This window comes from Micromys minutus, assembly GCF_963924665.1.
Source record: "Micromys minutus genome assembly, chromosome: 20".
Classification (NCBI taxonomy): domain Eukaryota; kingdom Metazoa; phylum Chordata; class Mammalia; order Rodentia; family Muridae; genus Micromys; species Micromys minutus.
Genome location: NC_137955.1, coordinates 48,597,549 through 48,669,035, shown reverse-complemented (window position 1 = coordinate 48,669,035; position 71,487 = coordinate 48,597,549). Strand labels below are relative to the sequence as shown.

At 48.2% G+C, this 71,487-nt stretch overlaps 2 protein-coding genes across 2 annotated transcripts; one reads left to right on the top strand and one right to left on the bottom strand.

Annotated features, from left to right (window-relative positions):
- Positions 1-23,983: 23,983 nt before the first annotated feature.
- Positions 23,984-43,522, bottom strand: NSUN2 (NOP2/Sun RNA methyltransferase 2). The gene is made up of 19 exons (XM_080933850.1): positions 43,369-43,522; positions 43,117-43,274; positions 42,508-42,612; positions 39,350-39,455; positions 38,614-38,685; positions 37,961-38,045; positions 36,780-36,972; positions 35,043-35,117; positions 33,698-33,828; positions 31,037-31,110; positions 30,591-30,721; positions 30,170-30,266; positions 28,349-28,515; positions 28,079-28,171; positions 27,416-27,551; positions 26,931-27,011; positions 26,577-26,715; positions 25,056-25,095; positions 23,984-24,765 (listed from the first exon to the last, which is right to left on the bottom strand). Exons 1-19 carry the CDS (start codon positions 43,462-43,464, stop codon positions 24,483-24,485), a joined length of 2,262 nt encoding a protein of 753 aa, XP_080789976.1. The 5' UTR covers positions 43,465-43,522; the 3' UTR covers positions 23,984-24,482.
- An 812-nt stretch (positions 43,523-44,334) lies between these two features.
- Positions 44,335-71,166, top strand: SRD5A1 (steroid 5 alpha-reductase 1; the record flags this gene model as incomplete). The annotated part of the gene is made up of 5 exons (XM_080933832.1): positions 44,335-44,615; positions 54,428-54,594; positions 58,806-58,907; positions 66,771-66,921; positions 71,100-71,166. 5 exons carry the CDS (start codon positions 44,335-44,337, stop codon positions 71,164-71,166), a joined length of 768 nt encoding a protein of 255 aa, XP_080789958.1.
- Between the last annotated feature and the right edge of the window lie 321 nt (positions 71,167-71,487).

Below are 71,487 nucleotides of genomic sequence, written 5' to 3'. Positions count from 1 at the left end.
TGAAACCCAAGATTATCAGATGAATAAATATAACGGGGTCAATAGTACCACTATGTAAGCCCCTGATGTCAAACAGACTAACGTTTGTGTTACAAGAATCCCAGTCACCTTAAAACTCGCTAGAGTCGGAATGTGCACAGAGCGCGGCGACGAGCCTCGGTAATACCGAGTCACAGATTAGAAGCAGATATGTGAGGGGGACTCAGGAGAATCTAGTGTTTCACCACCAGCCTAGACTGCCCAGCCCCCTCCATAACAGGATCAGAGTCTTCTAGCCAAGACCTGAGAGCAGGCAAGAATCTGTTTGACTATGTGGGAAGAAAGCTCTTTGCTGGACAGCAATGTCTTCCTCCAATGCAGTTTTGATGCAGGGTAGACGCTGGACCTTGGGAAGGTTAGCATCCTTCCTGCTCCCACGACACTCAACAGCCGCAGCCTTTTCTCTGGAAGTTTTCACAGCTACATTAAGGCCCAGCGAGACTGTGAGTCAGTAGTGGTGGGGAAAAAAATGTCCCCAGGGTGGGGAGGAGTAATCAGGGCTGTCTGAGAGCGCATTGTATTTTACTTCCTCACCTTACACGAGGGTCTCAGAAGACCTTACAAGTTCTCTACCATATGTTCGATCTAGCCAGTAATGTGTGTATATGTAAACAAGTGCACACACATGCACACAGTGTGACGTGTGTATATGTAAACAAGTGCACACATGGACACCGTGTAACCTGAAGAGAGGAGAACAAGAAAGGCCTCGTGGAAGACGACGGACTGAGGCCATGCAGCAATGGCCCTGAAGGTGACTGTCCAGCTCCTGAGCACCTTCCCAGCAGTGAGGACAGTGTCCAATGCTGAAGCGGAACACGGCAGGCTTGACCACTGGCCCATTCCACCGCGTGCGTCTGTGGATCAAAGCACCAAATTAACTTTTATGCTTAAAAAGGCATTGTCAGGGGTCCTGATTCAACTATCACTATAGCTTGTCCAATGGAGATGTGTGTGCCTATTTCACTGGGACTAGTAATCATTCTGAGTCCCTTCAGGCACAATTTCTGTTTGGAAACTTAAATATCAAGGAAGATTAGGTAAGATGGCAATTTGAATGAAAATGGTCCTCACAGGATCGTGGGGAGTGGCATTATTGGAAAGGATTAGGGCAGCGTGTGGCCTTGTTGGAGGAAGTGTGTCACTGTGGGGTGGGCTTTGAGGTTTTAGAAGCTCAAGCCAGGCCCAGCGTCTCTGTCTTTTTGCTGCCTGTGGATTTGGAGGTAGAACTCGAAGCTCCTCCTCCGGAACCGTGTCCGCCAGGCTTCCTGCCGTGGCTAAAGTGGACTGAACCGTGTCCGCCAGGCTTCCTGCCGTGGCTAAAGTGGACTGAACCGTGTCCGCCAGGCTTCCTGCCGTGGCTATAGTGGACTGAACATCTGAACTCTAAGCCAGCCCAGTTCAATCGTTTTCTTTATAAAAGTCAGTGTGGTCATGGCGCCTTTTCACAGCAATAGAAACCCAAACTAAGGCAGTAATTCATAAGGATGTATCCTCTTTGAGGACTGCTGGTTTTGTAGAGCCTAAAGTTAAACTCCAGTTGTAGTGCCCGTTCAATGTGGTTCAGGATACATTTTCCCATTAACTTAATTTTAAAGACGTTTGCATAAATGCCACCAAAAGATGGGAGGGAGGGTGAGGATTGATGCTAAGATGTTCGGAATGGAGCTGCAAGAAGATGGCAAAATAAACGTCATGTCTGAAATAAAATCGTAAGATGTGCTAAGATCATTGAAGCAGAAGACACCACACGGACCTGCCACACAGAGAGCACACATCCAAGCCATGGCTCTATAGCAAAGCAGCTATAAGGTCCCTTCACCGCAAAGGGTTGCCAGCAAGGGAAGCCCTCCCTCTGAGAAGTAAAGGTGCAGACTTAGGGGAGAAGGAATGCCCTTTGGGGTTATCTGGTGCAATGGAAGTGACAGTCACCTTAAAGGGAGAAAACCCTCTGCAGCCAGCAGTCAGATGTCACTTCAGGAGGTGACTAGCACAGACAAGCTCTCCACCCTCTGCTCTCCGTGTGGAAGGAGTGTGTCTGCAAACCACAGAGGGAGCTGTTACCTGCTTGATACAATGTAGCTCTTCAGGCAACTTGTCTGACTCAGAACTACCCAAAGCAGTACTAAGTTCTTTCTGGTGTGGATGTCCCCATGGGGTGCAATCACTGCCACTGTCTTTCCATAAACAAGCGACCACAGGAAACTTCCACGGTTTAAGTACGGAAGGATCAAATGGCTCCCAGCATGTCATCCAAACTTTTCTTTTTTTGACTCACGTGACACTGTTCTAGCTGCTCCGTAGACATGACAGGAGATGTGCGTGTCTTCGAGTGACACCAGAGCGTCCCTCCTCGTGTGCCGAGATATGGAGTACAGACTTGATCCGCACAGCAGAGGCTGCAGAGACTAATGCCCACTGGCGTTTACACCGCAAACTGCTATGCAAGCGCAGCCAGCAGATGCATCACAACTCAGTTGTGCAACGTATGCCTGTGAGGGTGCAGAGGTTTAAAAGTGAAAGGGCTGGAAGTACGCCTCCAGATGACATTGACAGAGGGACGTTGTGTGGGCTCCTTCAGGAAGACTGTTAATCAGAGTTCCTCCCCTCTATATCTGCTAACATTAATAAAGAAAAACACACACACACACACACACACACACACACCAGTAATTCTTAAAATCCTTGGCTAGCTCAATCATTGAGCACTCCTAAATCTTCCCCGGCTACCCTAGGCCCAGTCAGAGAAGGGAAGTGACTATCGGCCACTTACCTGAGAACTCACATGGCTTGCTGGTCTTTGTTCCTTACCCTACGGCACCCCTTCTGTCTCCCTGTTCCAATTCTCAGTGTCCCACCCCATGCTCAGTCATTGGCTACTGGCATCTTTATTGATAGATCAAAACCCAATTGGGGGCAAAGACCTTCAGTGTCAGTAAACACAGATTCCTAATTTAGTCAAAGCATCAGAACCACTCTTTTACACAGAATGGTTTGGGGTTGTTGTTGTTTCAAAAATGATCTGTTAGATTTATTCTAAGGTCATTTAGATGGGATTTTTTAATATTATCATTTTGTCATTGAATTTTATATTTAACTTTATACATAACCATCTTACTAACTGGAGGCTCTGCCCTGACCTGCATGGCAGGAGTCGCTCCATCAGCTGTTTTTGCCATCACAAGTGGAATTTCTCCACCCGAGTTGGCAGTTCTGGTTTTCGGCCTAGTAGGAGAGACCTGCGCTGAAGATGGAAACCTATGCCACTGGCTGCCGGCCAGAGGTGATTTACGTCATCAGTTACGTCTAGGGGTTGGGCTTTGGTTTTCGTTTTTTGTAAGCCTGCTGCTTTGCAATGATGTTGAGACTTGATCAGAACTTTGTCCATTCATCTCTTGTCCTTGTCCTTTAATTCCCAGACTCCCATTCGAGGTGCTTACATTGACTGATGGTCGGGGGTCGACTACAACAAAACGTGTTTCTAATAATTTTTATAAGTTAGTGTTGTCCTTATTGCTATGCACAAATTAATTTTCTTTTAGATCACCTTCTACTCATTTCTCTCTAGATTTTATTAAAAGAATTTTATACATGAGTACTGTGTTTACATCTTTTTATTGCTTTCTCTCCCTCTAAAGCCTTCTGTATCTTTCAAATCCATAATCTAATCTTTATTATTGCATTACACACATGCAGAGAGAGAGAGAGAGAGAGAGAGAGAGAGAGAGAGAGAGAGAGAGAGAGCCCACAACCTACAACTTACTGATCTATTCAGTGCTGTTCCTATGCGTGTGTCTTTGGGCTGACCCCTTGGAATTTAATAACCTATCAGGAAGCTCATTCCTGAAATAGACTGACTCTCTTGCTCCAAAGTCATTAGCTGGTCTTCATCTAGGGCTGGGGTCTTTGCTCATCCACACTGGCATGCCAACTTATACTGTCTCCTTGTAGGTGGGCATGTTGGTCATATTTCACAGGTACAGCTTCCTTGGCATGTGTAGGAGGCACTACCTCACAGCAGACATCCTGGTCCTCTGGTTCTTACACTCTTTCTGTCCCCTCCTCTTCAACGTTCCCCAGCCACAGGTATAGGGATTGCATTGTATATGTATCAATCGGGTGATTACCTCACAGTCAGTGTATCTGCGTGCTGACTGGTTGTGGATTTCGGCGATGGTCTTTGTCTGCTGCAAAAAGCAGCTTCTCTGATTAGGCACGAGAGCCACACTTACCTGTGGATATGCGGATAAGCATTTGGAAAGCAGCTGGAGTTGGTGCTCGTTTGGAAAAGTGGCGATAATAAGATGGTTCATCTTACCTTGATGCTAATTTTAAAGCAGATACTTCAAACATTGCACAGCTAGAAATATATTTCTTTTTTATTTATTTTTATATATGTAAGTACTCTGTGACTGTCTTCAGACACACCAGAAGAGGGCATTGGATCCCATTACAGATGGTTGTGAGCCACCATGTGGTTGCTGGGAATTGAACTCAGGACCTCTGGAAGAGCAGCCAGTGCTCTAACCACTGAACCATCTCTCCAGCCCTAGAAATGTCTTATAGGTATGCTGGCACACAGTCTTTTCAGATGTGCAGCCCAGCGCCTATGTCACTGTAACAAAATGCCCAGGGTAACTGTCTCCCCAACCTGCACAATCCACTGGGGCTATTTGTGTCTGTGTCTTACAGCTCTAGAAAAGGAGCCCGGGGATTTTCCCTCCTGTGTGCTTTTGCCTTAGTTCTTCATGCTCCATGGTGCCAGCTGAGGTTGTCAGTACAATGCACCAAGCTGGCGTGGTGGCAGCAGGTTGTCCTGATGTCCTTTTGGATCTTCGAGCTGCACGTCAGGTCTAGAGCTGATGGCTCCACGGTTGCTCAGCCGTCCTGGGGGGTGCACAATGTCCCCAGCTCTGTGCCTACCCATGACTTCAACCTCACCCATGAAGCCAGGCTTCATCTAGAAGAGCCAAACAACGACATTGGCACTTGGCCTGGTGAGGCATTTACCTCTTCTCAGCATTGCTGATCTTCTTGACAGCTTCTTCCAGGACATTTATGTGCACCACGGTGGTGGTGTGCAGAGACGGTGGAAAGGGGGGAGCATTATGAACTTTTCCAGAGGCTTATGTAACTTATGTCTCCGCTCTAGTCCGCACTCTGCTTTTTGGGTTCCTGAGAGGCAGGCAAGAAAGGAAAGAGAGACAGGACTGAGTATTTCCCAGTGATCTCATTTCCTTTCACTGGTCTCCACTTCCTCCAGGCGCTAAACACAAGGACTTGAACCTCCATGAGGCTATTGGCTAGAGGTTAAGTATTCTTAGCAAAAGCTCACTGCAGCTTAAATCTACATTGTAAACATCTCTCGATGTGGTTCCTTTCTGAACTGTCTGTAGGGGGCAGTATGGCTCCTTGGTTTGCAGCTGTGATCCCTTCCTGCTTGGCTGCCCACAGTCGCGGTTTCCAGGTTGAAACTTAGTAACTACCTCGGGACAGACAGAGACGAAGGCTGATGGAGCTGCTGTTGTTGTGGTTCCTGAATCCACCAAGACTGTGAGCAAGATCCTGCCACCCCTGGGGGATCTGCAGAGGAGGCGACCTCAGCTTCAGCAGCGTGGTTCTCACAGAGGCCACGGAGTTGTCAGTCAAGCAGCCACTCCTTCAGCTGTTCCACGGCTGCCATCAGGACAGTCATAGCTGCGGACTGTTTTAAGAACCCTCTAGGCTGCTCATGGAAGTTTTAAAAACAGCTATTCCCCAAGGAGACTTCTTTCAGGTGGTGGAAATCGCCAACTGTCATGGCCACCTCCCTAACCATGCTTGTCTCAAGGAGGTTCTGCTTTGGCCATAACTAGTTGAGAAGACCCTAGACCCATTCCAGGAAAGCCCACTCGGAAGTACTGAAAACCACAGCGGACAGTCTTCAACATTATTGAGGAGAACTTCTCCCACACACGACAGCTAATGCACATGGGCCACTAGCCGGAACACTCTCATCTTCCAAGCAGCAGTTCCTCACGATACAGCTTAAGCTCCAACAAAGCCTCCTCCAAGTGCTTTTCCGTACTGGCACCTGAGCTTTCTGTGCTCATTGCACAAAGAACAGTCAGCTCCCCGTGGAGCCGTTCTTAGCAGAGCCCAGGAGGTAGAAAATGTAATGCGGGGAGCATCCAGGTGCAGAGACAGTAGAGAGCCGAGTCCAGGAAAGACCGTAGACGTGAAAAGATGACGAGAGACACTGGCGAACATAGTGCAGAAGGTGAAAGGCCCCAGAGAGCCAAGGATGCAATAAACACCGGGAATTGTGGAGATCCGGGGCCACGGAAGTGCCTCGGATGCTGCAAGGGTTCTGGGAAGCCAGGATGAGTTAATGGCAGCCAGAGCTATAACATCCCTTGCTAAGTTTTCAATGTCTTAAGCCCTGGCTGTAGTACTAGCTGGTAGAAGGTGAGCCACTAGGAATAAAAAAACATAATTTCTTGGGGGTACAGTTTTTTTTTTTTTTTTTTTTTTGTAAGGCTAGGGATGGTCTTTAGGAAGAAAGGTCTTACATGGAGTTCATGGTGCCCTGGATCTGATCCTCAGCATCACGGAAGAAAACTAAAGAACCAAGCAAACAGGCTGGTGAGGGAATTACCCAGGCCAGGTTTTGGCTCAACCACTGTTATGCAGTCTGGACTCACAACACTGCCTCATCAGAAGCCAATTTTTCTTTCCAATAATCCAGTTGATTCCATGCAGAAATCCGACTGTTATGTTAAACAAGTGACGTTTATTAGCCAGAGTTTGCTCAGCGCTTGCCGTGTCAGGGGGACATAACCCAACGGAATTGATGGAGTAAGGTTACCAGCTTGCCACACCTCTTCTCCAGTTAGAGAACAGTGTGTGGAGACCTAGTGGGTACCAAAGACTCCAGCACACAGGAGCCACAGGGTGCAGGGCTCATTCTGTCAATGAACTCTACCTCCTGCAAGAAACAAAGTGACACAAAGATGTAAATGAACCGATGTCCTTGCAGATTCCAGAACTAGTGTCATTTTGTAACATTTTTACACAAGAGGGAAAAAGTTGAATAGATAGGCAACAAATAACTATGTTAATTGCTTTGTGCTGAGAAGAATTGTTAGAGGGTAGCAAGTGTCAGACAGGAGAAAGAGGTTGTAATGATTTGTTGCAAGACGTGACAGCAGTAGTTAATAACAATCCACTGTGCATCTCAAGTCAGCCGGAGGTTTTAAAGGCTTTCATCGGGAAGGAACAATACGCACTAAGGGTGCAGATGGGTTAATTATTATCATTTCAGCATTCCACGGTGTGCAGAGGTGTCCTAACCTCACATGCTGCCGCAGATACATACAATTATTAGTCAACTAAATGGAAAACAAGTTCTATTTTTACTTGCTTTTAAGGTTTTACTTTAGCTTCTTTGCAATGCGTTGGTATCTCTCATATGATAAGGAAAAATTTAACCCATGATATAATGACAATTGGGTGATGGCTTATTCTACTTAGAGGACTTTTTGCCAGAAAGTTTTTGTGCATTTTAACTCCAGGGTAGGAAGCAGGAATTTTGTATGGCCCTTTAGGACCAAACCTGGGCCTAGTAATAGTCCCAGTTTCTCCAAAAACTGAGGACTAAAGATTCAAGTTCAAGGTTTACCTGAGCTGTGGTGAGACCAAGGGATATCCTGGACAAATATGAGGCCTTGCCTCAAAACATGTGAACAGAGAGTTAGACAGCGCAGTGGCAGAGAGCTTGCTTAGGTTGTGTCAAACGTGGGTTCATGCCCAGTCTTCCCCACAAAATAATAACAGTGAGATTGATAAGGCCAATGTGTACAGCCAGAACAAAATCCAGTGTGGCTTTTCTCTAAGAAACTCTCTCCAAGACCCTACCCACTCCTCAGTCTCCCCACAAGCTGTTGGCTCACAGTGGCTGTATTTTTCTCAGCAATTACAGTTTAACTGTTTGAGCCTGGTGCCCAACCCTTTAGGCAATTTCAAAATCTTTCCAGGTGCCCCTTGAATTAGCAGAAGCAAGCAGAATGACCTAAAGCACATACTGAAGAATGAAATTCCTAGCAAAGTACCTACTGCAAAAAATAGAATATCCAACTGGCTGTGTATGGTGATGCTTGTGCGTAGCCCTCACTGGGGAGTTAGAGGCCAGCTTTGGCTATGCAGTGAGCTGGTCTACGTAAGACTCAGTCTCAAAGCCAACAGTCAATGGCAGGGATAGTGATATACAGAAGTGCAAACCACTGTTCTGCTCAGGAGCTAAAGTGAGGAAGAAGAGCTCAGGCTTAAGGTCAGGATGGAAAAAGGGAAGAGAGGAAGGGAGAACGGGAGGGAGAAAAGAATGTAAGCTTGGGCTTGGGATACAAGTCAGGGGTTCAATTCCCATTATGTGTGCATGTGTACTCACACCACACACACACACACACACACACACACACTCCACATATACACATATTCATTATAAAACATGTACAACATTGCTTGTTGAAGATGTTTGATCAAATCTCAGCATGTCATCAAAGTGGAGGCCTGGGTTCTTGGTGTAAAAAAATATTGGATGGGATGCAAGACACAGACAGACAGAAAGACAGACAGACAGACAGACCATGTCCCCCAAGGGCCTGTGAGATAGCAAGAGGCTTGCAGAATCCTGCCTTGGGTTTTAGCGCGCCACCTGGAGCAGGCCTGGGCTGCAGGCAGAGAGCAGCCAGGCTTGATCCTAGGGCTAGAGGCCTCCCTGAGGCCAATGCCTTAGATTAATGGGTTCCCACTGAGGCCACTTCCTAAAGTTTCTTGATTCTTTTTGGGGTAAGAGGTAGTTTCTCAGAAAGAAAAATAGAGACAAAATACACATCATGGTTTAGCTCTGAGCCAGCCTCCCTGTGTGGCTACTCCTAAGCTAGAGTAGGCAGGCTGAACCACTACCTTTCCCTGCTTCCTGACATGTGACCAGTCCCCTCAGACCCCTGCCGCCCTGAATCCCCTGCTATGATAGGCTGTACCAGACACCTGTGAGCCACACTAAACCCTTCCACCCCCAAGCTGCTTTTGCCAGGGTGTTTTATCACACTGACTGATGCAGATAATGTTGTCCCCTTATGTCATCTCTGCCTACTTACACATTCCTACTTCCTATCCAGGCCACTTAGATGCACTCAATAAATCCATGGGCTCCGTTTTTCCTGTGTGCCCAGGGCTGAGCCAGGGGAGACCCCACCACCTATTCCGACTTCGTGGACCTTCAGAACGACTTCCCCCCTGGACCTGGAGAAATGATTAGGTAGTGGAAGGATCGCTCTCCCTGGGAAGAAAAAACAGAATGGGCTTTCCAGGTAGACTGGGGGTGGGTGAGGACCAAAATGGGAGGGATGGAGGGAGAGAGAGCAGGGAGAGACAGCTGGAACTGGGGGCATTTAGGAAATGCTTTGGAAACCTAGTGCAGTGGAAACTTCCTGGACCCCAGTAGAGACAGACTCCTCACAATGGAGGATTCAGAGTCTGAGCCTGTCATCTTTTGTAAGCAGGCAAGGCTTCTAGTGGTGGGACTGGGTTACATTCAATTGAGTTGTTGGCCCCGGGAGGTTCCAGTAGAGATCCCTAAATAACCCAGGCCAGGACAGGTCATCCTCTGAAAACTCACAGTGGGACCACATTTCCATGGAAAATTTCAAGTCAGCTCATTGAATGAAGAGGTCGAGCTGGTATGCAGTTGGAGCCTTCACCCGTACTGCAGGCTGTAGAAAGAGGAACCTGTACACCACCAGCCCAGCCACAAAACCCTCACCTGCAGTGTGTCCTGCCTGAAAAGCCTGCTGGGGTACTTGGGGCACAGAACTTGGTAGTAGCAGCCAATGTTTGCTTTAACTTCAGACCCACACCACTAGAGGGCGCCCATGCTCTACACTGCCTGGATGGCCAGGAACTCGAAACTGCATAGTCCAGAGACTTAGGGGTGGAACCAAAACACAACTGGAAAAAAATAATCAATGAAATGATTCCTAATGACATTCTGCTATGCTCATAGATTTGTGTCTTGTCCAGTTGCCATCAGAGAGGGTTCCTCTGCCAGGAGATGGGAGCAGGCGGCAAAGACCCACAACCAGACATTATACAGAGTCTAAATTAGGGGTCTCCATCGTGTCTCTCCCTTCAGAGGTCAGGGAACCCTGTGGAGGAGAGGGAATGAAGTCTGTAGGAGTCAGAGGGGATGGAGGACACCAGGAGAACATGATGCGCTGAATCAACTAAGCAGAGCTCACACAGACTCACAGATACTGAACAGACAAGCGCTGTGTGTGCAGAGGTCTGCATCGGCACCCTGCTTGTACGGTATGGCTGTGAGCTTGCTGTTCTTGAGGGACTCCTGCTCCAGCGTTGTCTTGTGGAGCCTCGATAGATAGGACAGCGTTCACCTCCGTCCTGTCTGACCATTGTCTCTCGGAGGCTCTTTTCTGAAGAGGAGATGAAGGAGGAGTGGGTGAGGGAAGGGAAACGGTGCTTGGGATGTATTGTACAAGATAACCTGTTTTCAATTAAAACAAATAAAAGGATGACTTTCTCTAGGTCAGAAGCCAGTGCTCATTAGCCTCTCCCAGAGCTGGGCAGCAACGCCATAAACACAGCATCACAGTGGAAATGTTTCCACAGATCTCAGTCCAGTCCGGTAAAATGCCATCCCTGCTCCTCCCACTCCCCCTCAGACCCACCTTCCGGAACATGGCTGTATTTGAGGGAATTACCTCCACTTATTTTAAAACAAGCTGTTTACGTCTGGAATGTTCCCAAGCACACCAAAGCAATGATTTCAAAGGCTCCATCTCATCGCTTTAGGAAGTTATGGTTGGTATCTGCTTTTTTGTTCTGGTTCCTGAGAGGGATTCACTACTCTGAGTCACTACCAGTCACCCCACCTCCCTCCAAGGGAACATCTGAAAAGCCCTTCTTTTATAGCAGGTTCTAACCAGGGCAAGAGGACACCCTGCGCCAGGCTGCCTCAGCCCAGGACCCCAGGCAACAGGGCATGGCCAATTGCGGGCATCTGGGGGAAGAGGAGTCACAGAGACATTCGATACACGGCCTCACTTTGAAGCCCAGCATGTGGCACACCCTGGACTGGTTATTTTCATCCCTTACATACCTACATCTATCGTGGGTGTGGAGTGAGACATGAATAAACTGACATCGTGAACTAGGATCAACAAACACAGTTAATAACCATTTCCCTTGAGCCTAGTTCCCTCCTGGATTCTTCGTTTGATGCTACAAGACCAATTACAAGACCATATTAGCTTAAGTTTACCAAAGAGATGCATATTCACCTGTGTGCACAGCATTATCCAGGGCAGTGAAGGGATGGAGAAGCCGGATGCCCATTGGAATAGCAGCAGGTAACAATTCCTGGGTGAGCCCTAAGAGCATCACATCTAAGCAAGGAAAGCCGCTCAGAAGACAAACGGCACAGAATGATTCCACTTACGTAAGACAGCACTAAGGAGAGACAGAGCTGGCTTCCACATGGGGAGGAGGCAGTGTCTGGGGAAACACACAATACTGAGGGCTGAGGAAGAAGAGAAAATGTCCTGGCAGGACCTTGGACAGAGGAAGGGACGGCACGGGAAGGTGCGATGAGGTTGGGAAATGGGAGGATGTGGAGAACCAGGGGACAGAAAGAGGAGGACACTTCTGCTTAATGAACATATAGTTCCAGTTCGGGATGCTGGAAATTCAATTCAGTCTAATTACTGTGATTAATAATAGCCACAGGATGCATATTTTACTGGAAAATGACCCCCAAGCCCCACAATCTGTAATCTCACTGTTTTGTGGGCTTTGGGGCACAGCCTCAGCAGGCTGGTGTTATGGAGTCAGAGACCTGTTTCCTTCTGGATGCTTCACAGGGCAGGATTCAGCTCTCATATGCTCCAGGCTATTTGATCAACCACTAGATCTAATCTAGAAACTCTGGCTGTCTCCTTAGCTGTTGTCTAGAAGCCTGTCAGGTCTTTGTCCTACAGGCCCTCCCCTGACCAATTCTAGGCCCTGAGCCCAACTTCCTTGAAGTCACTCACCCGATGAGATTCAGCTCTACCTAGATCTGCTCAAAGTCAACTGGTTACTAAAGTAAGCACAGGCGGGAAATCCCATCACCTTCCTGGTTCTGCCTGTTGTCCCAGAAAGGGTGTGGTATAGGGTGTGCCTGGCAGACAGTCATGAGATCCCTGTCAGAGTTTTACCTGTCTGTCTAGCCTTTGCCTCTGCAGGAACAGCCTCAATGGATTTGAACAACCCCAAAATCAGCAGGTGATGGTGGGTGGGCTGACATCCTCTTTGGCTGATAAGACCCCATGAGAAAAAAGAGTCTACAACAAGATGCAGAAGGAATAAAACATGTCTGTTCTGGAGACACCCCCCCCCCCGCCTGCTTTAAAGACATCGGAGCCTCCTTGATAAGACACACACAATGGAAAGACCAGCAAGAATCCCTACATCTCCCTGGCAAAGGAGCCTCTTGTGGCTCTCAATTAGGCAACAGTTCTCAGCTTAATCGTCAGGCTCCAACTGTTCCTAGACTTGAAAGCCATAAAACTAGGTCAAGCAAATGATTTCAGGCCTCCAGAGCAGCATCTCCTGCCAATCAGTTCATTTTCTGGAAGCTGTCGTTGCTTTGAGGATGGGCCAAGTAACAGTTCCCCAAAATGGCTCCCTGTGAGGGACCTGACCCCAGGTACCCAGCCTTGGCACAGCACACTTTGCAGAGTGGACCAGGTCTTCTCAATGCAACTCAGGCTATCCTAAGGGACAGCCAAGGTGGAGAACTGGGTAATCATTTGGGGGAATAACTTCTACTCAGATAAAAATCATATATGTTGATTTCATTGAAGAAGTAGTCAGCTTATTAGAGCAAGAAGAACAGCCCTTAAGGGAGGACAAGGGCATCATGGGAGGACACTGGCTGGGTACAGCTGGGGTGGAAACGGCTCATTTCAGGACTCCCAGGCTCATCTGGTGAGCACTTATAGTGTGTGCCCCCCAAGGACCAGATGCTAGAGGCACAGCCAATTGCACACAAGATAGACAGGGACCTTACTTCCAGAAGGCTGCAGTCCCTTGGAAACACATTGTGCTGGCTGGTTGGTCCTTAAAGTGCTAAAGTCCTGGGGTTTTTTTATGGAGCACAGCCAGACCATTTTGTATTATTTTTGGCATAAAAATTATATCACGGTTGTGCTAAGGCAGAGTGTTTCTTGACATCCTTTTCTTCTAGAAATTTATGGAATTAAGAATTTTTTCTCTCTCTCTCTGGTGTCTCTCCCTCCCTCCCTCTCTCTCTCTCTCTCTCTCTCTCTCTCTCTCTCTCTCTCTCTCTGTGTGTGTGTGTGTGTGTGTGTGTAGTTGAAATTGTAATTAGGATCAAACTTAACAGAGCCAGAAAACTCTGGCATTTCCCCTTCATTAAGCCTTTTAATCTTGGTGAAAGTTGGTGTCATTTGCATTAATATGCAGGCTAGCACTAAAAATCTTGTTTCTTGACATCCTTTTCTTCTAGAAATTTATGGAATTAAGAATTTTTTCTCTCTCTCTCTGGTGTCTCTCTCTCCCTCTCTCTCTCTCTCTCTCTCTCTCTCTCTCTCTCTCTGTGTGTGTGTGTGTGTGTGAGAGAGAGAGAGAGAGAGAGAGAGAGAGAGAGAGAGAGAGAGAGAGAGAGAGAGACTTGGAATTTTCCATAGTGAAAAAGAACAAAGTTAAATTTTGAGCCAATTAATCAGGAGACAAAGAAATAACTTATTGATCACAAGTTTAAACCTTTATCATGTTTTTATTTATTGCATGGATGCACATGTGCTCAGACTTGGAGATCATGATTTCCTTCCACCATAGGTCGCAGAGACAGGATTCCAGTGCTGTCTAGTCCTCGTCTGAGTCTTTAGAGGTAAAGTAGAAAGAAAATGCCAAGAGTTCAGAATGGAGTGAAGGCAGCTGCCACACTGGAGCCTTCAGCGAACCAGTGTTATCTGTGAACATGTCCAGATAAGAACACAGACACCTGTGAAACCCAGGTGCCACCAAAGCCCTGCCTCCCTGCAGGTGTCTCAGAGAGCAGAGCCACCAGCGCCAAGCCAAGACACATGTGCAGCTCTCAGTAGAACTTACCTGGGGGTGGGGTGAGAAATCAGTGCACACTGACAGAACTAAAATGGACCAACAGGAACCCATGTGAAAAGCATGTCCAGAAGTGTGATTGTCTGCACTCGGGACATGAGCGTAATGTGAATCTGAAAAGAAAGCCACATCAAGGAGTGGACATCAGGGGAGCCCAGGCTGTTGAAGAGGTGTCAACTCTTCAGTGGAGGAGAGATGGATTGCGACCACAGTGGTAAGAGATGGCCGGTGCCAGGCAGTGGGAGGGCAGAGTGGCACTGCCACAGGTGTAGAGGGAATCTGTTCTCCAGCTTCCTGAGCACACATGATGCTGGGCACATGTGTGAGAGGGGGGAAGGGAGGGAAGGATGGAGGGGGAGAGTCAGCAAGGGTGGGGGAGGTGGACGTAAGTCCCTGAATTCTCACTCTGTACTCACCAGTACACACTGCATGAGGCTCACAACTGCCCAGGTCCACATCAGGAGATCTGACACTTCTGTCCTTGCAAGCACTGCTGTCTCCTGTACAACCCCATGCACAAGCGTAACCATAATTAAAGTTAGGAAAGTAAACTTCTCGAAATGTACCATGTTGGAACATGAAGTTATTCTGAATCTGGGTTCTTGGGACACAGTCACTCATGTTTGACTCCAGGATGAACTGTCTGTTTTCTTCTTTCAAGTGAGAGGCATGCAGTTGATGGGAGGATGCTGTGTGATCTTGACAGACCTTCAGGACAGGAGACAAAACATTTGGGATTTGTACTGAACACACGAGGCCCAAATCGGTCTTTGAGAACTGGATCTGAAAGGCTGAAGAGACACAGGATGCACATTGATAGTTCAAGCCCCAAATGGCATCAAGGGTGCTGTCTCAGTCAGGGTTTCTATTCCTGCACAAACATCATGACCAAGAAGCAAGTTGGGGAGGAAAGGGTTTATTCAGCTTACACTTCCACACTGCTGTTCATCACCAAAGGAAGTCAGGACGGGGACTCAAGCAGGTCAGGAAGCAGAAGCTGATGCAGAGGCCATGGAGGGATGTTACTTACTGGCTTGCTTCCTCTGGCTTGCTCAGCCTGCTTTCTTATAGAACCCAGGTCTACCAGCCCAGGGATGGCTCCACCCACAACAGGCTGGGCCCTCCCCCCTTGATCACTAGTTGAGAAAATGCCTTACAGCTGGATCTCATGGAGGCATTTCAAGGGAAGCTCCTTTCTCTGTGATGACTCCAGCTGTGTCAAGTTGACACACAATCAGCCAGTACAGGTGTGTTGTGCGGGAGTTAGCTTCCTGACTCCTCAGAGCAAGTCTCAGTGTTCATCCACAAGGATGAACAGTTGTCCTAGCAACATTCTGGGACAGGACTACAGAGGGGGCTGAACTACATATCCCAAGAGGCCCCTTTCCCGTGTGGTCTCCTAATGTGGCCAGTTGAAGGACATTCTCTTTTGAGCAGTGGAGACATGAGGCAGAGCATAGACCTCACATGTTGGCACAGAGCAGCAGCTAGAACTGCTGTGGATGTCATCCATCCCATTTCTTTGCCTCCCTTCTCTTTGTGTGTGTGTGTGTGTGTTTTAAAAAGCCCAAGCTTCAACAGAGCCATCCTCTGAGAAGCCAGTATGACTATCCTGGAATCCTGGGTAAGAGACCTAAAGGCTCTTATTCCTCAACACCCATGCTCCCTGGGTCCACAGGGGCACCGACTTGTTGAGCAGTTGCAGATAGCTTTGTTTAGTGAGGTCACTACAGTCCTGTCTTACTGCATATGGCTTCTGTTCCAAAGCTGCTAACAGGGAGTGGAGCCGACCCAAGAGAAAGAAGTGTGCCGCAGTCAGCAAAGATGGAAGGATTGGAGATCCGAAGAGCATTTTGACGTCAGGTTGGTTCTTGGTCTAGCTTCGGTCCAGCATTCCCTCACTATACTCCCTTTCCTGTTCTTTGGGCTGACAATATATATCCTGTACCATGTGTAGGTTTGTCCCCCATAGATTCATGTGTTTCCATGCTTGGCCCATAGGGAGTGGCACTATTAGGAGGTGTGGCCTTGCTGGTGGAAGTGTGTCACAGTGAGGGCAGGCTTTACGGAACACAGTGGAGGCCTTCTTCCTTGTTTTACAAGTAGCTCACCAGCAGTTGGAGCCTGCTGCATTTGGTCTCCACCTAGCCTTACCCACCTGTACCCCTCACATCTGCATCCACTGGGGTACCCCACAGGCTAGCCCTTGTGATACCCACTGCCTAGTTTACCATCACTCCTCTTAGTCTCCCACTACTCACACAGGATCCCTCCTGGAAGGTGACACCAAGACCCCAGGACTTACCTTCCATGCTCTCCCTTGTCACATGCATGGGTCTGGCCCTGCTAGCCCCAAAGGAGTGTTGGCTTAGATTCATTCAGTTTAGTGACTCAGTATCTTGGCATGCAGAGTTTTTCTCCTGGACACACTGAATTAGTGACTGAGTAGAAATTGGCTGTTCTTCCCCACACTTCTGTGGATTTCTAGGGACTCCACCCTAATCGTAGCAGGCAACATCCACCTTGGTCGCACATGTGTGGATTAGAGACCATGCTGGTCTTCTAGCTCCAGTGTGGGTCTCAGGGGAGTAAAACAGGGGGGGAGGGGGAGGGAACTCGTGGGAGGCTGTGTGTGCATCTCCCAGACTAGCCCTTTGGCAATCCCAGAGCATGGTAAGCTCCAAAGGCTCTGGGGTGCTGGTGGAGCTCAGTACCTTTGAGATGAAGCAGAGGAGACATGGGAGCCCTGTCCCAGTACCTGACCAGGAAAGGCAGAGCAGCAGTTGTACCTTTTCAGGACATTCCTGAGGAAAAGCCAGCATCTTGGGGGGGGGGGGATCCATTGTTTAAATGTCTGATAGTCAGATTCAAGAGACACCGAGGTCTCTTTAATAAAATCCACTTCCTCTCTGCCAGGCTGTTATAATGTCAAAACCTGGAAGGTGAGGTGTGTGTGTGTGTGTGTGTGTGTGTGTGTGTGTGACAGAGAGAGAGAGAGAGAGAGAGAGAGAGAGAGAGAGAGAGAGAGAGAGAGAGAGAGAGAGAGTCTGTAGCTGTCTTCAGACACACCAGAAGAGGGCATCAGACTTCATTACAAATGGTTGTGAGCCACCATGTGGATGCTGGGATTTGAACTCATGACCTCTGGAAGAGCAGTCAGTGCTCTCAACCACTGAGCCATCTCTCCAGCCTCTCAGACTCCTCCCATTCAACGCTATAGTGACTCACTGGGCAAGTCTGTCCCCTCTCACCAAAATACGCACTGTCCACCTTCCCAAAAGTACAACTCCTAAATCAAAGAGTTTGAGTACTTTTCACTTGGCCGCATTAATAAAACTGTCATCCAGACAGAAATGAGCAACATGCACTTGGCCCACCCAATATGGCAGGAACAAAAACTAATTGCCTGGATTTACATTTTCTAATGAAGCAGTGCATATTCACACATTTTTTGGGGCTGTTAACATTTATTTATTTTTCCAATTTCAGTCTCCACTGACCTTTTTCTGTTTGGTTTGAAGGCATTCTGTACTGTTTTAAAGATGAGCCCTTTGATCCTCATGTCCCTTGGATTTTGGGACCTTGTATGAAACAATTGCTGCAGATTAACCCGCTTAGCACCAGCAGCTTGTGAGAACCAGGGTCACCTGGTGTCTTCGGGTTACCCTGCTGTGAGCAGACACCATGACCAAGGCAACTCTTACAAAGGACAGCATTTAATTGGGGCTGGCTTACAGGTTCAGAGGTTCGGTCCATTATCATCAGGGCGGGAACAGGGCAGCGTCCAGGAGAGCATGGTGCAGGAGGAGCTGAGAGTTCAGCAACTTCATCTGGAGGCTGCTAGCGGAATATTCACAGCCAGGCAGCTAGGTGTTGAGTTAAATAATAATAAAAGAAAAGAGATGACACCAAGCCACGCTAGTGCTGGTTACTCTCTGATTCCAGCAGTCTCACTGCCTCCATGACTAGCCCCTTGCAGTGGCCACCTATCTCTTGGCTCTCTTGTGGACGACTCTGCTCACATTCCTAGCACTCACCCCCTTTGGTTATAGTCACAATTCCTAGTAACCCAGTGTCTTAGTCAGGGTTTCTATTCCTGCACAAACATCATGACCCAGAAGCAAGTTGGGGAGGAAAGGGTTTATTCAGCTTACACTTACTTCCACATTGTTGTTCATCACCAAAGGAAGTAAGAACTGGAACTCAAGCAGGTCAGGAAGCAGGAGCTGATGCAGAGGCTATGGAGGGATGTCACTTACTGGCTTGCTCAACCTGCTTTCTTATAGAACCCAGGTCTACCAGCCCACGGATGGCACCACCCACAATGGGCTGAGCCCTCCCCACTTGATCACTAGTTGAGAAAATGCCTTACGGCTGGATCTCATGGAGGCATTTCCTCAAGGGAAGGTTCTTTCTCTGTGATGACTCCAGCTTGTGTCTAGTTGACACAAAACCAGCCAGTACACCCAGCAAAATCAAAACTTAGAGGCTTGTAATTTATCAATCAGATTATATCAGTAAATCTCACCCCACAAAACATCCACACAATAAACTCAGAGCCAATTGATAGACATAAATTGCCCATCTAGATAAGACAAACTGTCCTGTAATAATCCATCCCTTATAAAATATTCATAGGTACCTGTGGCTATTTAAATCTGGGTCATCCTTCTCTTCCTCCATCTTCTTCCCTTCTCCTTTCTCTCCCACCTCACAATAACTCTGCGCCCACCCTCTTTTTCTACAGTCCCATCATAGGCTTACAGATAGCAGTCTACAGCTAGGTTGAGAGTATTTAAACCCATCCCCGCTGTGCACACCTACTCCAACAAGGCCACTCCTCTTCACAGTGCCACTCCTTGGGCAGAGCATATACAAACCATCACACCTGGGATGTGGTCCTCTGGACATACCTGAGAGATGATTATCTTGCTTCGGTTGAGATGGTCCCACCATGGATGGCACCATTTCCTGGAATAAGACCCTGGGTTGTATAAACATGAGCAAGTGAACTGAGCACTATTTGTTTTCCTCTGATTTCTGACTGTTGGTGCCATATGGCCAGTGCATGGAGCTGCAGTTGTGACTGCTCTGCCATGCTATAGTGTGCCCTGGTGCTGTGCCCCACAACAAACCCTTAAGTTGCTTTTTTCAGGGTGTTTTATCGCAGCAACAGAAGTAACTCAAACAGCACCTATCCACAGAATTTCCGCCCTTCTAAACTTGAGGGATGAAAATCATAAAGTCTATGCTGGGCATGGCGGCACGTTTAAACCCAGCCTCTAGTGTTTAAGGCAGAGCAGGTGGTGATAACAAGCCCCAAGTTGTATAGGTAAAGGGTACAATGGTTGACCTTTTGCTTGTAACTCTGCCCAGCCTCACTTTCTTCCTGCCTTGATAACTTCACTATAAACCTCATATTCTGTTATCAGATGAATTCTTTATTGCTGGACTGTCTCAACCCACCAGCCACCCAAGTAATACATAAAGATTTTTATTAATATGAAAGCTTAGGCCTTAGCTTAGGCTTGCTTTCAACTAGGTCATATAATTTAATTAACCCATTTATACTAATCTATAATTTGCCATGTGGCCTGTTACTTCTCCTCAGTCCTAGAAGGGCGACTGCTTCTTCCTCCATGTCAGGTTGACAAATCCTTTACTCCTTCCTTGCCTCCCCCATCCCCAACTCTTTCCCAGAGTATCTCTCTCTGCCCGGATGCCCCACCTTTCTTTTCCTGGTGGGCTATGGGCCATCAGCTCTTTATTAAATCAGTCAGAAGGTGACGGAGAAGAATGTTTACAAAGCTCGGAGACAGCTGCTGCTTCATAAAAACAACAATATCAAAGTCCAGCCTGTACTAACTCTGCCTTATGGAAATTAGCATCTGAACAACTCAAACTTTTACACACAGTTCACAAACAGATTATCCCAACAATCTGAGTAGCTTTTAACCTGCATCACCTTTGTAGCTCTGGCAGAAACTGTATATAATTAAAATTCCAGAGAGGAAAGGGAAAACATTCTGTCAATCTCTTCCTGGTGTGTGTGTGTGTGACATGTATGTGTAAAGTGTGGTCTTGAAATAATACTTATAAACCCTAAGTACCAAAGTCTCATGTATATTAATAATGTAAAAACAGTCAAACTTAATTCAGTTTTGAAAAGTCTAAAACCTCTTAACTGTGAGGACCTTTAACAAAAATCAAGTTACAAATTTCAAATATTGAAGGCACAGAGCAAACTTTATTTTTCAAAAGGGAAGAATTGGGGCATTTCTTGAAGTGATAAAAGTACACTCTTGACTATGGGAAAAAGGCAATTACAGCTGTGACAAGTTTGTAAAATACACTAGTTTCTGATAAAGCAAGGAGTAACTACTTCCTAGGTCAGGAAGATTCCTTTCCAGCTGCACACGATTCCACCCCATCGTCTGATCAGGTTTGAAGGACGACACTCCCTCATCCCACCCCAATCATGTAACACCAAAGCTTGAGAATGCCAGCTTATGAGTACTCCTGGACCCAAGCATACCACTCCTAACTTGCAGAGAAGGAAAGGCGTGTAATCTGCGTCAGACTCATATAATAATGACTCTTTGTTCTTGCATCGGACTCGAAATTTCTTTTTCCCAAGTTTTCTGCAAATTGGTGTAACATTCTGGGGGCTCGTCCGGGATTCCCCAGCAAATCTCTGGAATCTGTAATTCGGGTGGATGAGTGGTCTGAGTGTTCCTGTACTATTTGTTGTTGCAGTAAATATTAAATTAAAAACTGGTTCAACTCTATCGGCCCCTGAGGTCTCACTCCGTTTGCGTGACTGCCTCCATCCCAGGTGGAATTACCTCCCGGGTGTCTTCTTTACCCCATTGCCCAACAAAAGCATGACTCTACAACCTGATAGCTTTTCATACAGGTTTATGTATTCAATTCTCAATCCACAAACCCTCTATACAGTAAGATTACATCCAATGGACAAGATACAAACTGCCCTTCCATATAAAAGACCTATAAAATCCTTAAGATATTCATAGCTACCTTTCACCAATTAAGTCCACCTAGATCCAGCTCATCCTTCTCGAGCTCAATTTTGATCTCCCTTTCTTTCTCTCCTGATTTCCTTCCTTTTCTCCACCTACCTCTCCCTGTCAAATCTACAGTTTGTGTTTGTTCTGTTCTTGCTTTTAGCATTGGAAAAGCCTCAAGGTATTTTTATAAATGGCAGAGCGAACACATTGGAAGGTTACAACTGTAGGCTTCAAGGAGACATCCTTAATTCCAAGAGCTTGATAGTTATCTGTCAGGGGCAGGAATTTGTGATTAAAGGAGGGCCTAGTCAGTCTGCTTTCTTATTCACCTTGCTTCCACTTTCTGAGACAAGCATCTGTGAGTCCTAATGTTTGGATTTAATTGTTTCCAGTAGCAACATGGCTATTTCATGTGTGTGGGTTTGTTTGTGGTGCTTCTTGCAGTGTTTGATTTCATGTTGTACTGGACTGTGATATGGGACAGGTGGACTCTCACCCCCTCAAAAAATGTACACATATTGCAGTTCAGAGTGACCTGCCTTCAGAGTCATATGGCCACCAGAGGGGACCTTTCACCTCCCCACAGTGTTAGTATCGAAAAACTGAGTGTTCCAAAAAGTGCAGACATCTGGATCAAGTCCCCTTTATAGTGGTTTGGAAGGATTTGGTTACTAATCCACCACTGTGGGTTAAATCTTTCCTTTTCCCTCTGGCTTTTCCCCTGGTGGTGCTTTTTACCACCAGGAACAGTGTCGGCCCTGGTGACAGAAGAATGGAAGCACAAAGTCCCCAAACCTCCTGTATTCCTTTATCCCACTTTATAGGACAGTACACCGGAGGAGGTTCTCTTCCTGCTGCCTCACATCCAAACCTCAGTTACTCCAGCATTCCCAGCCTCAGCTGCACCAGCTCTAGCCCTGGAGAAAGTGCCACAAGCCCCAGAAGTGTCAACTTCAGAAATAGAGAAGGGGCCAGCACAGCAGGTGGTTCCTCTACCCCCCCCCCCCCCCCGTAGAGCTGGAGGCAGATTCCACTGTCTTACCCAAAGGGACAAGACCAGTCGACCAATAGAGATAACAACCCTACCATTATTGGCTCTTTGCTAGAGCTCATTGGTCTTAGACACCATTCTTTTTGCCTATCAGCCCAGAACCCTGATGACACAGATGAAGGATTTTCCCTCAGGTGACCAGCTTAGGACAATACAGGTGAAGGTAATACATCTCTGAGTCTAACGTCAATTTCTAATGGCAGGTCCCAGGGCAACTGAACTGCTAGGCAGCCCACAAATTTGGCTAAGGTTTATGATATCAGGCAGGATAATGAAGGCCCAGCAGAGTTCCCAGACTTGGGAGGCCGGAGCAGGAGGATGTGAGGTTCATAATTTAACAAAATCATGTTTCAAGAAATGATGCTTACGCTGTTGAAGTCTAATGAGGAAAAAAGAACAAAGGCAAGAGACCTCCCTATAAGACACAAACACAGAACGGGTACAATGGCAGGCAGGTGTCTGCCAACAAGCAAAGCTTCCAACACGAGGTGACAATGTGACACAAGCCCTATCTGTACTCCCTATCTGCTGTAGTTAGAAGTAAAAGCCCAAGAACATTAAGAGTAACTAACACACAGCCTATGAGAGAGGAATCACAAGATGGAGGTATCCAGGGCAGCATCAGCTGAGGCTGTCACCAGGTTACTTGACAGTGAGGTACTTCCAACAGCTACAGCTTAGTGGTCTTCCCAAGGTCAGGTCTGTCAGAAAGACCCACTGCTGCTCAAATGCTTCCCCTGGGCAGGGAACTAAGTAAAGTGTGCCCAATATGCTTCATCCACATTCCATTGGTTCTACCAGAATTCATTCTGGGGAATCAGTGAGTTACACGGCTTACCTGTAGAGTAGGTGAGGGCTACTTACAGAGGCTCCCTCGGGTTTCCCTTCCCTGCAAAAGGCAGTGACAAAGTCCTTAACCAGCAGACGATTGCTTCCCCACAGCCATATCGATGGACCCCCCACCCTCATCTTCTCTGATCTGTATCCCCTGGCCCCTCTCCAAGGTAGAGTTTCGTACAGCTTGTGGTATGGTGCAGCTGATGTTCAGGTGAGGATCCATGCCTATAACCCTCCCCAGGGCATATAAAGTAAACAAACCCAGCTGGTTTGAACTTTTATGAGCAAGGCACAACTGAACTCCCAGAGAGAGCTCATGTTTAGCTCAGAGCATATATAGGAATGCCTGAAGAACATATGTGTAACTAATGCTCAACAGTGCAGACAAAATACATTACATATACAGGAAAGGAAGATTGTGTCAAGAAAATATGGGTGAGAGAGAAAATGTTTCAAGAGGCCAAAGGATACAGAGACATCACTGGGTACAATGTCTGCCGGACATTAGCGATAAGTAAATTCAGATCACATCTGAGCATGAGGCTAACAGGGAACACTGCTGAGGATAAATGTGACCAGGCTAGCATTCCTGGAAGCCAGGCAGGGGACACAGTGCATTTCCACCCAGTTCTGCTTCTCCATCCTGCAATGCTGAGACCGTCAATGGCTCACTCGGCATCAGCTTGGTTCTGTGCTAAAGCCAGGTCCCGTCTGTGTCACCTCACTGAAGCAGGAAGTGCTTAGGACACCCTGGCTGACAACTCTGTAGCCCAGCTTCAATTCCTATATGAGATACAGGAGGGCTTGGTTTTCTCTCCCATTAGCCAACTAAAAGCAAACCCAAGACACATTATCATAATAGCTCTTTATTTCACAACCCCAGCAATCTCCACCCCACTTAAAGCACCTCCAAGATAAGCACAGACTGTCCCCAAACTGCTGCCATGATTCACCAGCCTTCCCTCTGGGGTGGCTTACCTCACCCTGTATCACAAAGGCACAGATGTCACCTGAGACCCCAGTGTCAGCGTAACTGCACAGCATACTGATGTGCAGTCCACATGTATTAAAGCATAGAGCTGCTTCCCAAAGTCTTGTAGATTTTTTACTATAATTTTAGACTAGGCCAATGTTGGCCCAACAAAGGATCTGAACTTTCTGCAAAGGCTGTGTGCATTAACCTTTAAGAGCAGAAACACGTATCCACTCTGCAAAAGCGACTCCTAAAAGCTAGAAAATACAGCTCTCCCCAGACTGTGGCCACCCACTTATGTCCAGGTCCCAGCTAAGGACATTCTAGGTTTGATCTCCAACAAGGGCTGGTACCAATTCAGTGTGTGGAGCCATCTTCACCGTGATGGTTCAGCTGCAGCTGAATCACATCCAGGGACGGAGTCTGAGATGCAGGGGTCTTGTGCTGTCTGTTTGTCATCCTCCTCCTCCTCAGGCTGCTCTGGGCTGGCAACACTCTCATTGGTAAGAATGACACCCTCTTTTTTCTTTTCTCCCAATACCTCCAGACCCATCATCCTGAGATAATGAAGCCGCTCATTTTTGGGCACAAAAGTTCGAATAGAGGCCTTTCCCCGCCACCCACACAGCACAATGGGGCATCGGAGGGTGTCTGGATTCCTGCAAAAAAAAAAAAAAGAGGGCCCTGTGTAAGCATTAAGGATGCTATTTACTACATCATCTTGTGACATCGACAAGCAACCTCTCGAGAAAGTGCTGTGCCCACTGCCCCATTCCCTCCATGTGTGTCTTCAGAGCTGTGCTCCTGATGCCCTTAGTGCCTCTGCTGCCAGGAATTCCCCAAAGGGAAAGGCCCTAAACTCCTGCCCTAGCCTTCAAGTATGTACTGTGGCTACACCATAAGCTGCCACGCCCAGCTACTTATCCAACAGTGAAGCACGCATACTTACGAAGAATCTGGTTCATACTTCAGCACAACACTTCCCTTTGCTGGAAGAAAAGAGAAACAGACACATGTGACAAGGTTTTCACGAAGTGACCACAACTACTAAGCAATGTGTGTGCTTTTTTCAAAAGGGGTCAGTGAGCTCTTGGTCTCAGGGATACAGGTGAAAGAAAATCCTTCTCAATCAACAGGGGGGCCCAAATGACAGAAAACCAGGCTAAAGCAGACTCCAGAGGAAGAAAGGGAAGGAGGGAATCTGAATTTGCATGGACGTGTGTGGTATTTATTAGCACACTCTCTGGAGAAGAAGCATGAAGTTGAGAGTTAACAAACGGGTCAATCAATTCTCAACACTCAAGGCTAAATAAAGTCCCAACTCCTAGATACAGCACAAAATTAACGTAAGAATTACCAAGTCTTATACTCTATCAACAGGGTAAGGACCTGTGGTACAACTCAGCTGGTCAAAGTGCTTCCTGTCCAAGCCTGAAGACTGGAGCCTGAAGTTAGATCCAGAACCCATAGTGGGTTGTCTTCTGACCTCTGCATGTACACTATGGTACAGGTATGCCCCATACCCAATGAACGATATAAAGTAAAGCTTCACAGAAGATTTAAGAAAATGTTAAAGCTCCTGCTCCTTCTCTGCTACATGGAGTGTTCTGCATTCTGCAGACCTGTGACTCACACCAGGGCAAGAGAGTATGCGACCAAAAGAGCGTGGTACCCCATACTGAGCGGTAGTCACCAACAGATGAGTGGGAAGGGTGCAAACAAAAGAAAAGCAGAGCATCCTCACTTGGTGAAGATGTGGCCATAGTGACCTAACACTGGAGTTTGGGGGTTATAAGGACAGTGCAACCAACACTGATGATCTCATGGGCAAACCTGAATTTCATTCCTCCCAGGTTTGTACAGGAGTCCAGAGGTGCCACATGACCAGAACTCAGGTAACATCCAGCTCAGCAAGGTGCCATAAAAAATGGCTTAAGGGGTCAGACCCGAGTGTTTTATTCTGAGTACAAGTAGGGTTCCATGAGGGAAACCCTCAAAAGGGCTCAGGTCTTTCCTATAAATGGCACAGCACATGACTAAGCCACTAGTCTCTGTAAGGCTATCTCTAAGTGACTTGAAATATCTTCAGGAGTGACTGTCCTGTCAGCAGTTTCTATCCTGCAGGCCATCTGAGTGTGAATGCTCTAACAACACTTGTTATTATGTATTGCTTGCTGGGTAGCCAAGCATGACTTTGAATTTCTGATCTTATTAAGTGCTGGACTACAGGCACCCACAGTTCACTCTCCACAGATCAAACCCAGGACTATGAGCACGCTGAGGGAACCCTGTGCCAACTGAGTACATCCCCTGCCACACTGGACTGTTTCTCCTTCCAGCTATCCTCAATCCACAACTAGTCAAATTGGAGGCTGTGGAACATACAGAAGACTGACTAAGGAACATGCAGCTGCCATTTGCAGTCCTCAGGGAAGTACTACAAGCTAGCTAGTTGGAGCCCTTTACTCACCGAGGTCCTTGACTTGACTATAGGCCTCACTGCTCAGTTTTCTAAAGAATGGGTTCTCTTGGGTCAACAGTGTCTTCACATCTTCCATTGATACAGTGATGATTCTTGAATTGATAAATGGATACAATGTATATATTCCCTGTAAGAGCCAAGAAAGAGCACTGATATCCATGATTCCTTACTGAAGGGCTTTCTTGTGTGCTTTATGACTCAACTAAGTCCCTCCATTGGGTCAAAGCCCCAAAGAAACCTAGGCCCTGGAGGAGACTGAGCTCCAGTGGCACACAGGAAGGCCCCTCTCAGGATGTTTCACATCAACCATGGCTAGGACTTTGAAACCCTTTTCCCAATTACCTCCTGTGCCAAACGGAATGCACAGTCAAACTCTTCTCCACTGTTATTTCGACACCAGACTTTTATGCCAGTATTAATGACCTGTAAGTTAAAAATGGAATTCAAGAGGAATTAAGGACTATCCTTCACTGCTGCCCCCTTCACTACAGGTAGTATGGCTGCCTGTTGAGTGGCTTTAGAAAGGGGTGCATAGGAAAATAGCCTCTTGTGGAACTGGTTTTCAAGAATCAAATCATAGTTCCAATCTCTTCTATGCTCACAGTTCATAGCAACAATTAAAAGTTGAACAATTAAACACAAGATTAAGTTAGACACATCTCATTTTACTGCTCTGAGAGCCCATGACAGCACCGTCAGGAAACAGTCACTAGGCTGGCAAGCCTACGAAAACAGAGAGGAAACTCTGGGACCCGCCCCTCCCTAGTGAAAGCAGTATGGGTGTGGAAGGTCCTGCTTGTGCTTAACCAAACCCTGCTCCCAGCGACCTTCATCTTCTCGCTGTTATTCAGCAGGACATTCCTCAGCTCCTTGGAGACCATATAAAGCTGCCGCTTCTTTCCTTCTGTGGTTCGGGTTAACAAATTCATCCTCGGGAACGAAGGATCCAAGGCATAAAACTTCCTGTCAACAAAGTAGCACTGCTTACAGCCCAGCAGGCCCCAGGCCTCACCTCCAAGCACAGGCAGGATGTGCCCAGAGGAAAGCCAAGCAAAGGGCTGTCACAAGAGCCGCTCTTCTACAAATTGCTATTCCTATGACCAAGAGCCCAGACTCCTAATCTGGGCCAAACCTTACAACTTTTGTAATGCATGCTTTTCTGTGTTCCCTATGCAGGGCAATTCCTCTCCCAATCAAACCTACTGGCTCCTCAATTTCCTACATAAGAGCGGACCCGGAGCTCTGGTCACTGCCTGCTCTACTGAGTGAACTAAACCCACACTGTGTCCCAGCTGCTTCCTGTCACCTTTATCTCCAGGTGGTTTTCTCTTCCAGCTTAATGAAGAAGGCTGTCTCTCAACTCTCCCCACTCTGATACACACTCGGGAGGAAGAGTGCTAACTACCACACAGCAGCTGTAAGCCACTGGTAATGCACTTGCTTTGTGACAGTGAACTCTCTACAGCGAGATCAAACAGCAGGGTCCTTACTCAATAGGTGGGAATAAAGGATCATCTTCAGGAATGAACACAAACGGATCTTCTTTAAATCCAAACAACTTCATTTTCTTCGATGGAGGAGGGCTGAGGAGGAGTAGGGAGGTGGTCAGTGTGGCAGGAGAGTTCCACAGCAGCAGCACTTCTGCCCCGCCCATCACCGAGACTGTACTGAGTGCTGTCTACCCTGCAGAGCTTAACACAGGTTGTGCCGTGTCCCCATTTAGTTTAACACAGAGGGCCGTGAGGACAACAGTTCCTCACCCACACACGCCATCCTTCTTCTCACTGCTCTCTGCGTTCTCGGGGCTGTGAGCTGCTTCTGAGTCACCAGCACTTTCCAGCTCAGACTGCTCACTGGGATTTCCTTCTGTGGCAGCCACAGAGCTGGATGCCCTGAGCTCTCTGGCCTTTGCAGATTTACTCTGTACCTGTTGAGGGGAACAAATTCGTTTTCACACCGCTGTAAGGAAATTAAGACTACCATATTCTTGTCAACCCGTTGTTTTTTTTAACAGTGCTATAAGACAGAAATTCTTTTTAAAATATATTGCTTTTAGAATTTGCTCTTTAAATGGAATCTGCGGGTACTGCTCAATTCAGAGCTGACTCTCTAATAGCCTCACAAAGAACATCCCAGAAGCCTACAGAACCAGCCTGCTCTTAGCAACCCCGTGTCTGCTCTGGGTAAAGCACATGAGTTCAGACAAATGTCAGACTGTGCTAACCAAGGGTCCTGCAGGGTTAGGCTCAGGCACATAACTGAAGGCATTTTAACAAGAAGGCTGTGGAAACTGTTCCAGGGTGTAATTAGGAGGAACACACACCCAGGGCTCCAGGAACAGGGCAATCAAAGTAAAATGTTTTGTTCACACACTGAAGCTCTTTTAGCCTGGGGATGTAGCTTAGTGTTCTAGCACACTCCCTACTGCACAAAGCCTTCTGTGGTTATAAACTGTTGTGCAAACTTGTTTCTTCAAGGTCATCTTGGATGAGGACTAAGGCTGCTCAGCTTTGATAAAACAGAAAGAACTGTTCCCTCAAAGTACCTCATCCTTCTCTAGCCACTGGTGGCTCGGGGCTACTGTTGGTCCAGCTTCTAGCTGATCTAATTGAGAGCACAGTCCTAACTCTGGATAATCCAGACCCCTTGGGAGTCAAGCTTACAGCCCTCCTCTTTCCTGACAGAGGTAGGACACCAGCCATATGGCAGCGCACACTTTCTGTAGTATGCTTAAAAAACGAAGTTAACTTTACTACACATTCTACTATCCCGAGTGTCACTTGGAGCTGATGTTACCTACCATTCAGCTCTGCCTCCGGCCCCAGTAGTGTGTGCTCTGGGTGTAACGCATCTTCATGTGCACAGTGGCATTTCCTGTGCCCTGGACAGGGAATAGTTCCGCAGCTGTTGTGAGTATGCTGTAGACTGGCCTACACCTGAGGTGCCTCAGGCTTCATGCTGTTTTAACAGGACTTTGGCCTCTCTACCCTTTTACTGTTGATATGTTGTCTTGCTTTTTAAAGTCACTCTGTCTCACTCAGTTTTGGTTACTTGGCCTGGCCTGCGTGTGAATGAATAGTGTGCCCTGCTAGAGATACACTCCTATAAGGTGGTATTTTACCTGTCAGTCATGCAGAAGTGGGCACTACTCAATTGAAGCAAAAGACATAGCTGTGCTGTCTTTTCAGAGGCAGTGGGCCCTGTCTTGAGGCTATTGCTGTGACTTGGATTTGGACCATGACAGCTTGGTGGCATGGAGGTAGTAGGGAAGGCTGTGTGTCACAGATGGGAAGATAAAGTCTTACCCGGCCAGAACTTACAGTGGCAGTGACGCTCACGGTGCAGGACAGTAAGGTCAGGACTTAGGCTCAGAGCCCACCGTCCTGCACACCATCACTCTCACAGCCTTTCAGCTGCTGCTAAGGGCTGGAGACAAGACAGAGCATGCTCCACAAACACACCCGTTCTCACTGTCTGTGGAGCGACTGTTTAATAAAATCTGAGTGGTCCTCAAAACGTCCACTTTGCTCCACATTTGAAATGAATTAGCTCTCACAGGTTTGTCTTCTGTTAATGCTTACCTTGGGCTGGCGTCTGTTCCATGGCATTGGTGCTTTCTTGACCATCACTGCCACAAAGAACCCTCCAGTATTCTGATGATGAGGCAGTATTCGAAGGCTACAACAGTACAGATGCAGTCATGCGAACAACCCCACACTGTTGAGTCTGCTGAGTCTGATCTGTCTCACCGCAGACACTCGGCCCCATGGAGGGGAAGGTAAGGGACACAAGGATGGTGAGAGGAAAGTGATGGTCAAGGCGTACTACGTGCATTCATGGAAACATCAGGACGAAGCAACTGTGCTGCAGTTACCAAAGTATTAAGTCTGAAACTTGAACCTATTCCACTATTTGTAAACACTGTAAGCAAGCGATGGGCACCACTTCATTAACCTGACAGACTAAGTCCCCACTCCACAGCCCACTGTGCGCAAGACTTACCATCGCTCCAGATGCATCGCCTGAAGTTTTTTCAGGTCCTCCGGTGGGAACATGGTAGGCCGTATTTGTGTGTGCCTGCCCTGGGGAACCTCATGCCAGTCTGCAAACCACTGCCCGTCTCTAGTCATGACCTGTTCAAGGAGACCAGCCACACTGCCACACCGAAGAGCACACCGGCATCATAACCCCCCTCCCCCCCACAGACACAGGTCATATTTATTTATGGGCATGAAAGCAAAGCCAAGTTCCATTCAAGGAACAAAAGCAGAAAACAAAATGCATTCAATTGTAGCATTTGTTGTTACATAGAATCTGCAACTGGAATCTACACTGTACACCATGTGACATACTGATTCACAAAGCCCATACACAAATGTTTTCCAACCTTTGTGGCTCTTTCAAAGTGTCCCTGGTTCTTAGAAATAAAGTCCCCATCACAAGATTACCTTCCACTGTGAGACTCCAGGCATCCACTTTAGTCCTGGCAACTCAGCAGACACATCAGCAAGCTCGAGAGCACCTAGGAACATACAAAACAAAAAACAAACAAAACCCCACAAAGGCTCGTACATGGTGCCCAAAGAAACTCAAAGTGCACACACTGCAGCTCCACTCTAGAGTGTCCAGAGGCTAGTCCACAGACAACGGCAGCTTAGAGCAGGACAAGGAGAGAAAAGCAGGGGATAAAGAGCCTCCAGGTACAAAATGGGCCCAAACTGGACTTGGACTGCACTGACAGACTCAGCTGAGTTTACTAAACGTCAGTTAGCTACATTCTCAAAATGCAGATTAAAACGCAATAAAGCTGCTAAAGTACAGACACTGTGAAGCTTTAAGCATACTACAGAGGTACTGCCTGTTTCCCCCACAGCTGGATTCTGAGGCAGGTGTGTTTCACACATATACTGGTTAGGTGATCTGTGCCTTCATGTCTTTTTGTCTAACAAACACCCCAGATATTATGTTCAGTCATAAAAGTTTTCTGAAACTGCCCACTGGGTACAATGGGAGCAGCCTTACAGCAGGGCAGCTGTGAACATGCTTTGGTCCTGTGGGCTACAACAGTGACACTGCAAGATCAGCAGCATTTAAACAGCTACCAATACAGACTTGAGGAAAACACAGCCCATGGAGAAGTTAAGAGAAACAGAGTAACTGTAAACAACCCAAAAGGCCCCCAAGGGGACACCTGCTAGGGGAACAGAACCTTCCACAGGAGCAGTCAGTCTGCTCTTAAGAAAACACGAGTGTGGGCACGAGTTCTCTCCAGCAGGGGCCGCTGACCGAATGGAGGAGCAGAGCTCACCCCGTCTGCAGAGCCCGTGACTGTGAGCCATCTGCCCTCTGGTCCTCAACCAAACCCTGTGCCAGCTGCGATCTGACAGTCCCTGGTCTCCCCACTACTGCCTAACTCGATGCACGTTTTGTTGCTCCATTTTCTGTTGAAAGCTTCTGACAAGGACCAAATGCCAGGCCTGATGACAGAAGGAAGGCTGCTGTCACCATCAAGCCAGGGCTTCAGGTGAGATGAGCTACATTAGTACCCACTCTAGTCAAGGTCACTCTCACCAAGAACCAGCCATTTTCTGTATCAATAAACAGCACCATCAGTGTGAATCCCTCAAATCCTACAGCCACCTTCAGAGGATTCTGCTGAGGATCAAGCCCAGGAACTGTTCATGCCAGGTCCAGGACTGCCACTGAGCTACATCCTCAACCTGGGCTTTCTGAAAAAGCAACTCCTGTGAAGCTCAGGGTATCCCTGACTCAGTCCCTCTGCCTTCCTCTCCTTGAGGTTGGTAGCACAGGTCTCTATTTGGCTTAAGTCACGGAACTAGCTGCCAATGCTAAGCATGCTGACTGTACTCACAGCTCTGGGGCAAGGCTGTCCTAGCTACCAGAATCCCATCTTCCCTGAACGTCAGCTAACAGGCATAAATCTGATCTAGTTTAGTTCTTATCATTTAATCCAAAGTGCCTGTGGTATGACATCACGATAATTTCCTTCTCCATGTGCAAAGTAACTGTTCCAAAATCCCATCTTTACTAAGGCTAAAGTATAAATCCAATATGACATATCAAATGTCAACCCAAAGGACCTGGCTGAGGGCTGACTGCACAGCCCAGACCAGCCAGGGCCAAGGCATACCTTTCTACATTCTGTTTAACTTTCTCCATGCTTGTGAGGATGGTACACTGGTGTACTGTGGTATCAAACATAGAAAAACCCTACTGATTGCTTTAAAAAAAAAAAAAACTCCAGCACAGATTACATAGATGGTGGAAGGCTAACATGCCAGCAAAAGGCTGACAATGAAGCACTTTCAAACCACCATGAAAATGATGTTTGGAATACTGTTAGAAAATGCTGCCTGTCCCATCTCTCAGTGTAACTCAGTGGTACGGGCACTAGCAATTATAGGTCAACAGAGGATATGACGAAACTGGACCCTTGTGTTCAGATGTACAATGACATCACTACAAAGAACAGCCTGACAAATCCTCAACACAGGAAAACTTACTAGAGACTCAGCAATCCCCTTTCAGATGCACATCCCTAAGCAGGCTAAGAGAACTCAACACCATGTTCACAGCCCCAAGCTCACAGTTAAAAGTACAAATCCAAGTGCCCACCCACTGGTAATCTGGAAAACAAATGGAACTGCACAGACAAGCGGGTATAGCTCAGCTTACATATGGAACCTTGTACTGAGGCAAACAAGGCAGCCAAGAGGAGGCAGCTACGGTATGGCTCACCTACTAGAGGACCCCAGGACGAGGAACTGAAGACAGCGGTAAAAGCTGCACAGCATCCATCAACCTAACATACTGCACTGCACGTCACAGACAGGATGCTCAGTGGAGATTGTTCTGTCCACCAAAGTCTTTTACATTAACCAATGCAGAAGGGCCTGGCCTAGTGACAATTATTTTGTCATTAGAGAAAAATGAGAACAGCTTTGTTCTCAAGCAATTCACAAACTATGTCCGCCATGTCACAGAAGCCTATTTTAAGTAGTGCACCTCACTTTAAAGACTTACAGGCAACAGGCTATGCGTCTATGCAGATGAGGAGCTGCCCTGCCTCCTCCCTGCAGCCCGCTCACCTTCACTCTTGTCCAGCAGAGCTGCTATCACCGCTTCATCCTCCACAGGGTTCAGGGAGCAGGTGGAGTATACCATCCTGCCGCCTTCGGCCAGTTGCTCAGCACCCCGAGTGGCAATCCGCAGCTGTAGGCTAACGGCAGACCTCAGGTTAACACAACAAACAGCCCCAGACCAGGCCACAGAACGCCTACTTACTCCATCACATACATGATGCATAAAAACATAAAAACAAAGTAAACCCCTCTCAAGGCTGCAAGTGAATTTAATATAATCTTACGTAAGTTATATGTCATTTCCAACATCTATTTTTATATTTTTCTGTTCTGTTACATGTTTCTCAACAGTTTAACAACAAAAGTATAGCATATTTGAAGAATTTCTCTACTAAAAATCTCCAAATTTACTGAAATACATATTTTCTATGAAAAATACAAACTTTTTCGCCATTTTACAAACTAGGGAGACTTAATAAACAAAGTACTTGTTAGATTATTTGTAGTCAGTCTATACTAGTAGCTAGACCATCCATTACACACTGAAGAACACGTACTGTTCATGTTAAAAGAGCCACTGAGAGTCCGTGTGGTGAGGGAGGGTCTGCAAGATGACTCAGCAGTTAAGAGCTCATACTGAGAACCTGGGTCCTCATGGTGTCTTCTGACCTCCAGGCACTAGGCACACACACATGCTCAGACAAAACACAAACAGGGCAGAATGCCACACACCAACACTGTGGTGCTATAAGCATAGACAGATGCTATCATGAGGAGTCCAAGGTGAATGGGCACAGAAGACAAATAAACATGCATCGTGACAGCATAAACGTAGCTGTTACTATGTCTTATTCATTTATTTACTTACCTATTTACGTATTTGATTTATCAAGACAGATTCTGTGTAACAGCTCTGGCTGTCCTAGAATTCACTTTGTAGACCCGGTTGGCTTTGAGCTTAAAGAGATCTGCCTTGGTGCTAGGACTAAAGGCGTGTGCCACCACACCAGCTAGCAGCTACTACACTCACTTAAATAATACTTTAAGAAATTGTTCTCAACCTTCCGAACACTGCAAGCCTTTAACATAGTTTCTCACCTTTTGGTGAACCCCAACCATAAAATTATTGTTATGTAGTAAGTGTAATTTGTTACAGTTATGAATTGCAATGTAAACACCTGATATGTATCCTAACAGCATCCCAACCCACAGGCTGAGAACCATTGCTTTAAAGTAACTTCTAGTGGGCAAACTCTCATGAGGCAACTATGAAGTGTGGCTCCCAGTGATGGTCCACCAAGAAACAATGTGTCTTCGAGTCTGCCTGTCTCAGTCTAAGCAACTCACTCACCCATGGAGCTGCAAGCTGTTTAAGGTGGTCCACTTCTTCCAGACATCAATATTTTTTCTCATTGTGCCATCACCACTGGAAAGAAGATACTTGATAAGTGAACCCCGCCAAGGTCACACCCAAGCTGAACCACAAAGCAGGTATTATAAATACTGACTAAAGCAACTCCATCTTCACAGAAGGCTTCCTACTTCAGCTTTCAGAAAACTACACTTTACATTCAAACCCAAAAGCAAGTGACAGGAACAGAAAACCTCGTCCGATCCTGAAGAGACTGCTTCCGTGGACAAGTGCCGGCTGCACGTGACCGATGCACAGTGCTCTGCTGCAAAGGGCTGCGTGTCTCTGCACGTATGTGAGGGTGAGAGCCAATCCTGAACACAAACACACTTGCTCTCTATCTACCTTACACACATGCCACTTTGAATAGGAGTGTTTTGATTGTGACTTGTCCTGTGTTAGGGTGTGGAACTGTTCACGTGGAGATTTGCCAAGGACTCAAAATGCTTTGACTTTTGGAGAACTTTAAATTTCAAATTAGGGATATTCAGCCTAACCAAAAAAATCAGTGAGTGTACCTAAGAATTAGGTCCTTGCCTAAATGCTACTTAGAAACCTGGTTAACAAGACATTTAAAATCAGTACTATACTAGCAAAGTTTGCCACAGCAGTCAATTCACTCAAGCCAGTTAAATCCTTCTACACTTCTTTTCCATGCAGTTAAGCATTTCTTTCTCCTATGCTCTGATAAAATGAGTACAATATATACTTCACAGGACAGACCTTAGCAACCCTATCTCATGTACCCAGCCCTGGATCCAGGGTTTGTTCCTGCTCGAGCTTATGACTCCACAAAGCTTCATTTCCATATACTTCAGGAGCAGTCCACAAGATAATCCCTACTTTAAAATGACACCATGTCTGGATGATTACCATAATTTCAGGAATTTCTTCAGCCTAGAATCAAGAGTTTGTAAGGTCAACTTATTTTATAAGGTTGTATGGGAAGAAAACACGGGACCTTCAAGGTTAATCAGAATATCGTGAAGTAAGTGCGTTCATGACACTTCATACAGCACATTAAAAGTTTTCTTTACCACACTGCACATTAGTTAAGGTAGCCCTGGCTTTTATATTTCACACTATTCTATAACTCAGCCACACTCCATGCTACCAGCTACAAGCCAAACTAAGTTCTACTACAAGTAGTAAATGTTTAAGAAATGGCATCTTTCCAGAGTTGTCCTAAGCACTTTGACAGATTCTCTCCAGCAGGTTCTGAGCTCCAATTTCCAGCAATCCACTGTGTTCAGGTATTAATGCTTGGGTATCACCACCTCTGGGACAGGGTCTTTCCTTGTAAGACAGATTCAGTCATTTCATAGAGTTCCTGCACATAAAGCCCTGTTCTCTAACATCTATACCATTAGAACTGAAGTGTCAGTGCACAGCTAAAGGAGCTTTTTACATACATGCTCCAAAAAGAGACTACTTGAGTGTGTGAGTGTGTTTTACATTCCTCAGGGATGCTCCATCTCTTCTGGAGCTGTTTTGACAGTTCTGTACCCAAAACCATGCCGAGCTAGCCTGTCCTTTGTTCAAGCTGCCATGCTCCTCCATCCCCTGGCCGCGGTGACCGTGTGCACCTCATTCACGTGCTACTTCATTTAACCTAGTCCGTATGTGGTTGGATTTCCTGAGAATTTGGGCATTCTGGCCTTTTAATAATATAAATACCTGCAAGGGACATCACATAAAATTCGATCATAGAAGAGAATCTCTTTCCTTCCGTCCACATCTACCGTGAGTCTAGGTATGCTGGATGCATCATGGTTCACCACCATGATGCAGGGACTGCTCAACCGTTTGGCCTGATGGACGAGCAGATAGCAGCGCTTGTTGTCCACGTCATTTGCGATTACAAATCCCTCTAGGAACATAAAATTGTAGTCAGGAGAGATGCAGCAGAAGCAGACTCATCCCCTGAAACACACAACCAGAACCTCAGGGTCGGCAGGTGAGGAGGAAAGTCCCATGAGAAGTAAGACCTCAGAACAAGACTTTATAAACAAGGGCAAAGGAGCTGAGGGCCAGCGTGTGCATTTTAAAGGCTCCTAACCCCCAACCTCAAGACCCATCTGTTTGTAGCTGTTTACCTTGTGCCAACAGCTTTCCTGAGTATTAATTATGAGGGAGGTGTAGTCAGAAGCACATAAAACCTGGCAGAGTTAAAACCCTGCCCAGGTGCCAGGGCTCTGCACATGAATGAAAATCTGGTTCTGGGATGTGATACCAAAGCTCAGAACCACCCAGAAAGTTTCCAAGGTGGTGCTCCGGCTCATTTCTGCTTACTCCCATACTCCACCACAATAGACACAATATGCCCAACAACATCTAAAGGCAGCACCACGCCTAACAACAATGAGGGACACAAGACACCAGGAATACAGAAAAGAAACTGTTCCTGCCAGAACCGGGACTTGGGCAGCTGAAAGCCAGCAAACAGGACAGACCAAGGCTGACCTGACCAACACTAGAAATCCTGCTCCCCACTTTCAGGAGAGGGGAGACCTGCAGAAGTGGCGGCCACCTCGTGAGCATCCTGCAGCTCCCCACACCACTGCCCATCACATCCCACTCCACACATGGTATCTGCTGCTGCCACAACCCTTCCTTGAGGTCGGGGGTCTGAATAAAAGGGACCAACAGCAATGACCAAGAATATCATGCAACTGCTTCCCACCTACCCAAGCTTACAGAGGGCTGTTCCTACTCAAGTGCAGGAGGAAGTCTGGACTATGTGCAGGCCCGTCTCCTATTACAGACATAGGATCCATCCGTCTGACTCGGCTGGTTTGAGTGCTACCTTCACTTCTCGACCACAACCCAAAGTAGCTTCCCTGCCCCACAGTGATTACCTGGAAAGGGCACACTCATGTCTGCATGCAACATTTCAATTAACTGTGTGGTCTTGGATCCAGGGGCTGCACACATGTCTAAGATCTATAAAAACAAGCAAACAAACACTTACAAAAAGCTGTAACACTCTGCACTGAATCTCAACCCGTCTTGTGAACCATTCTAACACACTAACTTGCATTACAAGACCTAAACTAAACTTCTCCAAGATGGAGAATGCTCCCTGTTCATGAAACCAAGAAGTCAAGCAACGACAAAGTGCAGCTGGGAACTGTGGAGTTAGAAGTGAACAGGAGTGGCCCAGTGTGACAGTAAGTGTCAGCTCCACAGTGTGGGCCCACTGCACTTCTCAGAGGATCATGTGGTCACAGGCAAGCCATCAGGTTACTGATAATCAGACAGTGCTTGGCCCTAATGACTGCCCCAAGCCAATGGGATTTAGACAAAAGGATCCCTCAAGGCTCTCTGTATAGTTAATTTGTTATGTTAAAAAAAACTTGAAGAGCAGAGAATGTGTGCCCATGTGTATTGTAAGACAAAACTACCAAAACAAGACCCCTAAGGGACAGGCTAACAGTACTAAAAGGTTTCAGCAGAGTGGGCGCACACCACCCATACCTCCCTACCCTCCCATCTTCTATCTGGATGCTACCTTATGATGAGGCTCAACGTTGAGCAGCAGTGGAGGAATCATGCTGACAGCCTCCTGGCGGCTGATGTTTCCCTTGAGGAGAAAAAAAAAGCAATAAGAAAAATAGCATTTCAAATTAATGTGTCAAGTGTAATAGGAAAAGCCTATGTAATCTTTCAAGGAATATAGACAAATCTCTACTATCACAAAATATTCAGTGAGATTTTTATATCACTGGATAGTTGCTTGTTATCTAAAGATAATTAAGAACAGCCCACTGCACCAAGTTGGCATGTCAGGTATGATACTGGAGGTTAGTACCAGTCTCGTCAACTTTCAGATTGGTAATGGCATCAGCACACAGGGAAGCACAGCATTTCTAAAGCTTGGTGAACAACCCACTCTACCTAGTGGCCCAGAACGACTCAGTTGATCTGAAGAGAACAAGAAAAGAAGGGAGCCCAAGTGCAATGTGAGACTAGAGACTCCACAACAAAGAAAAGGAAAGCTACGGCGTGTACACGCATCCAGCTCCACATGAAGGACAGGAGCTGCACTGGAACAGCTCTAGGACAGAGCCCAGTGACTCAAGTGGCTGAAACCAGGCCAGGTCTCTGGGAGTTAGAGCCACACTTGGTACATGCATTTGATTGCATTGGACAAATCTAGAAGAAAACGGAGCAGACTACACAGAAGCACCAGAGCGATAGCCTGGCCCAACTCATCCTACAGCCATGTGAATCCCAGATCCACGTACAGACTCAGTCTCGCTGACCAGGAACTGATGAAACTTTGCCAACAATGGGGACTTCCTCAAGATTTTCCGACTTAAGTTTGTGTGCCAGGCAAGTTCTTCAGGGTACCTAAATAAAGAAAGATAGTCACCATTTTTATACAATAAGGCATGAGTAGCAGGCATTTACGTGTTGGACAAATTCCTGATTACGATTTTGTTAGTCTATTTTCTGTATGAAGTAATTCTATACGGCAACAAAAGAGCTTACGTACAAAGCCCAACCCTACACCCCTTCCCATTCTTGGAAGTCATGAATGCACTGAGGTTTAACAAAGTCTGTTATCAGCCATGCAGTGAAGAATGAAGCCTCCTGCCATTTGTGTCACTCTGAGGACATTCCTTCTTTATAAAGTCAGTGACTGGGACAGGTGTTATCGACACCTGGCCTGTACGTATTCACTGACACACGCCTTGGCGTGACTCTCAGCACCCTGCTCACCAAGCCTACTTAGCCCAACACCAAACCTAGCAGGTCAGACAGTGACCAATCTCTCAGTACTGACTGCTACACCTGAAACAGGACAATGAACACCTAGAACAATGCAGGTCACAAAGGTTCTGTATATCCCTGTAGTTATGGTAACAAATGGAAAATGAAATTAGGCTGACTGGAAAACAGACCCAAGTGACAAATTTGAAACTTCGGAGAGACAGAGAAACAGCTCTTGGCATCTTGAGAGCCTGCTCAACTGCTGTGAATTAAGATACTTCTGATAATTACTAAATTATGAAAACTAAATTTTCTGTGGATGTTACACACAGCACCCTTCCACTCATTTTGAACTTATCTTTGATTTATCAGGCAATTGAAAACAACTAAACTATTCATTCTGCTTCACGAGAGGCAGTTACGCAGATGTCACCAGTGTGGAGCCCAGTGTGGTAGTTGGGAAATCGTCTACTCGGACTTTAGTGTACGACATCCAGTACTCATTTAAATGAACCTGTTGTACTTAACTATGGTAAGGACACCGGGAAAAAAAAAAGATCACATCACTATATAAATAGCCAAAATGAGATTTGGTGGCATAGGCCTTTGATCACAAAAGAAGAGGGGAAAGTCTTTGAGTTTGAAGCTAGTGCAGTTTACATAGAAACTTCCAGACCAGCCAGAGTTATATAAGAAGACCCTGCCTCAAAATGAAAAAGCATAAAAAAATCAAGACCTACAGTTATCATAAAAGACTTAATAATTTCACTCTTATATAGCAATTGCTTAAAATACTTTTGTGAGAATTCTACCTCAAAATCTAAAATATGAAATATTTTATATGTAAGTTCACTCAGGGTGTAGAGCATCTGAGCTGTCACTGAGCATTTCATACACTGAACAGGGATCACAAGAAATAAACAGGCTGTCATGGGAACAGGAGCCAGGTTGCTGGATGCAATGGAAGCCGGGGCCTGAGCCTATAGGCAGGCTGTGCTGGGAAACCCTGGCACACAAGCCACAGCAGCCTGGGATGACACGCTGATAAGCAGAGCTTGTCTTCTCGTTTTCAGGAGAGAGCATCTACCCCGAAATTATGATGTGGAAAACTAGGGATTGTAAACAAAAGTTCAAGAAACCACTCAGGTGAGATAACCCACTCACAAAAGAACACACGTGGTATGCACTCACTAAGTGGATATTAGCCCAAAAGCTTGGAATACCCACGATACAACTCATAGACCATATGAAACTCAAGAAGGAAGACCAAAGTGTGGATGCTTCCGTCCTTAGAAGAGGAAACAAAATAGTCACAGGAGATAGAAGATGGGAGGAACTTGGGATGGAAGAAAAGAAGGGGAGGGGAAAAGGGGAGATGAGGTATGGGAGGAAATACGGGTGATATACAGAGGGTCAGGAAACTGAACAGAGGTGAGTAGCAATGGGGGATGGGGAACGGGGGTAGCCACTAAAATGTTCCAGATGCCAGGAAAGCAAGAGGCTCCCAGGACCCAATGGGGATGACATTAGTTGAAATACCCCACAAAGGGGGAGAACCTGTAGAGACCATATCCAGAGGTTAGGCAAGGCCCCTGGTTGTGATGGGCCCACTCACTCATTTCCAAAATTTTTAACTCAGAATTGTTGCTGTCTAAAGGAAATACAGGGACAAAGTGTAGAGCAGAGACTGAAGGAAGGCCATCTAGAGACTGCCCCACCCAGGGATGCATCCCACATGCAGACACCAAACCCAGACACTACTGAAGATGCTTGCAAAAAGTGTATGTTGACAGGAGCCTGATACAGCTGTCTCCTGAGAGACTCTGCCAGAGCCTGACAAATACAGATAAGGATGCTCCCAGCCAACCATCAGACTGATCTCGGGGACCCCAATGGAGGAGTTAGGGCAAGGGCTGAAGGAGATGAGGGGGTTTACAACTCCATAGCAAGAACAATACCACACCCCACCAAAGAGTTCCCAGGCACTAAACCACCATCCAAAGAGTACACATGGAGGGACCAATGACTCCAGCTGCCTACGTAGCAGAGGATGGCATTGTCTGGCATCAATGGAAAGGGAGGCCCTTGGTCCAGTGAAGGCTAGATGCCCCAGTGTAGGGGAAGGCCAGGGTGGGGAGGAGGGAGGGAGTGGGTAGTTGGGGGAGTACCCTCATAGAAGCAAGGGGAAAGAAGACGGGATAGGTAAAAACAGGAAAGGGGATAACATTTAAAATGTAGATAAATAAAATATCCAATAAAAAAAGAAATCAGTAGAGAAAAATAAAAGCTATTCAGGAACACCAAAGAGAAGGAGGCTGGACCCTAAACCAATTAACCAAACTCATTAATGCAAGTCACTTATGAGCATGTCTACACCAAGCTCACGTTGATCAAAGCAAAACAGACAAGAACACTGCGATGCTTGAAGAGAGACAGATGATGCTGGTACGTGGATTTAATCCCAGCACTTGGGGAGTAGAGGCAGGCAGATCTGAGTTGGAGGTTAACCTTGTCTACAGAACAAGTTCCATGACACCCAGAGCTGCACATAGAAATCCTGTCTCAGAAAACAAACATGCTTGGAAGGTACATCCGGGCTCTGTATGCCAGCAGTGAAGAGCTGGGAAATTGCATTCAGGGGGTTGGGGACCTAAGAAAGACCCAACACGAGGAAGCGTTCTGTACCCACCAGCTTAGTGGCTGAGGGACTTCAACTTTCTGTCCGTCTACCTCCAGATCCTCCAACTCCTTAAAATACTTGTTCTTCAAGCAATGGAGAATCTCTTTTGCATGGCTATGAAAAATGAGAAAAAGCAAGTTTCACAGTTAGGATTTAAGACTGCAGGTATTTAAAAGGTAAAACCAGTTCTGAGATGTCCCACAATCGCCCTGGGGTGTGCGGACTTAATTTTTAACACTGTGACCCTGTTAACATATAAGAGAGCAACACATCGACTTTCTATTTCCTGTCAGTTTACTGCTGTGTTGGGTGGCAGGTTGGATACACCTTACCAGTAAGGTAAATGGGATACTGCATGTCGGCCCAGTTTCACTCTTTTTACTTGCAACAAGTCTTGGGGGCGATGTTACACTGACGAGTGGGGTGCGAGCTGCTTAAAAGGACCCATAAGTTCGCCCCCCACCCACCCCCAGGATCCCAATCTTTCCCGGTAGCGTTTTCTATTCATATTCTAATCTCCCACCTGCAGTGCCAAAGCAACCCGGGCTGATCCTGAGCTCTACAGCTCCTCTCCAAAGGCCGCAAGGGCACACCTCCAAAAAGACACACCAAACTTACCTTTTGTAACCAGTGATTCTCAACGTGGCTGGGAGGGGCTCTCGAAGCGAGCCCATGAATTGGTCCCATTCTCCCTCCGGCACGATCTTGAGTTCCTGATAGTAGTGCTCGAAGAGCTTGTTCTCCTTTATGATCTCGGGGTATCCACCTTCCCAGCCCTGACAGGAAAGCGACAGGTGAGCAAGCTCCGACACCCATTCACCCAGCCCACGAGGAAGTCCCCCCACGCGAGAGCCCACGGGGCGAGCCTACCGCCTGGCTGCGCTTTCTGCCGCCGTCGCTCCCGTCTTCCTCGCCCTCAGGCTGAGGCTGCTGCTGGAACCGCCGGCCCCGCGCCCGCCGCCCCATGGCCCACGCGGCTGCACACGCGGAGCGCAGACAGCGACCCACCGCACTGCACGCACGCTGTACTTCCGGCTGCATCCCGAGGACCCCGCGGCTGGGTCCTAACAGGGGGTCAGTCAAGAAATATGCCTGAAAGACATAACACGCCCTCGCCGAAAACTCGCTCGAGAAAAGAGTGGTATTCCTACAGAGAACGTGTTTCCTCAAAACGACCTCAAACGCCACTGAGCGTGAATCTCCTCGTCTTACACGCAGACTCAGGCACCTGCATGGACGACCTGATCGTGGCGCGTGCGCAGAGAGTGCTGGCCGACCTGTCCCTCGCTGTCCTGGAGGCCAGACCGTGGAGGGGCGTGGTTGCAGAGCTGGGCGGGGCGAGCTTCTGTTTCGAGCGAAGAGGCGGGGTCTTACCGTGTGGGCGGGACTTTATGGGTGTTGCGAGGCTCTGGTGCTCTGCTGGGGGCGCTGAGGGGGCGGGGCTCCGGCTTCACTCCTCCGTGGCCAAAGGAGCTCTCCGAGGTCGGGCGGGGATGAAAGATGGGAAAGGAGAGAAGGGGAAGGAGGGAGCGGGGCTCTCTGCGTAGGTGGGCTCAATACTAAGGCTCTCTCCCCCCCAAAGGGGCGGAGCTCCCCTCATGTGGGCGGGGGTTTGCCCAATCGGGCTCTCCTTTGGATTCCCGGCGGGAGGGTACCATCTGGCCGTGTTATAGCCTGTGGTCCTGTCGCAGCCCGAGCAGGTGCTCGCCCCTCCCCTGGGCAGGTACACACTGCCTTGAGCGCTGGCCCGCGTGGGCTGCTCTGCGCCCTCCTCCTGGGCTTATATGTGGCTCCACTTGAACACCGGGGCATGGAGTTCGCTGCTCGACCTCAGCTATGGAGTTGGATGAGTTGTGCCTGCTGGACGTGCTGGTCTACCTGGAGGGTTTCATGGCCTTCGTAGCCTTCGTGGGGCTGCGGTTGGTGAGCTCTCCCTACGGCCGCTACTCGCCGCAGTGGCCCGGCCGCCGATTGCCCGCGCGACTTGCATGGTTCCTACAGGAGCTGCCCTCGCTGGCCTGGCCGCTTTACGAGTGCATCCGTCCTGCAGCCGCGCGACTGGGCAACCTGCCTAACCGCGTCCTGCTGGCTATGTTTCTGATCCACTACGTGCACAGGTAATGGTCTTCCCTCCCGTGCTCACTCCGGAGGACCCTCAACTCAGAGACTTAATCCCAAAATACATAGGATTGTCTAGAAAGTGGGGGATAGAAAGGACTGCACAGGAGTGGTGGAAGTCCGTGTCTGGTCAGGGACAGTGGTCCGGATTTCTACTCTGGCCATCTGCAGACTCCGCCCTAAGGAGTATCTGCAATGTCACCCAAGCAGGTTGATGTTATTGCATTTCTACTGTTTCCCTCTTGGGGAATCTATCCTTGGCAGTCTGTCTCACAGCCAGGTGACCTAGCTTCAACTTGCTAACAACCTACTCTAGAACCACTCTGGATCCCAAATGTGGCATTGAGCAATGTCAGAGAAGTTTCGCATGTATCTTTCCCGCCTCAGGTCCTTGGGTTTTCTAATAAACTGGGCTGGACTGTCTCCAGTTTTTATCCCTAACTGACCCAACATTTATAAATTTAACATTTAAATGTTCTCATCCAGATTCTGGAAAATGCACAGTAAAAAGGATGCCTCTGTATCTAAGGAAGTTGACTTCTGTGACATTTGGGACAATGGAAAGTCTCTTATCCTCTCAGACCCTAAAATATTCATTTCCTAGAGAGGCTGGGAAAATTCAGCGTTGTGTTAATCGCCTCTTCTTTCTTACATTCCAGAGAGGAGTAAGAATGGTTTCTCAGGTCTAGTGCCCACGGGTCTGTAGTGTCCGGTGTGGTACAGGAGTTGATTGGGTTTTTTAGTGTTTTGTTTTATTTTGTTTTTTTTTTTCAAGACCCAGTTTCTCTGTGTTTTTATTCCACACAGTTTATACACTGTAATACCAGTGCCCCTGTAGGGAAATGAAAGGCAGAGATTGGGGAGCCCCTGAGGCTCAGGGACTAGGTAGGATGGCATACACAACAGTGAACCAGAAGGTAGAAGGCAAACTCTGACAGTCGAGGTTGTCTTCTGACCTACGCTCTGTGGAGTACATGCATCTCTCTCTCTCTCTCTCTCTCTCTCTCTCTCTCTCTCTCACTCACTCATGCACGCGCGCGCACACACACACACACAGAGAGATAACTACAAAAAGGATATAGTCTGCCAAACAAAACTGTTAACAAACAGCTCTGGTTTATTTTTGTGAAGGGCTGGGATATTACTGCTGCTTGAATATCCATTGAACTCTCGTTCATGGATGCACCTCCACAGAAACACCATAACCTGTGTCTGTGTGTATCTCAGATGGATAAAAGCAGGTTCTGCGAGGCAGAGTGCTAGAGGTATGTCAATCTAAACCACAAGTTCCAGAGATTCCCTTTGAACGGAGAGCACAGCTCACACCGATCCCTTAAGATGTGCAGTGAAGGCTTGGAAAAGGGAGGAGCTCTGTCCTTTGCACTGAGAAAAGGGAAGGGACTCACAGACCATTGGAATGAGAAAGTATGTGCCATCTTAGATTGTTCAGCCAAAAAGATTACCAAAGCAGCCTAAGGGTTACATACGGTACTTTGAAGCTAATACTTGGGGTAAGGAGTTATAAGGGGAGGGGATAGGGTCAGCAATCTAAGGCTAAACAAACATTCCTGCTGAAACTATTTTTGTTGTAAGATTGTACTGACCATTGCCCAAGGTTCTAGTGCTGGCAGAGTCTTGGGATAGATAAGTCTTGTCAGGAACACATGTGTGCAGGCCCCTACGTGACTACTTACTGGCTTTAATTGTAATTGTCTTTAGTACTTGGCGAAAGGGATTCTTATTTGAACAGCTGCCTCCTCTTTCCCTTTTGGCAGAGTACTTCCTCTGAGGTCCGATCTGGTCCTATGAACAAGGGATTTGACTGGAGATCATCGTTCACAAGTGCCCTCTTCTCAGGCACAAGAACCGGGGAAGCTTAGAGGGAGCACTCACTTCTCACAAGCCTTCCGAGGGGTTCTTCTCACTGTTCCGTAGGCAGTGTCATTCCAAAGTACTGGTTCTTACACGATCTTGTTAAAGTTCGTGCATTTGCAAAGTCTTGACATACAGTAGGTACAGAGTTCAGGCTGGTGCCACATTTAGGTTTGAACCAGGAACCATGCCTTAGAGAGAAGCTATCCGATATGTCAGGGGACTCTGGGAGTGAGCTGAAACCCGTTGGAACTGTCAAACTGGACCTCTCAATTCACGGACTGCGGTCTCGGTTCCCCCAGAGCTTCATGCAAGTGTCACATGTGGCATTAGAGCCAGCACTAATACCTAGCAGTGTAAATGCATGTACCCCAGACACGTGTGCAGCACAGGTGTTTTTGTAACGCGCTGCACAAACGTACCACCTACTCAGCCCCCTTGAAACCTGATTCATTGTTAGTTTTACTCTATTTCTTTCTTCCCATTTGGGGGCAATTTAGCTCCTCAACTCAGGAAGAAAGAGAGAGAGAGAGAGAGAGAGAGAGATCATTCTACCACACAGAATTCTTCCTCATACAGAAATAACCCATTGCTTTGTTTAGTTTTTCTTACCCCCAGTTCTGCCTTATAACTGTTACCCTCCTCGGGGCTGCTCTTCTATTCCGTGGCTCCTTTCCACCTTGCTTATACTTCCTTCCTTACACTTCCATCTTGTAAATAATCTTATTTTTGAAACCCTCTACTGTAGACAAAATTAATCTACTTCTCACTAGAAGAACATTTCTCATGTTCTTCTTCTAGTTTTCCCACACCCAAAACCCTTAAGTTTGACTTTTCTTGTGCCCTGTATATTTGATACTTAATGACACAGAGCTTGTAGAAATAAAAGATGCCAAGGTTGAAATTCTCTCACAGACCAGTGTTTGCCGCAAATACCTATTGGATCATTGTGAAGTTTTTAAAGTGGTTACACATATTGCTTCCCAATAAATAGCTCTTTGCACAGAGTTTAACAAGCCCAGAGGACCCAGATTCACATTTAGCTAGTGATATTTCAGAAAGTTCACTTAACTTGGAAATTAATAAATTCTTGGTCCCCTACCTGCATAAAGAATTAAATTTGATCCCCAGACAAAAGAGAGGATGAAGATGAGGGTGAAAATGGGGAACAGTAAGTCCATCAGACTTTATTGGAGTATGATATAATTTAGTATAACTTTACATTTTCAGCCTATATGGGTGTGATGATGCTTTAATCCCAGCACTCTGAGACCCTGAAAAAAATTCTTTTTCAACTTGCATGGAAAATTCACTTTATTTATTTATGTGTTTGTTTACTTATTTATTTTTGGTTTCTCTGTGTAACCCCAGCTGCCCTGGAACTCACTCTGTAGACCAGGCCTTGGACTCTAGAGGTCCACCTGCCTCTGCCTTCTGAGTGCCGGGATTAAAGGCGCGAGCCTCCCGGCCCAGCTGGGAAGTTCATTTCTCTGTCGTAGTTAGGGTTTCCATTGCTGTGAAGACATACCATAAACAGGCAACTCTAGCAGAGAAAAATGTTTCATGGAGGCTGGCTTATAGTTTATCATGGTTGTGGCAGGATGCAGGCCGGCATGGTGATGGAGAAGGAACTGAGGGTTGGTCCATGGGCTGAGGAGGAGACTGTGCTGAGGCATAGGAGACCTCAAAACCCGCCCTACAGTGACACACTTCCTCCAACAAGGCCACACCTCCTAACAGTGCCATTCTGTGTGGACAAGCATTCAAACTCGAGTCTATGGGGGTCATAGACCCCTTCACTATTCAACCATTACAGTCCCTTTTACAGTGACCTAACTTCATTGTCATACCTTGATTAGCTGAGAAATGAGCTATCAGACACCATCTCAAATTCAAAATCGACTTGGCCTACATAAGGGACCCTGACTTGGAAAAACAAAGAGCACACAATGTTCTGCTGGGGGGTCCTTTCAAACCAGAGCATTGTTTGTCAAATTGAGCGTATCAGTGACCAGTCTCCTGCCTGGGAGCAAGGAAGTCACTGAGGACTGTCATTTTGACACCTAGACAAGCAGAGAGCAAAATGTTGGAACCCTGAGGGAGTTAAGGCACACAAGGCAGAGCGGAAATCTCTTCTTACCTGTCTCAGAGAGAGACCCGAGGTCACAGCCTGAGCCAGGTTGTCCCTGACTTACCAGTGGCAAAAGGCTGAGAGTTTGTCAAGAGGAAGAAAAGCAGGACTCAGAACGGGGAGGGGGCAGGGAAGAGCACCTCTGCTGAAGAGATCCCGACTTACAGGTGGAGATGCAGGCATCTTAGCTTCCTGGTGCCCCAGAGCCCGGATGTCGGAAATCCATAAACAGCCCTGGAGGAGCAAGAATGGCACCTCATTTCCCTGGAATCCAGACACACTAGGAGGCCTCAGGTGACACATCTGTCTCTCTGTGTCGCAAGGGAGGAGCCCAGAACCAACTATGAGGTTGGACACAGGGAAGGCAGCGGTTACTCTGGTCTGGCATTCTCTTTCCCTCTCTCTCTTTTTTTTTTCTCTAGAGAGGGTTTCTCTCTGTGTATCCCTGGTTGTCCTGGAACTCACTCTGTAGACCAGACTGACCCTGAACTCAGTGATCCACCTGTCTCTGCCAATACACACACACACACACACACACACACACACACCCCAAGCTTTGTCTGGGATTCTAACCATTGCTTGGTTTTTTAAGCTTTTATAAATAAATGCTTCCAAAAATGTTTTCTTTTTAAAAATACTTGAAAAACTAAAGCCCTTGGGAGTAGACACTGCCTTACCTTCTCAGCTGCGAACTTGGTTTTAGATGCTCCCGCTTGAGCTCTTAACCCCCTCCCTGATACTGAGAGCTCTCCCTGGCCGGCCAGCCAAGGGAAAGCAGGCTGAGAATCCTCAGCACATCTCTCAGTTTGCCCTGCAAGCTTCAGAACCCTTCACTCCATCAGATTCGCTTAAAACGTGGAAGAAAAGAGGTTTGGGTTAAATCCTTTTTTAATCACGTGTCTAGATGTTTTGCCTGTATGTATGTCTTGTCTGCACCACATGGATGCAGCGCCGAAGAAGGCAAGATTTCAGATACCCCGAAACAAATGACAGGACTGCCAGCTTCCGTGTGGATGGATCTCTGAACCATCTTCCCAGCCCCTGCATTACTGCTAAAAGTGTTGGTTTAGTTGAGCCATACTTTGTACGTCAGCCTTAGTTGAGTTGCATTAAGGATTTTTGCCTTAAAACACAGTTCACCACAGGTGTGCCTGCATAGCACACAAAAATCAGAGAGCTCTTGTTTTAGAATATTTATTAATCATGCATCAGGAAAACACTGAGGTTCGTTAAAAGGACTGAGTCCAACTTTCTATTTCTGACAAAATGGGACAAGGTTCAGCTTTGGGCTTTTTCTTTTCCTTAAGTATTCAACCAAAACAAACCACTTGGGCTAAAGCAGGTCCCACAACAGCATGTTGTGTTTGGTTCTTTGACACAGGATCTCACTGTGAAGCCAAGGCTGCCCTTCCACTGTGGAACCTTCTGGCCGCTGGGGTACCGCGTCTGCGCGGCTTGGCTTTCCTGCCTGCTTGTTCTCTCTTTCTTTAAATTACTATTTCACCTTCTTTCAGTGCTTTTTGAGTTTGGGGATGAACGCTTACTTGTTTACATTTTAGGTAGGCCTGTTGGAAAAATCCGCACCGGTGGGAGATATCCCAAAGTGTTTGCAGAGTTTTGGGTTCCCGTGGCTTTTGTGGCAGACAGTTAGGTGTGTACCAGACAAACGGATCTTTTCTCATTGTTTGAGTACAGGGACTTGACCCAGACGGGAAGGCGATTGAGGAAAATGGCACCCCTATTTCACCATAAGCTATGGGTAGTGAAGCCAGACAAACTAATACACTTATTTCCCCTTTAGGAAATAAGTTACAAGCAGAGGGAGAGAGGAAGGCACACACCTTTGGTGGGTTTTGCAGAGGTGAATGAGAACCACAGAAAGCATTTTGAATCAGCAATTCTTGATTCAGAGGATCATCAATAAAGGCGGTAACAAAGCTCCTTAGTCAGTTATCTGTGGCTTTGAGAAAGCATGAGGAGCAAGGAGGCCCACAGAAGGAGGTGTTTGTGACTAGGGATGAGGCCCGTCCCAGGCAAACCGCAGACAGCAGAGAGCACATGTCTCAGATCAAAAGCAGGAAACATGACCTCAAGCCACACATCCCTAAGCTCTCAAACACTTCCTCCAGCAAGGCCATGTCTCCCAAGTCTCCCCAAACAGGGAACCAGACCTTGACTTGCTGGACTCCGGGAGACAGCTTGTCATTCAAGCCACCACAGCCAAGTTGCGAAGCGTCCTGTAGAAATGATCTGTTCACCTGCTTGCTTTGTGGCTACAGTGCAAGCCACACTTCCGGCAAAGCCTCTGGCAAGTGCTCGTCAGCAGGTGTGTGTGCAGCACACCCGTTCTCCCTTCTCACCATCCACACTGGCTTCCTGTGCTTTCCCTGTCACTTGTATTAGGCAGAGACAGGAACCCACTGTCTGGCCCTGGGCTGCCTGGAACTTGGTACACACTTAGCTTTATCTGTTTTGTTTTGTTTTCTTCTTTAACAGAGTGTGACAAACCGAATTCTGAGTTGGGATAGCCTGCTACCACAGGGCTATCCAAACACCACCCTTTCTTGGGGTAAATGCCTACCCTGTGCAGGATTTCCCACCAATAACAGGAGCTGTTTCTTCCTGAGGCCTTACCATGAATGAAGGACTGGCATTCGTGATAGTCTGCTGTCTGAAGCTCACACAGTGCGAGCACATCCAAGGGCTTGTTAAATGCCGAGGTTCTGTTCCACCTTTCACATACAGGGCCTGTCCGTGCGTGTGTTCTTCCAGGCTCGATGCCAGAGATGCGCTTCTGAAAACACGAGGTTAGAAACAAAGGCAGCGCTTCCGAAAAGTTCGTCTAGTGTTCCGGTCCAGGCCTTTGGATTTGAAACGCCAGGATTAATCGTAGGCAGGCGAGAGCACAGAGGCAGCCCTGCAAATGCAAAGGCCACCTCCGAGTGGCAGAGGCTGAGCAGACCCTTCAGGACAGACCCGAGCACCTCACACAAGTGGCCGCCTTGGGCCGCTGGTTTGGGGACTGGTGACACCAGAGTCCTGATACCAGTGGCTTCGTTCATTCATTTGTTTCTATTCTCTTTAAATTAAAATTAAAGCTTTAATTAATTAGCTTTAATTAATTAAAATTAAGTTGGCATTCAAAACAATGAGCAGTCGCATGACCACTCTGTTGGTTGGTCATTTTCTCCGCTTGCCTCCCCCATCCCCCTGCCCCTACCCCCATCCCCCTGTCCCTACCCCCACCCCCTGCCCCTATCCCCCTGCCCCTACCCCTATCTCCCTGCCCCTACCCCCATCCACCTACCCCTACCCCATCCCCCTGCCCCTACCCCATCCACCTACCCCTACCCCCATCCCCCTGCCCCTACCCCCATTCACCTATCCCTACCCCCATCCCCCTGCCCCTACCCATCCTGCCCCTTTCCTCTTCCCAATCTCTCCTCCTGCCTTTCCAGTCCCATCTGTTCTGCCATCTTTTTATATCATTCTCCATCCACATCCTTACCCTCCTTAAAGTCCCCACTCAAGTTATGGGACCTGTACCAGTACAGTGTGTGTGTGTGTGTGTGTGTGTGTGTGTGTGTGTGTGTGTATTATATACACCTGTGCATAATATATAATTGTATATATATATATATATATATATATATATATATATATATATATATACACATGCATGTATACACCATCCATCCATGAGAAAGAATATGTGTATTTGTCTCACTGAATCTTGCTTGTTTTGCTCAACACAAGGATATCCTGTTCCGTCCACTTTCTAGCAAAAGCCATGACTCAGTTTCCGTGTGGCTGAGTGGAAAACTGCTCCAAAGCCCATGTTTTGCCAGGTGTGGATTTTAAAGCCGCTGGGAGATACATGTCCATGTGGTGGAGGCTGTGGGGGAGGGAGAGGCACACGTCACTAGACACATAGCCCAAGCAGTTAGGCAACATTTAGGTTTTCCCAGTAGAGAAGATAAGCAGTTTCCATTCGCCCCCAGGCGTCTCATTTATTTATTTAGCGGTCATCTGAGCTGTATCAGCAAGTCCTGGAAGTAAAACAGGGTGGAAACAGCATTCGGCGCTGCTAAGAGGCCATTGTAGCCAGCCTGGCAAACACTCCCTGGTTAGTACCGGTTCTTGTGGGTGATACGAGGCTGAACGAGAGAGCTGTAGAGAACAGGGTCTCGTGGGCAGCATCTGGAAGTAGTGTTGACAGGTCCAGCGTGGCTCCTGTGTGACTGCACCTTCACCTTCGGAGCAGGAACCCGCCACGGTGCTGGAGACAGAGAAGAGAGGCAGTAGTGTCTGGGAGGGAGCCAAGAGTCATCAAGCCATCAATGACCGTAGCCTGTACTCTTTGGAGAGTCTCTCGGATTCCCCTGAAGGTTTCCCATGCTTGGCGCGGGGGGGCTGAATTAGATAGTTTGTGGCTCTTGAGGCAAGCAAGCAACGCAACTACTGATAGCAGTCTACGGCGTACAGTTCCGGCGGCACACTTGAAAAGTTCACGTAATTCAGTTTGGCCTGTTCCTCGGCATGCACATTCCATAACCTTGCAGATGCTTTTCTTCCCGTTGGACACTGGGTACTTCAAGGGATCTTTTTAAAACATGAGGATTCCAGCCTATGAAACACTGGCAGAGGCACAGCCCGAGTGTGGACACTGCCTCTTGCAAGTGTATGGGATACTGTAGATTTCGTGTTGAACGTGGGCACCATGGGAAATTGATAAAAGTAGTTGACATGGTTTTAGATTCCAATAACCTTGACATTAAACTGTGGTGTGTTTGCACACTGATTCGGAACATCACCTCTGAAGTTGCTGGTGAATCACAGAGATGGTTATCAAATGTGCAGAGAAGCTGTTCCCAGAAGCTCCCTCTGGGGTCTGAGCGTTCTCGGTCAGTGTGTGTCTGCTCTGAGCCCAGAACAGTGCATGGACCCCTTTCTAAACCATCAGACCACTGTGTCAGAACACAGCAGCAAGGGCAGCGCGTTCCTCATGCTCAGAGCAAAAGGTGCTGGCCGAAGCCGTGGCATACGGGGTGCTGCCCTTCCCGGTCCAACAGATTAGCAGCATCAGGTGCAGCAAGCCAGAGGAACACGCAGACAGTAGCCCTTCACACTGAAAATGTCCCAGCCAATATTGTGACTGGTTCAGAAATTAGCACTGAACTTAAAAACCAAATTGGAGAAAACGTGCTGCCTGCGATTCCAGCATCCTGGAGAAGCTGCCAACCACAGAACATTGCCTAACTCCAGTGTGTTGTTCATCTCTTAGAAACTCTGTGGCCTTAGCCCAGAGCGGTCAGTCTCCCCATTTTCACATCTCTTCTGGTGTGTTTAATCTTCTTAATTTTCTTTCCTCTTTCTGAACCAAACCAACCAAGCTACTGGCCACCAGTAAGCTGCATTTTAATGGGCATGTTTTCTTTTAAATTTTTTTATATCTTTAATTTATTTTCACGACGTTAGATGATGTGCATGTGTGGGGGTGCGCACACTGCAGACAGGGGCCAGGGCGTCGGGCTGCTTTTGGAGGTGGTTTTGGGATGCGAGGATTTGTCTAATCGGTGTTTCTGTCTCATGTTCTGTTTGGTTAGAATCCTGACTACTCTGACTGGTGAACATGACTGAGCATAACCAGTCCTTCACCTAAAAACCCTGGTGTTAGCGTTGAGTAAATCAACATGAAGTGTGAGCCAGAGGTGCCCTCTGCAGCAGACAAACCCAAGCCATGCAAACCAACGCTCCAGAAGCAGACCCTTCATGTCTTACGCTTGCCTCTTCCTTGTCTTTCCTCAGAACGCTGGTTTTCCCCGTTCTGATCAGGGGAGGGAAGCCCACCATGCTGTTCACTGTCGTCCTGGCCTTCCTGTTCTGCACCTTCAACGGCTACTTGCAGAGCAGATACTTGAGCCAGTTTGCGGTTTATGCTGAGGACTGGGTGAGCCACCCCTGTTTCCTGACAGGTGAGTACACAGAGGTCATCTGCCCTTCCACTCCTGCCCCACCGAGAACCACAAGCCTGGCACGTGACCTCCTCCTCAGGGAGCCCGCAGGAAGGGGCTGCCCTTGGTTGCACAGGACAGGACAAGCCAGGCGCCTTGCTCCTCTTGGTCCTTCATGGCATGTAGAGAACTTGGAAAGTGTGGCAAGCCACATACAGCAGGGTGAGGGCTCCTCGAGACGCAATGGCTGCTTCTGACTCAGCTGTCTGTGGGCACAGAGCTCGGAATCAGGAATAACAAGAGATGCTCCTCTGGCTTACTCTTTCAAACGCTTGTTGATTGATTGAGAACTTCATACACCAGCATGATATTTATAGTCTCTCCATCCTTCTCTCTTCCCTAGCTCCTACTCTCCCATGTCTCCCCACCTTCCTCTCAGACTCATGACCCCCTTTTCTTTAATTATTGTGACACATGTACACACACACACACACAAAACTGAGCATTTAGTGTTGCTTGCTTGTATGTATGTGTGTAGGGCTGTTGGGAGGTACTATGTCACAGCAGATGTCCTGGTCCTCCAGCTCTTACCATCTCTATTCCCCCGCTTTCTTGATATTCTCTGAACCTTGACTCCAGTGGTTGGGTGTCAGATGGATGTATCCATTCAGATTGGACGATACACCCTCAGCCTTCTGCATGGTAAGAGCCAGAGGCTCCTCTAATGGTGCAAGAAGCAGCTTCTCTGAGGAAGGATGAGAGCTACCCTTAGCAGGCTGAGTTGGACCCTACGTGATCCTAGCTAGGTCTGGGTCTCAGATAAATCAAATGAGTCATTGTGTGTGTGTGTGTGTGTGTGTGTGTGTGTGTGTGTGTGTAGATTGCCCCGTCCTTCTGATAACATCCTTTCGGCCTGTGGGCGTAGTAACCATCTGAAGCATGTCCTGGGACAGATCACATTGCCCAGAGGCACCTTTGCAGCTGGTCTGCAACCTGAGCTGCCTGTCAACTGTTTGCAGAAGTCTCAACTTCCCCACCATTAAATGGAAGGACCAGGGATATAGCAGTGACTCACCATGCAGGAAGGGAGCCAGACCCTCTCCTGTGTGTGGGTCTCACAGAGCGCATCCTCTGTGAGGACACAGGAAGCTGCAGGGATAGGTACTTGTCCTTCCGCTGGTTACTGACAGCAACATTGTAGTGGAAAGACTTCCCCAGCCATAAATGTGCTCAATCTGAAAGACTTGCCGCTCCAAGCCAGAGGAGGAAGGTTCTCTGAGCCAAGTCAGAGGAGAAAGATTCTCTGAGCCTTGTGATTCACGTAGAAGGGCTTTACCACAAAAGTGCACAGTCTGTTGCAAACCTTCCGTCTGTTCAAGGAGGCTGAGGCAGAAGGAAGGTTGTAAGAGCAAAATGAAGGGGAGTGTAGAAGGTATTTACAAAGATAGCAACAGTGTATCAAGTTGTAACTATTTCTGAGGCAGATCCCTTACATACTCATCTCCTAGAGGGTGCAGTGGCATCTGGGTAGGGCTGAGTAAGGTTCTGGCAGAACCTGTGTGGTAGTTTCTACATGTATACACATGTCCCCCTCCCCTGCTCTATTATTTCTACACATATACATGCAAGTCCCCTGGTTTACTGTTCCTACATGTATACATATGCCTCTCCCCACCCCCCTCTATTGTTTCTACATGTATGCATGCATGCCCCCGTTCTGCTGTTCCTACATGTCTACGTGCATGCCCCCCCATACTCTATGGTTATGTACATGAGCTCCCCTCTCCCTTACTTATTTATTTCAGTTAGGTTTGGGGAAAGTGGATCCATTTTAACATTGGTAATGTATCAGTCACCACTCTCCTTACTTTGACAAAATATGAAAACAGAAACAGCTTAAGGAAGGAAGAGGTTATGGGGCTCACTGTTTGAGGGTGCAGTTCATCATGACAGGGGAGGCACAGCTGCAGGAGAGCGGGGTGGCTGGTCACATTGAATCCACAGTCAGGAAGCAGAGAGGGAGGAGCGCTACAGCTTAGCTTGCTCTCTCTCTCTATTCAGCTCGGGGACGTTAGCCCCATGGAAAGAGACACCATATTTGGGGTTGTGCCTCAGCCCCCAGAGCCCGTGTGCTCCTGGGAACCCTCTCAGACACATCCTGATGTTTGCTTCTCCCCCAAGAAATGCTCCATTGCATCCGTGCGCTACGCTGGTTACCCCCGTCCTGAGCAGCAAGCAGTAACCAAGCCACAGCCTGGATACTCTCTTGTCTTAAAACTCCTTCCACCAAACAAATGAGGTCTTCCTTTGAATTCAGCCCCATTCCAGGACTCAGGCAGAATGTTGTCAGTCTTTGCCACATGTAACATAAATGGCTTCCAGCCCAGATCCTGATAGGACCCGAGTTTCCCTCTAGGATAGCATGAGACAGATCTCCATGTCTGTCTCGCTTGGAATTCTGGACTTCCAAACTCCCACCAGGATGGGCCAGTAAGCTCTGCTTCTCTAGCATGAATTTCCAGCACCCACTGTGAGCAGTTCCCCTAGAGGAGCCTGGCAGTAAAGGTTACCATGGCAACAGCTGTACACACACACACACACACACACACACACACACACACACACACACACACACACCTTCCCGTTTCAGTTGGTTATTTTTCTCCTCCCTGTAACTAAAACCACCATGGGAGAGGACAGCGAGTGCAGCCTGCTAGGGAAGATATGGCTGCCTGCTGCGTTGGCAGCCCTGGGGCAAAGGGAGCTGCTATCCAGCTGGCTTTCTCCTTTTCTTTAACCCAGGACCCTGGGCCCTGGAACACAGTGTCTTCTCACTCCAGTTAACTCATGCAGACGAGTCCAGATATTTGCCTCCTCCTTGTTTCTGGATCCACTCAAGTTGATAATCAGTTTTTAACCATCTCAGATACATTTTTCAAAGGCTCTTAAAACCCCATGAGTTAAACTCAGTGAGTGCCTTGGACGCACACAGAAGCTAGTTTTCTTCCGATCTCAGCCCTGAGTAAGTCTAGTCTCTCAGAAGAGAAATGGGGTAAACTGGGGATCCGGACAGTCTGCTTTCCTCTGTGACTATTTTAAAAGTCTTATGGCATTTGGTAGGTTTAGGAAAAGCATGACATTTCTGGTGACAGCATCAGTATGAGGAAACCCAGGAGCCTGTTCCAAAGGGTTTGTTTACTACGAGAGGGCGTCCCGCGGCCTGGAACACAACAGTGTCCAGAGTGCACTCGGCGCTGATAACAGTTGCCTCACCATTTGGCCTTCACATTTTTAATATCTCAGGAAAATCAGATTTGCCTTTTGATATCACAGTAAAATGTTTTTAATTGTCGTTATTAAGCAGAGTTTTGGCACTTTGCCCTTCCTGGTTGGGAAGAGCTGACTCGACACATATGCTTCCCATGATAACCACTTCTGAGAGCCTCTTTCCTAACCTCCATGCAGAAGCAGACATGGACGTGTCTTTAATAAAGTCTCACATGCCGCTTCCTAAAAACAAGAACACTCCTGAGGACTCTAAGAAACATCCCAGGGAGAGCAGTCATATAGGTGTGTTGGGTGGGGGTCCAGTGAGAGCCCAGTGTGTAGCCCCCAGGAATGGAAGCTAAGGGAATGAGTGGCCAAGTGTCAGAGGAGAGCTGACTCGCAGGCTGGGAGCAGGTTAATGGGGTGAAAGCCAGAGACACGTGCACTACAGAGCAAGAAAAGAAAAAGGAGAGAAGAGGGGCAGTCACAATCCTAGGATCTATGCCCACGCCCCCACCCCGGGGCCGGGTGTGTAGCCAGTAAGCATTTGCCTCTCCTTATATGGAGGGAAGACTGAGTATTTCCTCATGCAGTTTTCCTGAGGAAAAGGGGAGGTAAACAAACATGCAGGCTACTTTCCCCTGTCCAGGTCATACGTGCAGACTAGTTCCCTGTCCAGGTCATTCGTGCAGGCTACTTCCCCTGTCCAGGTCTTAAGTCCTGTTTTCTGCTCCTGTTCCGGTAAAAACACAGATTGAGATCACAAATCAGGTCAGAGTGTTTTGGGTAGCATGGATGTGAGCAAGCTCAAGGAAATAGCCAATGGTCACGGCTAACACCGGTGCATGTGGCGTTGCCGCCAACCAGGGCTCACACTCCCAAAGGACCGTGGTATGCTGCTCAGCTGAGCATGGCTTTCTACATCCTGCCAGTCATTAACTATCATCGTCTTGTTTACCCTTCAGGGTTTGCCCTGTGGTTAGGGGGCATGGTGATAAACATCCACTCGGACCACATCCTGAGGAATCTGAGAAAACCAGGGGAAACCGGATACAAAATACCCAGGGGTATGTACCCAGAGGGACCTCCCTGCAAAGTCGCCCTGCACTCTGCCCGCCCGCCTGCCTTTCTCAGTGAGTTAGGTCGGGCTTCTGGGAAGATGATTCAGCAGTGAAGGGTGTCAGCATTTGGAGGAAGGGTAAGGCGGACAAACACGGCACTGTGACAGGATGGCTTCTTTCATCAAACCTCCCTCTTTAAAAAAGTACATAAAATATTGGATGATTTTTTTTTTTTTTTTTGCTTGTTTAGAAAAAAACTTTAAAATTGCATTAAGTGTACTGCCTGGAAAAGCAGTCATGTGCCAACAGCATCTGAGTATGTGGTGTGACCATGTGTGACGGACGGTGTATGACCAGTAACCCTTGCTTATAGCCCAAATCCATGGCCCTCGGTCCATCTGAGAAGCACGAAGCTGTGGGGTTACGTTTTCTGTGGTCTAGGGGTGGTGTGACCTCTGACCTGCCTTCATAGCAGCTGCACCATGGATGCAGCACCTCGCTCACAGGAAGGGGTGTTCAAAGGCTGTGGGTCCCACGAGGAACCAGAGCACCGTGTGTAAGAGTTCCACTGACCCAGAGGACTGGATAGGGGCAGGTTTTAAATTGGAGGTGTCACTGGTGAGTAAACTGGGGTAGTTCTATGGGTGAACCTAAAACATTGATAGAGAAAGCACACGAGGTTGATTAATAACAAAAATAGAATGTAATCCCTCCCCCCCCCCAAAAAAAATAAACCACACCAAATTTTGAATTACTGCCAACTCCCAAGAGCCAGGAAGCAGCAGAGTCAGCTCAGAAGTTCCAATCGAATGACAGGCTGCTGTGTGGCTTTTCCTGAAGAGGCTATGGACAGCTATCTGTCCCCCTGCGGCAGGACACCAATGACTTCCCAGAGAAAGTGCTCTACTCCAGGCTAGAGTGCTGGGTGTGGCTGGTGTGGCCTACAGCAGCAGGGGTGACTCAAAGACAGCTGGGCCCCCACAGCCCGCCCCAGCCAGGGCCATGACTCACAAAGGCCACATTGCTGGAGTCCCCTGCAGTGACTATTGCCTTTGTAATGGGAGCGGTACCATGTCAGCCCTATCAGGAACCCTCCTTTAAGGAGATTGGGGGTGGACGAGAGCTGAGGGGAGAGAGAGGGCCACTGAGGTTGGGAGCACTTGGGAGCTCCACAGTGGAGTCCAATGTGGCTCTCCAAAGAAGAACTCTCCTGCCTCCCATCCACATCTGCATGATAGGCACCTGAGTCCAGATGTGGGAGATGGATTCAGGGGGACAGACAGAAAGACACATGCAGTGTCCAAGCCATGAAGGTGACAGGTTCAAGAAACACCACATCTAAGAGACTTGGCACACCTCTCTCATCACCACAACCAACTGCTGATCCGAAAGCCGCTTGAGGAAAGGTTTGTTTTGGCTTGCGGTTGAGAGGGTACCAGGTAGCGTGGCAGAACGCCCCGCCCCGGGGATCAGCTGAGGTGAAATCAGGAGTGGGCTAGACATACTACGCCCACCTTGGCAGCCACTTTCTCCTAAAAGTTCTATAAGCTGCCCAAACGGTGCCAGGAACTAGGGGCCAAGCGTTTAAATACATGAGTCTGTGGGGGACACTTCACAGTCACTGATATTCATAAAGTCCAGAGACATCAGGATCCCAGAGGAGGATCCCGCCTGCCTAGTCACACAGAAGCCCGTGGGCACTCCGTATACAGCAGCCTGTCCCGCTCGTGACAGAGATACCATCCAGACAGGCGTCTCTCTCCCTTCAAGTTCTTTTTTTTTTTTTTTTCTCTTTTTTTCTTTTTTGTGGCTGGCTCGGAACTTGTTGTGTAGACCAGGCTACTCACAAGCTCAGAGATCCCCCTGCTCCCGCTTCCCGAGGACCGATATCAAAGGCGTATGCCGCCATGCCCTGCTTCTCTCATTTCTCGATGCCAGTTGCAGATTTATGTCCTAACCCAACGTACAAAAAACAAACCTGAAGATCAAGTAAGAGAAAGCGAAGAGACCTTCACAGACACACCGTTGAGGAAATGGCATCAAAACCTGTCTGGACAGAAATGTCTCTCGGGGAGCAGAGGAAGGTTCAGCCGACACCCCAATGCGGTTTGTCTTGGGTCACAGAAATGAAGAGGCTACAGCATCAGTGCCCACTGACTGGAGGCTAACAGAGTCCTGCCTGCTACAGGTGGAGCAGCTTTCATCCCACAGCCAGGACCAGCCACCCCTTCTCTGCAGCAGCACAGTCCCCAGAGGCCTCCACAGCCCTCAGAACAAGCTGAGCCAGAGACACAAAGGCTAACGTCTCCCAGACAACAGGAGATGCCACAGCAGTGCTGGAAAGGCCGGGCCCACAATCTCTTCTGCAGTTCGTCGGCTCTGATCTTTTGAGAGAAGAGGAACACCAGGAACAACAGCCGAACGGCCAGCAGGTCCTGCCAAAGGATGTAGAAGATGGAAATAAAATGAGGATGAAATGAAGCCTGAGACTCAGTACCCCCAAAGCAGGGGGAGCCCCACCCAGAAAACTAAAGTCAAGAGAGAACAGTCAGTATTGGGGAAGCCCGAGCCTCATGCCTGCTATTTAGAGGAGCTCAACACACACCACAGGAAACTGACCCAAAGCCATCGGCTGTTCCCAGACAGTCCTCCACTTGGTGGATGCTCAGATCCTTGAGGGGACTCCTCCCTGCCCCCAGGAGGAAACACAGGCTTTTTGCCCTGGCATTTCTTGCATGCAGTCAGTTGGTGGTTCTGAAGACCCTGGGCACCAGGGATGAGGTGTGATGGCTCTGAGTCTTGAACTTACCCCCCTCACCACACGCTCTGGATTCCAAGAGGCTTTGAACGTGATCCTCTGCACAGCCACGTTTTCTCCTACACGGTGTCTGTGCTCAGTGACTGAGTCACACCCTGCAGAGTCATTTTCCAGAGCCTACAGTTACAGTGGTGTCACTGGCCAAGGCCAAGTGAGGTTTTTAGCAGGTTGGTGGCAGAATCAGAAATAGACACAGAGATAGGATCCCGGCGAGTTCACACATGCCGGTACAGAGACCCGTGCAACTTGGACAGAGGGCACGCACTGTGACAGCCGCAACCACTGGGGATCTGCCCGCCTCCGTCTCCCAAGATCTGAGATTACAAGCAGGCACTCCTTGTTGCCTTTTATGTCGGGGGTGGGAATTGAAATCAAGTCCTTGTGTTTACCAGACAAGCGACTGAGCCATCTGTTCCACCCTTCAGCTAAAATCCGCGTATATTAATGTCCTGGGCAGTGCGCTCATTTGTGACACATTATACACACTTGTCACCAACCGTCTTGCTATGTGCATCCTTACGCTGCCTGTGTAATTAAGGGACAGCACCTTGCAGAGTGTCTGGGATCCTTAGTCAGTGGTGTGATCACCAGCCCCGCCCCCACCCCACATGTGTCCACCCAGGAAGTCACCTCTCCACACTCAACACCAAAGAGAAAGATCACTTAGTGTCCTGTTGCAGCCCCAGCTCCAGGTTGGGGTGGCATTTGAAGGGAGGTTTGAGGATTCAGGGTTTGGTTTGGTTTTTGGTTTTTTTTTTCATTTTTCATCATCATTGTGGTTGTGTCGGCATACGTGTATATGTGCGGGGCAGACACATGCCAAAGCACATGTGTGGAGGTCAGAAGACAGCTCGCAGATTCAGTTCTGCCCTGCCATCCTGAGGGCTCTGAGAGTTGAACTTACGGCATCAAGCTTGGCCACCCGCCCAGACTCCTTTGCTTATTCGTCCCAACCCCGAGGCTCTAGCCCCTCCGTAGACACTACCTGTGCCCTAAGTCCGGAGTCATCTCTCTAAGACTCTGGTTTTCATGCAGGTTCTCATGTATCTGGTGTTGAGATAACAATCCTCGGCCACCGTGCCTGGCTTATTTCTTTTCCATGGAGGCAAGTAAGAGTATCATCCCAAGAAGTGTCTAAAGCAGCAAATGATCGCCACAACCTGCTGGACTCTGACCACAGATGCATATAGACAGGACTTCTAAAAGCACAGAAACTGAGGTGTGCACGCACACATACACACACATACGCACACATATACACATGCACACACATATATACACACACATGTATGTATTCATCCATACACACACATACACATGCGCACATATATATATACATGCACACACATGCCCACACATATAAACACATGCATGCACACATACACACACATATACACACATACACATGCATGCATGAAAACACACATACACGCACACATACACACACATACATGCCTGCATACACACATACACAAACATATACACATGTGCACGCGCACACACACACATACCTATACACATACATACACATGCACATATACACAAACATACACACATGTGTACGCATACGTACATACACACCACAATTAAACCCCTAGAATTTGAAATAATTTTCTTTAATTGTATGTTAGGTCATAGACCCTCTTTGCTTTCTCCCTTCCCCTTCTTATACTCTCCCCCCCTCCCTCCCTCTCCCCCTTACCTCCCTCTCCCCCCTCCCTCCTTCTCCCCCTTCCCTCCCTCTTCCCCCTCCCTCCCTCTCCCCCTCCCTCCTTCTCCCCCTTCCCTCCCTCTCCCCCTTCCCTCCCTCTCCCCTTCCCTCCCTCTCCCCCTTCCCTCCCTTTCCCCCTTCCCTCCCTCTCCCCCTTCCCTCCCTCTCCCCCTTCCCTCCCTTTCCCCCTTCCCTCCCTTTCCCCCTTCCCTCCCTCTCCCCCCTCCCTCCTTCTCCCCCTTCCCTCCCTCTTCCCCCTCCCTCCCTCTTCCCCCTCCCTCCCTCTTCCCCCTCCCTCCCTCCTCCCCTCCCTCAGTGCTGTGTCCTTGCTCAGCTCCAGAGACTGGAGCGGTGAGGGAAGTGAAGGAAACACAGGGACAGATAGTCACACAGAGATCTAGGACCAGGCCTGGACTATCTGACAGTGAAACCGCGGTGTCTGGATGCTCATCTTGTTTATGACGTCACGTTGAACTGAGAGCTGAGGTCATCGCACAGAGCTGTCTCAGGGGTGGGGTGTATGAGGCACAACTGGACCCAGGAGGGAGGTTTAGCTGGTCTCGATAGGGGGTTTCCGTAAGGGAGCAATCTAGGCCTGTGGGGAGGAAGCTATGGTAGACATTTTCCAGTTAGTGATCACAGAGAAGGGCTTTCCCGTCCCTCTGAGCCTCAGCCAGGGAGGGCGCTGCCATTCCCATAGGGTGGAGACCCATTCACCCGAAACTCCGGGCTTCCTGGGCTCCTACACCTCGGACAAAGAGTTAAGAACGTAATCCTACCCCGTACCTTGCGTCCAGACTTGGCTAAACCGGCTGGTACGGAGCCTCCTCACCAGCCCTGAACGTCTGTGAGAGTTAGAGATTCCCACTGAGCTTGGGGGTTAGAAGGCCTTTCCTTCAGGCCTTCGCTGTGCTAATCATGGCAGCTGTTCCTCCCACCTTAAAGGCCAGTCATGGTCATAGTCCCCCACCCCCACTCTCCACTGTGACTAGGCATTTTCCGATAACACAGCTCAACTAGAAGGGTGAGCCCATGTCTGCTCCTCTCCTGAGCCAGCCTGGGGCATCTGACTCACGTTCTCCATTGCAACAGGTCCTTCTCTTATGAGAAGTATGCCACTGTGGCTCCCCGCAGGGCACTCGCGAACTTGGGTGATCTGTGGTTTCTGACTTGGTTCCACCCGTGGCAGTCTCTCGGCGGAGCTGTGGGTAGGAACGGGGAGCAGAACACAGCGGCTTCTCTGGAGCTCACCCTGCCTTTCCTCACTCACCACAGTCACAGAGTGTCCAGGCCACTCTCCACCCTGCCTTGCCCTGGTTGCTGTCACACGCTGGCCACTTTGCTCTCCCTCCTTGGGGCCTTTGCTGTGGCCTTGTCTCCTGTCCAGCATGAGACAAGAGTAACTTCTGCTGGACTGTCACTTCCTCAGAAAGGCCTACTTACTCCCTACGATTCTGTAATGTCACTGAGCCCATACCCTGCTCCCCACCCCCGGCCCGTGGTCTCTTCGGAGTTCAGGGCTCTGTGTGGGGGAAGGGAGTTTAGCAAGTGCCCATAGCAGAGCCAGGCTGAGAACAGGGCTCCATGTGTTTTGAAGAAGTGAGTCTGTATGTGAGCCTGAGCTTTCTCCTCACTGTTAACCACGGGCTCCACATCAGCCCATCACTAAGCCAGCTCCTGTTGGGCTATTACTCTGCACCCCCTCGGGTGAGCGTGTCATCCCCGTGACTGTAGACCTGTCGGAGAAGCAGACCTGGATGGATACATACAGGGATGCTGCCCCTTCTGAAGCTGCGGTTGAAAGATTCCAACTCGTAGCAAGGTGTCTGTCTCAGTGGACGACAGTTAACAAGGGCCTCCTAATTCTGTAATTCTCCGTCTTGGTTGAACTGAGACAGTTCCAGTAACTACAGTACTTTGGTTCCTAGGAGTAAATTACCTGTGTCTTTAGACTCTGTGGCTGCCCTGCCCCATGAACTTCCCAGTCTGCAGTAATGGCTGACAGAGAGTTGTTTACTGATCGTCATTGATACTGGCTGGTTACACCTAGCAGTGGCCAAACACGGTCAAACAGGGACACTCTCCACTTTCTCTTTTGCCCTATATTACAAGCCTCATTATGCAAATGAACTCTGATCCCTACTGGCCCTTCTCTCAGTCCCCCACAAAGCCTTAAGTACTGTACTGTACGGTGTAAGTTTTTCCTGCGTTGTCCATCCCTCCCTCTCCCTGTGGCAGGCACACACCTCTGATTCGTCCTCTCCCGTTCCATTCTTCCCTTTGAGCTCCTCGAATCCCCAATCACCGCTTGGCTCTGGCTGAGCTTTGATTTTCCTTCCCTTCTCCAGAAGCTTCTTTTCCTACACGTGGACACCTCAGAAACCATGGTGCCAATTAGAGAGCTCTCCCAGACAGAACTGTGGGGCAGCAAAGCACCCTCTGTCCTCTGGCTAAACAGCTGGCGGTTGGGGAACACATCTCCCTTTTCTAGTAGGAAGGCTCTCATCCCTCCTCACAGGCATGGCCCAGCCACCCTCAAACTGTCAGACACTTTTTGACATGTCTCCTCCAACTCTTCCTCCTCAAGCATAGGCTGGCCAGAGGGTAATATGCTTAACTCGCACATGGAAGAAGTCCTCACATCTGAGGTTTCCTTCCTTCAGGCCTTCTCTCTCTCTCTCTCTCTCTCTCTCTCTCTCTCTCTCTCTCTCTCTCTCTCCCTCCCTCCCTCCCTCCCTCCCTCCCTCCCTCCCTCCCTTCCTCTCAGCTTCTCCATAGAAACGCTCCAGTCAGTCTTCCAGACCTGACCCCCTTCTCCAGAAACGGCCACCTCTCCTAATGTACACCACTTTCCAAAATCTGCCGCTTAAATTTGCTACAGAAAAGGGCTGTCTCCAAATCCTGCGGACAAAGGACAACAGGGCTGTCTATCTTAGCAAAGCCTGTTTCTCAACCTGACTCCCAGCTATGATTTAATCATGCAATCTTTATCTGACCTCTGCCTCCTTCTGCTCTGACATGCGGAACGGAACGGCTTACGGCCACTGCCCATGTCTCTTCTGACAGCCTCTGTGCCAAGCCTTTCCATTTCCTTCTTTCTGCGCCCCCATCACCACCTTTTAACACCTAAGCCGCCACTCCCCTCCCCCGAGGCCAGCCGAACACCTGAGTGACCACCACTCCCCTTAGTTGTCTGGCTCAGAACAGGGGTGTTCATGGAAAACCAACCACTCCTCTCCTGTATTCCTGTGTAGGAGGTAAATTTTGCAGACCCCTTCTCCCCCAGAAACCTGATAGGTCCCGTTTATAGTGACATTTCCCTTTCTCTCCTTTCGTCTAGGAGGCCTGTTTGAATACGTATCCGCAGCCAACTATTTTGGGGAGCTCGTGGAGTGGTGTGGCTTCGCGCTGGCCAGCTGGTCCCTGCGGGGTTTAGTGTTTGCACTGTTCACGCTCAGCGCGCTGTTCACCAGAGCAAAGCAGCATCATCAGTAAGTTTTGACACATTTCGGCACCCTTGGTTCGTTCTTAGACGGCAGCATGTAACAATTCCCAGGCTGACATGAACTCCAATCGCTAAGCCCACTGCACAAAAGCTGAGAGCCCAGGAGCAGGACCCGCAGCTTTTGGGGGACCCTCCCTCCTGCCCGTAGCTTGGTGTGAAGCTGGGAAGGACAGGAATCAGAGAGCCAGGGATGGGGGAGGGGGCTTAATCACTGTTCTGTTGCTGAGACACCGTGAATGCAGGCATTTAACTGGGAGCTCATGTACAGTTTCAGAGACGAAGCCCATTATCATCCTTGTGGGGAGCACGGCAGCAGGCTTCTGCAGGCGGAGGGGTGGGGCTGGACTTGGCAAGGGCTTTTGACATTTCCTCTAACAAGGCCACACCCCCTAACCTTTGATAGCTCCACTTCCTGGAGTCATTCTCATTCACACCAAGGCAGCCTCCTGAGAAAGGCGAGGTATAAGGAAACAAGTGCCTTTGAGGAAGGTTATAAAAAGCAATTTCGATATCAAATGCAATGTCCCTGAAGCCCAGTTCGGCCGGAGCTGCTTGTCTGAGGGAGTCAATTGAAAAAGTAGCTGGAAAAAGTAGCTGCTCTGTCCCATCGGGTTGGGTTGGGAGAAGCCCAGGCTAGTCTGTTACGTGCACTCCAGCTTGGCTACTTTATAGGCTTCCCCTTTCTCCTAGTGACAGTTCAGAGACCAGCCCCATACCTTCCAGCTGTCTGACCTTGCAGGAAGCAAGCAGTCATTACGGGAACAATGCAGTCACTTTCCTAGTCTACTTAGACCCCTCTGGTCCTCCTGTATCCTCCATCCCAGATAGGAACCCGGACTTCTGTCAGGAAGCAGGGCAGTGACTGCTGTAGCCACTTCTTGTTAAGAAGGGGTGGAGTCTACAGGTGTCAGCATTTTGTCTAGGCTCCACCCCACAGTTGCCTGGCAACAGACAGGTGTGCCTGACTCACTATAAAAGATGCTGCTTGCCCCCTCCTCTCACTTGCATTCTTGCTCTGTTCTCTCCCCCCTTTCCTCACTCCTCTCCCCACTCTCTCTCTCCAGATGCTCATGGTTGGCCTCTACTTCTCTACTCTTTCTGTCTTCCTCTGTCTCTACTTCCCTCTCAACTGCCCTCCCCATGCCCTGAACAGACTGTTCTATAGTATACTGTCATTGTTGTTGTATATGGCTGGTCCTTCATGGGGAAGGGATGCTTCAGCATGGGCCTTCGGAGGCACCCCCTCCCCCCACACCTAACTACACATCCACCAAACCTATTCCCTCTCTCCTTATCTTTTTATAAAACACAACACTTGGTGCTGACTGAGACGTGGGTGTTAAAAATAGAAAGAACTCTTAGATGTTCTTCTGGTGCTGCTCCAGGTGGCCTCAGTAAAAATTGGGCAGGCAGTGCATCTCGAACTCTCTCTGCGAGACCATCTGTAGAAGCCAAGGAGTAGAGGGCTGGAGAGAACAATGCTAACGGCCACTTGTGTATTTCAGAGAGTGATGAACCCTGACATGTTGATGGCTGTTGGAGTGGCTAGGATCATAGTGACAGGGGCCTCCCAGAGAGAGAGACAGAGACAGAGAGAGAGAGAGAGAGAGAGAGAGAGAGAGAATTTTAACTACCACTTGATTATTAGGTTAAAACAAAAGTAGGCTGGTCTCTCTTGGCTTCACAGAGGTGCTGCTGTTGAATTGAGCCCAGTGTCATCCTTATGATCCCTTTCATCCCTTAGAAAAGTATGTTAGTCACTGTACCCCTGCGCTGTCCTTTCTTGCTAAATGGGGCTAGAATCAATCACTTGTATCTTTTAGTGTCTTATGTTGGGTTTTACTGCTATGAAGAGAGACACCGTGACCACAGCAACTCTAATAAAAGGAAACATTTAATTGGGGCTGGCTCATAGTTTCTGAGGTTCAGTCCGTTATCATGGCAGGAATCATGTCGGCATCCAGGCAGCCATGATGCTGGAGAAGGAGCTAAGAGTTCTGTTCTACATCTTGATTCGCAGACAGCAGGAGGAAACCATGTTTCACACTAGGCACAGCTTGAGCATAGGAGACCTCAAAGCCCTCCCCCAGTGACACACTTCTACCAACAAGGCCACACCTCCTCCGACAAGGCCACACCTCCTCCAACAAGGCCACACCTACTCCAACAAGGCCATGCCTCCTCCAACAAGGCCATGCCTCCTCCAACAAGGCCATGCCTCCTCCAACAAGGCCACACCTCCTCCAACAAGGCCACGCCTCCTCCAACAAGGCCACGCCTCCTCCAACAAGGGCACACCTCCTCCAACAAGGCCACACTTCCTGATAGTGCCACTCCCTATGAGCCCCTGGGAACCATATTTTTTCAAACTACCACAGGTTCCTTGCTCTCTGTCACTCTCCCACCTCCTGTCATGTAGCTTCCTGCTGCTGTGCAGACACTTGCCCACTTCCAGTGCTGAACATGCTAGTCCGTCTCTCTCTCTTCCATATCCTCTCCAGCCTCAAAGCAACTACCAGGACGACAGCTTGCTGCTTGTCTGCCTTGTTGTTTTTTCTCAAACTCTAATGAAACTGTCTTCCAGCCTCCTTCTGATGCCACTGCTTGACTTTCTTTTGGTAAGGTTGAGAAGCCAAAGAAGAGACCCTGAATTCCCCCCTTCAGCCCCCCCAGTGTCCCCCCCCCCCAGCAACACCAAGAATGCCTTGCTGGTTTTCACTGGTAGGGATTTCCAGTGGAAAACTGAATTATTTATTTCCCATTTCTGTATGCTTCATATTCAAATGCCAAGAGGGACTTTCTTGGTTCCTGTTTTGTTAAAGAAAACTGTTTCACAGTGAACTTGGCCGCCTGGTGTTCAGTCTCCACCACCCCCCATACACACATCGGTTTCAGAAGTATGATTGATTGTTCATCCGTCCAGTCAGGGGTGAGCCACCATTTAGTATTCCTATCAAATATTGCAGATGTAAAGAACAACAGCATGCCTGAACAAGACAGCAGCCACTAGAGGCCATGGTCCCAGTGCACGAGGAGCCTGTGGCTAAAAAATGGAGCTAAATCTTGGTTCCTTGGCTCCCCTGTTGCACCAATGGACTAATGATCAAGAACCTCCCTGCCGCTCTGTCTAGCTCTGTAAACACAGGTGAATGAGGATGGTTTGAATCGAAACTGCCCCAAGTAGATTCGGCAGATGTGGCTCCTGGCTTATCTCAGAGTTGCTGTGGTTTACTAACGGAGAAAACTGGGGAATGAACCATGGGTAAGGTGTGGAGATCCCATTATTTACTCTGACCTCTCCTGGTGACAGACTGGTCTCTTATTTACAAGCTGTAAGCCTAGATTGGGCAGGTTTGGAGCTGCCCTAACCGATTCCCCAGCTATGAAATCCCTTGCTACTTGCTGTTCCTTCGGGTCACGTGCCCGTGGTCCATCTCCTGCTACACCTCCATCTTCTTTCCCTCCACTCCCTTTACCTGTGACTCTTGATCCTCAAGTCTTACCTTTCTCCCTTTCAGGCTCTAGCCTTTTATTGACATTGGGGAGCAAGGTTCACAACATCGCTTGGTGTCCGTGAGCATCGATGGGGGAGGGGGCACAACCACATCTCGAGGAGCCAGTATTTACCACTAGAATTCGAGCAGCATCAGACCAACAACGTCAATTTGTTATCAGACGTCAACAAATTTTCTTCCAAAAAGAAATGTGAACTTACCCAGCCACTCCTGGGACACACTTCAGATACTTGAAATTGTTCAAATGTGGACGAAAGTACACCCAAATGTCCCTATTGTTAAACAACAACAACAAAACCTCAGGGCTGGCAAGATGCTCAGTAGCCTAAGGCATTTCACACCAGGCCTGAGGGTCTGAGGTCAGTGCCTGGTACCTATACAGTGGTCAAAGAACCAGTTCTCAGAAAGTTGTCTTCTGACCTCCACACACTTACCACAATGTACACACACACACACACACACACACACACACAGAGAGAGAGAGAGAGAGAGAGAGAGAGAGAGAGAGAGAGAGAGAGAGAGACTTTTAAAATGTTAAAACAAAGAAGGAGCCCTTGGTATTTCTGCATAGTTTACCTTTGTCACTGTGCCCACAAATGTGTAAATCAAGACACGAATTGGTTTTTAAGCCTTTTCTCTCTCATTTTAGGTGGTACCATGAGAAGTTTGAAGATTACCCCAAATCAAGAAAAGTACTGATTCCGTTTGTGCTGTAGTGTGCAGCCACTGCCGCTGTCTTCCTAGTGACTTTGCTCCGAGCACATACTAATGAATTGTTTTCCTTAATTCTCCTGCAGCTCCATGGTTCTCAGGAAGGGCTCTGGGGGGGTATTGTCCCTTGGTACAGGACAAAGCCAATCATAAACTAATCCACCATGTGCAGTTAAGGGCTACACTGGCTAGGTCAAAAGCAGATAGCCCCGAGTCATTATGACGCCTCTGGCTTCTGATATCAGCACCCCTTACAACCCTGTAAAGATTCACCTGCCTCCGTCATGGATGTGTGTTCTGCCTGCACAGCCCTTGCCACAGAAGCC

Excerpts from the sequence above, each read along its gene's own strand:
- NSUN2 (XM_080933850.1), bottom strand. The coding sequence starts at position 43,464 with ATGGGGCGGCGGGCGCGGGGCCGGCGGTTCCAGCAGCAGCCTCAGCCT. Across the intron at positions 38,046-38,613 it reads ACGTTGAGCCTCATCATAAG|ATCTTAGACATGTGTGCAGC; the intron begins GTAGCATCCAGA and ends TTGTTTTTATAG. Across the intron at positions 25,096-26,576 it reads TAGTCAAGTCAAGGACCTCG|CAAAGGGAAGTGTTGTGCTG; the intron begins GTGAGTAAAGGG and ends CTTTTCTTCCAG.